Source organism: Pungitius pungitius, chromosome 8, assembly GCF_949316345.1.
Source record: "Pungitius pungitius chromosome 8, fPunPun2.1, whole genome shotgun sequence".
Lineage (NCBI taxonomy): Eukaryota > Metazoa > Chordata > Actinopteri > Perciformes > Gasterosteidae > Pungitius > Pungitius pungitius.
The window spans coordinates 6,520,998-6,592,786 of NC_084907.1; the positions used below are offsets into that span (position 1 = coordinate 6,520,998).

Sequence of the window (71,789 nt, forward strand, 5' to 3'; positions counted from 1 at the left end):
AAATGATTTATGACAGTATGTTTGCATGGTTCCTGTTCCTTTGGTTAACCAGTCCATTGCTTTACGTTAAGATCACAGTCGTTTCAGCCAGAGCCCCAAGACGACATCCAAGTTCCAGCAACACAATAGGAAGTCATCTGATATTATTAATCATCAGATGACAAACAGCGAACACACTGTGTGGAGAACGGACAAAGTTTGTTGTGTGTTTCGGGGGAAACATTGAAGGTCCCCAAATGTCTTTTAAACAAATCATGTTATTTTTTCACCCAGCTGCCATTGCACACACCTCTGTCATTTTATGTGCACCGCTGCGAGTCAGACCCAGGCTGTGAATAACGTACACACGGTTATTTGATATTAAGCATTTATTGAGTAAAACATTTCATGGTGGAAATCATTTTTACATTTGAAAAGAACATTCTATTCCCTCACCTTAAGCCTGACCCTCTGAATGATTCTTTTTTTTTAATTCATGACACGCGTTAACTCTCATTAATTCAAGTACTTTGACTGAGTACAGACGATAATTTGCACAGAACCATTTGCCCCTTGCTGATTCAAACTGCTTCTCAGTAGAATTGGAATTCTCTTCACAACTTCTGCACATTCTTTTATTATTTGAGCAACCTCTTTCACATACTGTCGGCATCAGATAGACAGCGGCCTTCGGCTAGACACGACTGTTCAAGAGAAGTGACGTTACAGTAAGCAGTCAGGGTCAACAAAAAAACCTACGACTACAAAGAGGTTTGTTTAGAAGAACATTTTCAGGGTTGAATGCCATGGTCAGAACAGCACCTAAATATTTTAAACATTAATTAAAACAAGCCTCCATTAACAAGAGAATTTCTTGCTTTCTCTTTCATATGTAATAAGGATTAAATCCCTGACATTATTCTCAGTTTGGAAGAGTGCAATACTCTGAAACATAACTTTATATTCGGTGTGTGCATTCAACATGCGACACTGAAAAGAAACCAAGCTAATGTAATCATTTTCATTGGCTCACATTCGCTGAGGTTTTTTAATTAGTTTGATTGAAAGCGGGCCGGGACGAGTGCATCTCAGTAATTAATACGAAAATGAAAGTATGTCCTTTTTTTAATGCATTTTTTAATAAATATGGTAGAAAGCCTTATCTTTGGGTGGACATCTAGTATATTGTATTTGACATTTCACATTGAGATCACAGGAAAAGGTTAAATTTTTCAAAAAAACATTAAATTCTCACAAATTAGATTTCTATACAGTTTCTCATGTTATTTGTATTTCCATGTCAAGGTTGTATAAGCATAAGACAACGTTGTTGTGTGGCTGATTCTCTTTTAGACTGACTTTACCGTTTGGAAATCTCGTATTGGAGAAGAGTTTTATGAAAGAATATTTTCCAAAGTATTGAAATAAGGCACCAAAAGCAACAAGGCATCATTTTACCACCAATGACTCAAAATAGCAACATGTCAGTGTTTGTCTACTGAGAAAATAACTGCAATTACAATGCAAAACATTAACAGATTGTAGAAATAGTGTATAGTCAGGTAGATCTTTCTCCCCAGTAATGGCCTGCAGCATCCTTCCATTCATTCCCTCCATTAATCTTTAGCTTGTTTCCTCCCTTCTTCCCTCCTCCACTCTATCAGATTTCCATCCTGCCTCTCGCTCTCTCGTATGACCCGGGATGAATGAAGTCAGCACAGCAAAGCTAACGAGGAGTCGGTGCGAGACACAAAACCACAAATCCCCTCGCCCACGCAGACGGACACACAAAGGGCAGGTGAATGACTGAGTGAATACATGTTAATGCCCGATGGATGTGGTGTCAGAGGGACTCCTCGGTCTCTCGTGTTTTGTTGTCCATTGCACGAATAACAGCTGCTGCAGATTCTTCCTTCTGGGCAGCTTAATTGAGCAATAAGTAATTCACAAAGTTGGTAAAGGGAATCACTGCATGTTAACATGGTCACGTGCTACTTTATACAGTAGATCTGTGCATCTGATCCGTGTTTCCTGCAGGATTGAGAGTAACAAGTCTTCAAAATCATGCTGTTTCCCCCCCAAGTTATTATATTCATCTGACCTTGTGTATGCAACACATCATGTAACTCCCATTGTGTTGGGTAGTTCCTCCCTATATTGCCTCCAAAATCTAGACATGTGATAAGCAGCCCCTTTCTTTTGTTGAGGTGAAGGGGAGTCCCCCGAGGGATTGACTCTGCCGCGCTGCTCACAGATGGAGAGGAAACAAACGAGTGTGGGGAGCAGCGCAGGGAGTTCAGGAGTAACTCTGGGAGTTTGAGCATGGGGAGATAGGTTTGCAGAAAAAGACGGGATCCTCGAGTAGGGTGATCGAGAGCAAAGGGGGATTATGTGAATGCAAGTAAGGCAGAGAAGAGGTTATAGCCGTAGTTGGTGAGAGATAATAGCGTTGGTAGGAAAAGTACACAATGGTATGTCCTGCTTTCATTACTCAATATTTGAAGCATTTCTTTCGTATGAACTTACCATATTGTACATCTTTTCTGTACACATGACATCATGACATCCCGGGGGAGCAATCCCCTCTCTGCCGCTCTCCCTAAGGTTTCTTCACGTGTTTCTCTCCATCAAAGGGGTTTTCACTTTGTTTTTCTTTTGTGAAGGTTTCGGGAGAAGGGATGTTCCACATGTACAGATTGCTAAGCCCTTGTTTTTAAATTTGTGGTTTTGGAAAGTGCAGAATAAAATGAATTGAATTGAATTATTATGTTATTATATAATGTATTACATAATTTCTTCTGCATGAGCAGGGATTCACCCAAGTCAAGTGCAGTGTTCGTGTAGTATGTGTTTGTGCCTCTGTGTGTGTGTGTGTATGTGTGTGTGTGTGTGTGTGTGTGTGTGTGTTTTGTGTGAGTATTTGCGAGAGAAAGAGGGTGATCAGTCACATTGCCGAGCATCCTTTCCTTTCCACAAAAAGGGGGAGGGCAACTGGTGCTTCAATCTGGCAGGTGCACCAGAAGGAAACCTCAGATCATCTCCCCCAAACTTCATTCAGGTACTGTGAAGAAAACTAGGAGACATACCAGTGTCAAAATCATGACAATTACTTAAATCACTCACCGCTAGGACTCTTTTTTTATTTATTTATTCGTGGCATCGCTTTTTCTAATCAATTTTTCTTTTTCCTCCAGAAAGGCGCCATAAGCAGCATTGATTACAATGTTAATGCGTGTCCTTCCCCACAGCATGTCAAGGAATTACCCCATTTGCAATAGCCTCATACTACATTCAGAAGATTAAAAAGAAATCCTCAGCGTTTAGGAAATTTCAACATTTCATTTAATCTGGCCATCACATGATGTCATACTAGCAGAGGGCGACATCTTGTGGCCAGCGGTTGGATCTTGCATGTAACACCAGAACCCACCCGCAGGGGGTGGTGTCATTGAACCAGTTTAAAGCGACTTCCTCTCGCTTCTCTTCTTCTCTGCTTCCGGGTAAATTATTCTTTCTCTTCCGGTAATCGTCTGTTCGTGTAGCAGGTATACAGCTTTCCCACGTATGGGGAGATATTATAATCTTTATCAATCTGAACGGATTTTACATTCTGGAACATAAACAGTAGTTGATGGTGATAAATCACCTCACTACTAATGTTTTCGCCCCACAATGTTTTAAATGTAATCCTCATTTATGGTCTAATTTGACATATGAAAAGTGCTAACGCTGCCTGAAGCGAAGCAGCTAGCGACCGAGCAGCAGTTCCACCCAGACGCGGCTAACCTGTGTTTTTAAAGTTAGCGATTAAACACTGAAGTGGATGCGCATAATCGAGTCCATACAAAATGTATTCATTTCTTTTTTTCAGATCACCAAGTGTCGATATGGCGAAGTCCAAGAATCACACAACCCACAACCAGTGTGAGTACGACTTGAATGGTGGTTCTCGAGTGTACTCTCTGAACTAACTTCTAATAGCCCGTGCAGACTATTTCAACGTTAGCTTTAAGTTGTGCATGCATGGCTCATTTATAATGGTGAGTGTTGACACAAATCGATCTGCTGTCTTGTGTTAATTGTTTCCTCGTCTGTTGCTACAGCTCGTAAAGCCCACAGGAATGGCATCAAGAAGCCTAGGTCTCAGCGCTACGAGTCACTGAAGGGGGTAAGTACATATGTGCAGCTGCAGTTGTTGATGGCATGATGTGCTTTGAGAAGTCTGGTGTGCAGGACGATGTGATTATGTGTATGACGTGACTTAGACTGTTTAGATCTCTATTACTTGAGCATGTTTTGGGCAAGTTGGTGATTGACTTGTTTTTTGGGAGCATTCAGATTAGCTTTGGGTACACAAAACTCCCCAAAGGTGGAGATCAAATCAGAATTATGCAGGATAGTTCAAATGAGTTTTTAAATTTATTTGAATGCTATGATTATGATTCAGCCTTATGAGTAGTGTTTCTTAACATCTTTAATTTTGTAACATTGTGCTTAATTATGGGTTGATGCTCTGAGGTGCGATTAATGTGAATAATTCAACACAGTGGATCCTTTATTAGCATTGGTTATTTTCATGAGACATTTTTCAAGCTGCTGTGAAGTCAAAGATTCTTATTGTATTGTCAAATGTTCATTCTACATATGCTGAAAAATGGAGAAGACAACTAAAGAGCCTGAAAGCATCTTTTGTTGTTTTCCATCTGGACTTTTCGAAGGATTAGATTGTTAGACAAATGTAATTTTTACCAGCTCATATTGAAGCATTGTTCACGTTTTAAAAACACTAAATGTATCCTTTCCAAATTCTCCACTACATCTCAAACGCTCCCTTTTTGAGAACAGTTTGGGGCAGCGTAACCAATGAGATGGTTATTTCCAGGTTTAGTTAAAAAAGTAACTATACTTTGGGGTTTCTTTAATCAAAGACGAGATGTGTAATAATTCTTGAATGTGGACTAACTAGCGTTGCTATACTTTGCTTTTAGCCTGTGGGACTGTGGTTGCGTAGTTTTGTTTTTAAAACATATATTCTGAAATGCTCAGCACTCCCACGAGCTCACTTTGTTTTTCTTTGCTGCAGGTGGATCCTAAGTTCATGAGGAACCTGCGCTTTGCTAAGAAGCACAACAAGAAGGGGCTGAAGACCATGAGGAAGGCGGCGCAGAAGGCAGTACCGACCACGGTGCCGACCACAGTTCAGGCCACGAAATAAACTGCCAACCGTTCACCTCAATGTCTGTCAGTGTTTAATAGGCTGTTTCCACCATCACAATAAAGCTATGCTTTGTTAACAAACCAACATCTGATTAATCTTATTTTATTGTAACTCCTTCAGTTTAATGTTAAGGAATGACTACTTTGATTGGGTGTCTGGGATTACTCCACAGCGTTTTGTAGGCTTAATTTATCAAAATTTTGAAAGCCACCGTGTGTATAGTTTTGTTAGCTAGACATTTGTCCTTTTTAGTAATGTGATGTAGCTATTTACATCAACCCATACTGACAGTTCACATCTAAAACTTTGCATTTCTTAATATTCTTTTGGTTTTTACAAAAGGCATAAACAATATTGAATTTGTGTAATCTGTACACATTTCTCCCACAAAGTGTCAACTTTACTGGAGTTTTGTCTCCCAGCATTCAATAGTCGCCCTGTGAAGATAAATCAATTTTAATTTAAATTTGAATTAATTTTCATACGTTTGGGATCACAGCAAATCAGCGCTGGAAGTAGTTGTCGTATACTGAAGTGGTAACACATTCTAGAAATACTTTCAAGTCCTGCATTTAACATCTGATTCCAAAATAAGCATTAAAATATAGGCCATCTAAAGCACCAAAGGTTTTGTCTATTGTGGCTTGGCTCATTTCTGAATTATCAAGGATAATGTCTGCAACACACAGATGCACAACACAAATACAGTTTTACACCATTCACAACACAGCAGATCACATACTAGGCAAAACCGTAGTATAATGCTGAAGTGCATTTTTATTTGCATAAAGGATTGTAAACCAAACAATTTGTCTGGCCAAATATAACATTTACTGTCGCATAACAATTCAACATGAAGAAAACAACATTCCAATTATGACTGAGCGCCATTATCTATATATTGCTAGTGGTTTAAAATAAGTGTTGCATTGATGTGCACATGGCTTTTATCTTCCAGCTGGTATAATGGTATAAACCTGTAGACTGTGCGTCGGGCTATTACCCTGCACATTGCTCTGTTACCAAAATGCAATCGTTAATTTATATTAAATGTAATATTTAGAACAATCTCCATGCAAAGTTACTATTAACGAGAGCTATTAAATAAATCAAGTAAGGTAAAGAGTACAATATTTGGTTACAAAATACAACAATTTTGTCTTCGACGGTAACACATTTAATGTCCCCCTTTTATTTTCCAAAAAATAAATCACTTTTCGTTGACTCGTCACTTCCGCTCACGCTGACTCTTGCTTGCATCATTTCTTGTTTTTCCGTAGGCAGCCGTGGGCAGACAACATGTGAGTACTTCCATTCAAACTCAACGTTTACAATAACGTGTTCGATAACAGAAACACTCCACTGAACATCTAATAGCGGCCGTAAGCGCACAAACCCGGCCTCCATCTGACGTTACTGTCGGTTTGGTGGCGAGCTAACGAGCTAACTGCTAACTGAAGCGTTCACCGGCTAGCTTAGCCTGCTAGCTAACAACAAGCAGGCGTCACTCTTGCGAAGTTCACTGGTGTGAAAAAAAATAACCTTCTTTTACATCATTACTGTGGTTGCTCTTTTTACTTATAGAAATATTATATTAAATGGCACGAGTTGAGCACACAATATATTCTAGATAACTGCATGTTCGGTTGACAAACTATCAAGAGACCGCTGAGATTTTTAAGACACCAAAGTTAAATAATCCGAGGAAAACGCGTCAAATTCTATGTTTACGTATAATATACTTGTATTGTCCTAATTTGTCCCAAATGACCCGTGCTATTGTGTTTCAATGAATGTGTGCTGAAAAGGTTATGTACTCGAGTCTTTTCAGTCTCAGTCTTCGTTATTTGTGTTTTTAGGGCCAACAGTATGTCTTTTTATTGATAATACTTTATTAACGTTGTAAAAACTTATTTAGTGATTTTCTCGACACACGCAATTTGCTTTTATTTACCTCTTCTTGCTCCAAAAGTCAATTGATTTGCTTTTTTTGTTTATTTGGTAGACGCCATGGTGGAGCCAGTCCCTGAATGGTGGTTCTCGAGTGTACTCTCTGAACTAACTTCTAATAGCCCGTGCAGACTATTTCAACGTTAGCTTTAAGTTGTGCATGCATGGCTCATTTATAATGGTGAGTGTTGACACAAATCGATCTGCTGTCTTGTGTTAATTGTTTCCTCGTCTGTTGCTACAGCTCGTAAAGCCCACAGGAATGGCATCAAGAAGCCTAGGTCTCAGCGCTACGAGTCACTGAAGGGGGTAAGTACATATGTGCAGCTGCAGTTGTTGATGGCATGATGTGCTTTGAGAAGTCTGGTGTGCAGGACGATGTGATTATGTGTATGACGTGACTTAGACTGTTTAGATCTCTATTACTTGAGCATGTTTTGGGCAAGTTGGTGATTGACTTGTTTTTTGGGAGCATTCAGATTAGCTTTGGGTACACAAAACTCCCCAAAGGTGGAGATCAAATCAGAATTATGCAGGATAGTTCAAATGAGTTTTTAAATTTATTTGAATGCTATGATTATGATTCAGCCTTATGAGTAGTGTTTCTTAACATCTTTAATTTTGTAACATTGTGCTTAATTATGGGTTGATGCTCTGAGGTGCGATTAATGTGAATAATTCAACACAGTGGATCCTTTATTAGCATTGGTTATTTTCATGAGACATTTTTCAAGCTGCTGTGAAGTCAAAGATTCTTATTGTATTGTCAAATGTTCATTCTACATATGCTGAAAAATGGAGAAGACAACTAAAGAGCCTGAAAGCATCTTTTGTTGTTTTCCATCTGGACTTTTCGAAGGATTAGATTGTTAGACAAATGTAATTTTTACCAGCTCATATTGAAGCATTGTTCACGTTTTAAAAACACTAAATGTATCCTTTCCAAATTCTCCACTACATCTCAAACGCTCCCTTTTTGAGAACAGTTTGGGGCAGCGTAACCAATGAGATGGTTATTTCCAGGTTTAGTTAAAAAAGTAACTATACTTTGGGGTTTCTTTAATCAAAGACGAGATGTGTAATAATTCTTGAATGTGGACTAACTAGCGTTGCTATACTTTGCTTTTAGCCTGTGGGACTGTGGTTGCGTAGTTTTGTTTTTAAAACATATATTCTGAAATGCTCAGCACTCCCACGAGCTCACTTTGTTTTTCTTTGCTGCAGGTGGATCCTAAGTTCATGAGGAACCTGCGCTTTGCTAAGAAGCACAACAAGAAGGGGCTGAAGACCATGAGGAAGGCGGCGCAGAAGGCAGTACCGACCACGGTGCCGACCACAGTTCAGGCCACGAAATAAACTGCCAACCGTTCACCTCAATGTCTGTCAGTGTTTAATAGGCTGTTTCCACCATCACAATAAAGCTATGCTTTGTTAACAAACCAACATCTGATTAATCTTATTTTATTGTAACTCCTTCAGTTTAATGTTAAGGAATGACTACTTTGATTGGGTGTCTGGGATTACTCCACAGCGTTTTGTAGGCTTAATTTATCAAAATTTTGAAAGCCACCGTGTGTATAGTTTTGTTAGCTAGACATTTGTCCTTTTTAGTAATGTGATGTAGCTATTTACATCAACCCATACTGACAGTTCACATCTAAAACTTTGCATTTCTTAATATTCTTTTGGTTTTTACAAAAGGCATAAACAATATTGAATTTGTGTAATCTGTACACATTTCTCCCACAAAGTGTCAACTTTACTGGAGTTTTGTCTCCCAGCATTCAATAGTCGCCCTGTGAAGATAAATCAATTTTAATTTAAATTTGAATTAATTTTCATACGTTTGGGATCACAGCAAATCAGCGCTGGAAGTAGTTGTCGTATACTGAAGTGGTAACACATTCTAGAAATACTTTCAAGTCCTGCATTTAACATCTGATTCCAAAATAAGCATTAAAATATAGGCCATCTAAAGCACCAAAGGTTTTGTCTATTGTGGCTTGGCTCATTTCTGAATTATCAAGGATAATGTCTGCAACACACAGATGCACAACACAAATACAGTTTTACACCATTCACAACACAGCAGATCACATACTAGGCAAAACCGTAGTATAATGCTGAAGTGCATTTTTATTTGCATAAAGGATTGTAAACCAAACAATTTGTCTGGCCAAATATAACATTTACTGTCGCATAACAATTCAACATGAAGAAAACAACATTCCAATTATGACTGAGCGCCATTATCTATATATTGCTAGTGGTTTAAAATAAGTGTTGCATTGATGTGCACATGGCTTTTATCTTCCAGCTGGTATAATGGTATAAACCTGTAGACTGTGCGTCGGGCTATTACCCTGCACATTGCTCTGTTACCAAAATGCAATCGTTAATTTATATTAAATGTAATATTTAGAACAATCTCCATGCAAAGTTACTATTAACGAGAGCTATTAAATAAATCAAGTAAGGTAAAGAGTACAATATTTGGTTACAAAATACAACAATTTTGTCTTCGACGGTAACACATTTAATGTCCCCCTTTTATTTTCCAAAAAATAAATCACTTTTCGTTGACTCGTCACTTCCGCTCACGCTGACTCTTGCTTGCATCATTTCTTGTTTTTCCGTAGGCAGCCGTGGGCAGACAACATGTGAGTACTTCCATTCAAACTCAACGTTTACAATAACGTGTTCGATAACAGAAACACTCCACTGAACATCTAATAGCGGCCGTAAGCGCACAAACCCGGCCTCCATCTGACGTTACTGTCGGTTTGGTGGCGAGCTAACGAGCTAACTGCTAACTGAAGCGTTCACCGGCTAGCTTAGCCTGCTAGCTAACAACAAGCAGGCGTCACTCTTGCGAAGTTCACTGGTGTGAAAAAAAATAACCTTCTTTTACATCATTACTGTGGTTGCTCTTTTTACTTATAGAAATATTATATTAAATGGCACGAGTTGAGCACACAATATATTCTAGATAACTGCATGTTCGGTTGACAAACTATCAAGAGACCGCTGAGATTTTTAAGACACCAAAGTTAAATAATCCGAGGAAAACGCGTCAAATTCTATGTTTACGTATAATATACTTGTATTGTCCTAATTTGTCCCAAATGACCCGTGCTATTGTGTTTCAATGAATGTGTGCTGAAAAGGTTATGTACTCGAGTCTTTTCAGTCTCAGTCTTCGTTATTTGTGTTTTTAGGGCCAACAGTATGTCTTTTTATTGATAATACTTTATTAACGTTGTAAAAACTTATTTAGTGATTTTCTCGACACACGCAATTTGCTTTTATTTACCTCTTCTTGCTCCAAAAGTCAATTGATTTGCTTTTTTTGTTTATTTGGTAGACGCCATGGTGGAGCCAGTCCCTGAGTCCATCAACTTTCCCTCAGAGGAGGAGAAGATCCTGCAATTCTGGCAAAAGAAGGACTGCTTCCAGGAATGCCTCAAACAGTCCAAGAACAGGCCCAAGTAAATCCAACTCTTCTATTTACTCACATACTCACAAAAAGCTTTTGATGCATTATTATATCGGAGAGATCCTAAATTCTGAAATATGCTAAAAAAAAAAAAACGTTTTACATATTTGTTTTAGAAACAGCTTTATGCATTTACATTTTTAAAATGTAAATTACTGCTTCAGAACAGCAGCATAGTGGTGTCATGTCTTGCTGCATCTTTAATGTTGGCAGTTTTTAAGGGATTAACATTCCAGTGATTGCGCTGCCAAATGTAAAACTTGCATTACCTGGAAAACCAGTTATTGCATGATTTGAATATATTTGCTGATGATCTTTGTCAATACGCGTACTTGTCCGCCATTTGACACAATGTAGTGAGGATATTTGCTAAACAAATAGCTGAGAAGAGGTTGTTTTTGTGTACGTACAAACCAAGAATATACTGATGGCAGTGTTGCTGTAATTTGTCTTTTATCTTCAGGTGTTTCCAGACAACTTACTCATCTTATTGTCTTGTATCCACCGCCTTCTTTTATCACAGAGAAAATGCTTTTGTCCTTTTAAAAAAATCTGTTACTGAACGTTTTCCAAACAGGTACACCTTCTACGATGGCCCTCCTTTTGCCACTGGTCTACCCCACTATGGGCACATCCTGGCCGGCACCATAAAGGACATCGTGACTCGCTTTGCTCATCAGAGCGGCTTCCATGTGGACCGGCGGTTTGGCTGGGACTGTCACGGCCTGCCTGTGGTAAGTTTTTTTTAATTTATTCTTTGTTTTTAAGAGACTTCAAGACTTATACTTGCATCATTCATTCGTCTCCTTTTCTGTCTGCTTTTGTAGGAGTATGAGATTGATAAGACTTTGGGGATCAAAGGGCCCGATGATGTGGCCAAGATGGGCATTGCAGAGTACAACAAGCAGTGCAGAAACATTGTCATGAGATACTCAAACGAGTGGGAGGTGAGACAAATTTGTACTTTTTCATTCCGTGTGTAAAAAAAACAACAAAAAAACATACATAAGATATTGAACAGTGCATTGAAGCACCTCTTAACCATAGTTAAATCTTACATTTGAACAAATACTAAATACAAGTACATGTGTGTAATACCTTTTAATTAATTTTGGCACAAAATCATTTTGTTATGTGAATATTTATTTTATTCCTAGAGTTCAGTGACACGAATGGGAAGGTGGATTGACTTTAGGAACGACTACAAGACTCTCTACCCATGGTTCATGGAGACGGTCTGGTATGAATGTCATGTTTGCCACCTCATTTGTACAATACATCTACTACACTTTATAATTTCATCCACTTGACCAAACATTTCTGCTGTGCAGTAATCATTGATCTAATCATGATAAATTACCCTCTACCTAGAGTGAAATACTTGTTGGTCCCTCCTGTTTTATGTTTTTTCACGTGTCTCTTATTCATTTAGGTGGGTGTTCAAACAGTTGTACGACAAGGGTTTGGTCTACCGTGGAGTCAAAGTCATGCCGTTCTCAACCGCCTGCAACACCCCCCTGTCCAACTTTGAGTCCAACCAGAACTACAAGGTTGGTCTAATGCATCATGAGTAGCACAATGTGCCATGTGGATGTAAATATACTAAATTGACCAAATCTCTGTTTCACTTCTGTCTCCAGGACGTTCAGGACCCGTCTGTGATTGTCAACTTCCCGCTGGTGGGGAATGAAGATGTGGCTTTGATTGCCTGGACGACCACACCGTGGACACTGCCAAGCAACCTGGCCCTCTGTGTTAACCCAGAGTTCCTATATGTCAAGGTCAAAGGTTAGTGGCGAAGCTCGATGCGAGTGTCGGTTTCCATATCTTTACCACATACTTATTTTATGGGTTATGAGTACAAACTGGTTTTGTCTAAAATCAAGATTTTTTTATGCCTATTAATTCTTAATATTTGAAGCGCTCTCAGTGCTCATTTCCCATCGATACACTGATACCAGCTGCTTTTTCCATTTGCCTCGCCTCCAGACACACTGGAGGTTCAACCTGCAGGAAACCGTAGAGCAACCTCCACTGTGTCTGTGACAAGTAGCGATCATGGCTGTGTATATACTCATACTTCATATTTAAACAGCTTTTTTGCTTTGGAAGTCAATAATTAAAAGTATACGGAAACAACAGTTGCATATTCTGTAAACAATTTGATTTCGCTTCAAAAAGTTACATTCAAATAAAGATTTTTTTAAGAGCAACACTTTCTAAATTGTAAATTGATCTTCTTCCCCCGTGATATGTAAGAAAGAGAAGGCAGGTCAACGGTATGTGCCACATAGAGGTGGTGTACATCATCTGAAATCTGCAGATGCAAAGAATGAATGAATTTGTACATTGAGACGTATTGGGAAAGTGTGCAAGGGCTTTTGACATTATGTCGAGGTATGTGATTGCCACTGCCATGCTCACAGGTACTATGGCAAATTGTGTCTTGCTCGCTCTCCCTCTCTCTCTGCCTCTTTGCTGTCTTCGCCGGCTTAAAACCAGAGCAACGCCCTGGGGGAGGGGGGGGGGGGGGGGGGGGGTTCGAACACAACTTATGTCGGTTTCACTATAATTTTTGACTTCGTTATTTTTTTAAACAGTGGCTGTGTATTAGGGTCGCGACTCCCAGTTTGGAAATCGCTGGTATGGATAATTAATATTTTTTTAGATAAATTGCATCAAAGTTAGGAATTGGTCAGGCTGCTCCAGGCTATAGTCAAGAAAAACATTTTTTTGTTTGTTTCCGTCTGTCGTTTCATCAAGCCATAAGAGGCGAAGAAATATCTGCTCACATATCCTGCCAAACATGTTTGTGTTGTGGATTAGTTGAACTACAGAGACTGATAGTTTTGTTGAGTGCTGAGTGCTGTGCTTAAATGCTTTTGCCGAAGGCCAAAGTCTTCTCCCTGAAAATGTTGTTTTGGTTATGGGTTTAATTGTCCTGGACCTCAGTATTGGATCATAGCTCTTTTTTCCTTTTCTTTGATTCTGAAAAAAACAACCAAATCAATGGAGGAGTGATGCTCCCTTGGACAGTGAGGAAGGGATTTCTGCACCATACGTGGATAAGATGAAATGAGATGTTTTGGCTGTCACAGGACTCTTGGGGCTGGAACTGTTTTTATCTTAAACTAACCAGACAACATTCATGAGCAATACCTTGCGGCTATGGCATAACCGATGTTCATGTAGGCTCATTAAAAACATCAGTCCTCCAAGTCCGTTTAAACCCGCCCACGTAAAGCGGCCCACTCAATTTTAATTCATTTGATTATGTTTAATTAGCTAATGAATTGGACTGTTGTCAAATTTAAATATCAAAAAGATTTCTTATAGCAAATGTTTGTGGTTCAGCACCACCCAATCAGCTGTCAGATACATGACTTGGATGAAATGCCCTCTTAATAAAAGAGAGAAAAAGCTAATCAATATTATTTTAAACAAATTTGCAATAAGATGAGAAAGGATAACATTTTGGACAAACTTGGATGGATGGACACTGCAACTTGACAGGTTGGCAGAGGCAAACCACCGCAGTGCGTTTATTCTGATGATTATATATTTGGTATTTTGCTTTGTCATAGTAGGAAAAGCACAGGTGTTAATAATGCCATCAACAATCGCTCGCCCCAACAGCGAGACAGAATGCAAATCACTGGGAAGCATTTATTTCATTATTCACAACAGTGCTTTTCTTTGCGGTGACATCTTAAAGTGTTTTCTGTGAAAAGAAAACGATAGTTTTTGTGTAATGTGTAGTATGACATCCACATTCGTTTGTAAGTCAAGAGTCAGACCTGAGAAATATGGGTGAACTTCAAATCAGGCCACTCAAAAAAAGTGTTGTCCTTGTTCAAATATATGATGTACTCCAGAGAGGTGGCTGGTGTTTTTATCTCACCCTCTTGCACTAGTTTTTTTTTTCTTCTGGTGATCTTTTTCAAGGGTGACCTAGATTTATACCATTTGCTCATAGCGTCTTAGTGTCCTGCAGGGGGCACTGTTGGAGCACAGTGTGTCCCCCTGGCACCACCGCCTGTGCTGCATGGGAGGGTGCCTTAGAATACCAATGAAAGGGTTTGGGGTTTTTTTTTGTAGCTCAGTCTCCTTTTTTATCTCCCGCCCACCCCCCCCCCCCCCCCCCTCTCTCGCGCTCTTTCCTTCTCTTCATCCAATTTTTCCCCTCCGCTCATCTTTTTTTCTTATCGCTCTCTTTGCCTCCACATGCACTGGTTTTGTCCTCCGTTGTTATTTTCCGTTTCCTTTTGAGTCCCTTTCCCTCGCTGCCTTTGTTGCTGTCTGAGTCGAGGGGCTGTCAGCAGCAGCAGGTCTGAGCTGTGCAGTCATTTGTCACACCACTGAGGGGAAGAAACATCTTTTATTGATGCTGCCCCCTTCTCTGCCATGTTGTCCCTATTGTTCACCATCTTGCCTGGTATTGTTGCTAAAATAACCGGACGTATTTCCAGGAGGTTTCTTACTTGAGGTGGCAACTTTTTATTTGGGAACCCAAGTTGCAGGTTGATTGGTTGCATCCACAGTGCTTTGTGTGTCGCTGTACTATCATGAAGCAGGACTGAGGGCTGTTAAATGCTTGATTTAATAAGCTGCTGTTGATGACATTTACTCCATTAAACATAAATCACTTTAGCAAAATGACCAAAGTCCATGAAAAAAAAACATTTTTCATCACTTCGATCAATATTTTCATTCTTACTTTTAATTCACATTTGAATCTGCTGTGTGCAGAAAATACAAACATTGGCTGAGATTTTTTTTAGTTTTTGTCGTCAATGGTCATGTGATGAACTCACATTTACCTGGTTGTTTTTGTAAATAGGTCAGCCGCTGTAGCTTCTCCGTTACGTTGTTCAGCAAATACTTTCATGTTTCTTTTTCTCTTTGCCATCATTCCATCATGAATGTTTTTTTTTTAATACTTTTTAATGTCCAATCGAATTATTATACAGTAGCAGTCAAAAGTTTTACACGTTCTCAATTAATTGTATGAAAAACATGTCCAAACTTGTGATTGGTACTGCATGAATGACAAGGCTGTTAAAATCAAATAATAAGGTAAGACATGAAGTGATCTTCAAATTAAAGATTAGTTCCGTTAAATAATAATCCATAATTTACACAACTATTCTTTTTTCAATTATGACATGACACAGTTAATAGATTTACAGTATATCGGAATTTGTTATTAAAAGCATTCAAAGTGAAGATCTTCATTGTTCTAATTTCTGGCCAGCGCTCTTTAATTTGGCTCCATGACTCCTTGTTACCATCTGTTTCCTGATATGAGATGTGTCAGGTATAAGGAGCCATGGCAACAAATGTTATTCACATGTGTTTTTTTGGTTTGTCTTTTAGATAACGCCACAGAGAAGACCTACATTTTGATGGAGGCCAGGCTGGGAGCTCTGTTTAAGACCGAGAGCGAGTACACTGTACTAGACAAGTAAGCACAGTGCACCCTGTAGCCAGATTTACAAAAAACTAGAAATCTAGAGTCAATACAAAAAAAAAAAAGATCCAACCAAATAGCTTAATATCTCTGTAGCTAAACACCGACCCCATATAGTGTTTAGTGTGGAATGTATCGCATTAAAGAAGCTTAAGACTCTCACACATCCTCTTTTATATGTAGATAATTCAGCTGTTGAGTATCAAGTAAAACGGCCCTTTGCTGAGCCACGGAGGAAATTATTTTCAGCTTTTACTCCTTCCCTCCCTATCTTATTAAACCTAATACTCTGCACTTGGGTCACTGAAACTTTCTAACTTGATAAATTGACAGAACTCAGACCTAGCTAGGCTCTTTCATCAAGCTTCTATCTTGTAATTCACACGCTGTGGAGTGTTTTATCTTGGTTTGTAACAGACTTAAAGGTGCAATGTTTAGTATTAAACTGCTTATAGATCCCCTTAAATGCTATATACTGTACCTTTTTTATTTGACAAGGATACAAGTACTGATGGAAGAATATGTTCACTTTACCAGTGTTGTATTCAGCACACATCTCTGATCAATCGACAGTACTGCTATAAGTGCACTTTAGTAATTGTTTCTGGCTCAAAGTATTGGACTGTAGCACTGTGCCCAAGACAATTATCCCCCAATGGCACAATAAAGGTTCTCTATCAATCTAAAGCCATTCAAATTCCCACTTCCCCAGTACTCAGATTCTGAATCAAAGGGTGAAGAAATGAAGAAAACATTTGATCAGGGATACAGAATACACTGAAACCAGTGGGGCACATTTCCAGGGAAGATTTATATCCCTTATAGTGGACCAATTACCTGGCAATAAAGAAGGCATGTCAATGTCTTAAATGGCGGGAGACTCCTCTATGAAGTCTCCAAACATGGAAGCGGAGATGTATTTGTATACAAATTTTGACAGGATATTCCCTATGGTCCAATAAATCTCGTATAACTGGCTTTCATCATACGATTTTCTTAAAGTGGAAGACAAGTCAGAGCTTCCTCAACAACAAAAAACTGAAATGATTTAAATCCGCTAATCGGTAACAATATATTGAATGATAATGACTATAATGCATAAATGTGTTAGAATTTAGATATTACATGTAATTGCAGTATTTTGTTCATCTGAATAATATCATGACATATTCAACAATTCAACTCAAGGAAATATTAGAGTACATTTTAATGAAGGTGAACTGAAATGTGTGTTTTGTTTCATTTAGATTTCCTGGCAAGGCACTGAAGGGGAAGAAATACAAGCCTCTTTTCGAGTACTTTGCTGAGGTCAGTGTTCTTGTTCCACAGGTTTATGAATTGTTTGGCGCAGACTGAGGATGGACCTATGTCTCACTTTAATGCTTCCTCACCTCGCTTAATCTAATTCTCCTCATCCTCTTTTCACTTCAGTGTGGGGAGAAAGGAGCCTTCCAGGTGGTGATGGATAACTACGTCAAGGAGGAAGAGGGCACAGGAGTGGTCCACCAGGCACCTTACTTTGGAACTGTGAGTGTGGTTTTTGTCACTGATTTCATGGTTTGTGCATTCATTTTTTACCAAGAGATTAATCATTTGATTCCTAAGGCCGAAGAAATGCAAAGAAATTTAAGTACTCTATAAATTCCTCTTTAATAGTTTATAAGTACTTGATTCACTTATTGTTTGAACACCACATCTTTTTATAGAAAGTTACCAAGTGTATGATAGCATGATATCATCCTGCAGAGGTGGAGAAATAGCACTTATTAAAGTTTTCCAACAAGTCTGATACTTCGTTAGGCTTAAGCCATTTAGTCAGCACTGAATAAAGACCCATAGCAACCAAGGCTTCTTAGTGTGTGTTTCATAGTTCCTAATAAAATGTGATAAAACATCCAGAATTTAGTATACACAGTACACAAAAAAGCTTTACCTTTTTATTAGTTTGTATGGACTGTTTATTTATTGTATAACTCTAAAATCGGACTACAATTTGAGATATATTAATTACCAATAATATAGCAATACTAGCCTTAGCGTGGTGTCTGAGGGTATTGTGTGCAGACTTTGCTGTTCACCTCCTCCTTTACAACTAAATACTTCACCCCCTTGAGGGGCTTAGAATGAAGTTGAGAAAAGAACTTTGCTTATAGTAAACTTGTTCATCCAGTCCTCTAGATGCTAAAATGGAGCACACTGCGGAAGTAAACAAGGTCCCCGATGTTGACATGGGTTGATGCATCATCAAAGGACTGAACTTCACCTAAATGTGTTCTTTATACCAACAAATTCTAAAATTTCATCAAGATTATTCAGGGCTCGCGTCTAGGAATCTATGGCCCTGTTTTGTCTTTGAATACTCTCTGCCACTTTCAACTTATGTTTTTTTCACATATTAAACACAGGATTCCGTGTCTGGCATCTTGCAATTTAAAGTAGTTTCAATCTCATGGACACCATGAGGGATTGAGGTGTATGCCTATTTGAGTTTTTTGTGAAATATTTGTAATAGATGCTACAGTATCCGTGTATTCCAACTGTGTAGAAGCCGATGTCGCGGTTCCGTTATGGTTATTGAGATATTTCTAATTAGACACCCTTGTGAGGGGTAGATGGATGCTGTAGCCAAATGGAGATCAGAATAGAACTATGTCTTTCTATTTATCTTAGCCATCTCTTCTGCAGTCTTCTGCTTCTCTCACCGCACTCGTGTAAAGATTTGCATTTAAATGTTTATTTCTTTCCTATTTTCTAATGCTTCTGTTATTTAGGGATCACATTTACTTTGATTGGTTGTAACCCAAATGCATTTCCCCTGAAGATACACAGTGAAAAGAAATGCGCGACCAGAGTACATTTTTCAAATAGTGTGTTATGACCCTGTGAGCCGTTCATCTTGGATCCTGACAAGGTGTTTGTATACAAAATACATTTACAGCTGGACAGTGCTCCGATCTTTCATGCATAGCTGTCAGATGCCGGCAGTGCTTCTTTGAACACTGCAAAAAGTATCCAGCTCAACAAGAATTTTGATATGGAGCCATTAGTCATATATTTGAACTAGATGCCAAATGGGTTAGATAATTATTTTCATAAAGTTTACATTTCTAGGAAAATGGCATTGAAATAAATTCAATTACCCTGAATTAATTGGGTCACTATGTCAAGATAACCTGACCTAATTATTTCCAGACACATTCATCATCAAATGTTCTTAAGGCAACAGTGAATGACTGTTGAAATTGGATTTCTTTTTTTACTGTTGACTATATCTTTTTTCTTGATTAGTTCATTATTAATTAAATGTCAGTAAAATAGTGATGATGCCTCCAATATTGTCCCTCAAGAAATATTCAAAAACAAAGGTATCGCTGTCACCAACAACTAAGAAATCCTGATCTGTTGAAAAAAAGGATTTATGGATTCTGATTATCAAAATAATTGCCAATTAGTTTTCAGTCGATCGATTGATCAACCAATTATTTCCTGGATAATTACTTTTTTGCAGTAAATTACAGGAATAATGAACATAGGCTTGCATAATACAGAAAGGATCACTCACTAAACCCTCTGAATGTCTGTTGTTTTCTCTGCAGGATGATTACAGAGTGTGCACCGAATACAAGATCATCCAGAGGGACCAGGCGCCTATCTGCCCTGTGGACGCCTCGGGCTGCTTCACTTCAGAGGTCACTGACTTTGTGGGACAGTATGTCAAAGTGAGTGACACTTCAGACCTTTACATGTAGACTAGGTCAGCCGGCGTTTCATGCTTCGCCCCCCCGGTGAGAGACACTGGTTCGACATGTGTGATAAAAACCTCTGCGGTATTGATGGCTGATTTTAATTTATTATTCGGTCTCTTAGTCGTCTCCATTTTCTCTGTTCACAAATGTGTGGAAAACATCTTTCTATCATTTGCCCTTTCTTTTTGGTCAAAGATTTAATGCGTTTTCAAAAAATGTGAGGAGATAATATGAAATTTTCCTCATGTTTTCCAAATGTAATTTATAAGGACTCGAGGCCTTATAAATTACTTGTGCGTTCATGTGGAGTCGGTTGAAGGGTTTCACAAAGTTGTGTAGGAAAACCTGCTACCAAAGCACATTGTAACTGTTTACCAGTGCACTAGGTGCCTTCCCTGTCACACCCAACATAGTGGATTGTGAGGGGGGAAAATAGCAGTTATACATGATCTCTTCACAATTTCACATCCAGGTGTTAAGGCCAGGGAGTGTACTTGACCCGCCGGGGCAGTAACAGTACAGCGTTAGCTAATAAACAGGGCACAGCCACAGTCCACCTAAAGATTGTCATACTCCACTTTTGAAATATGTTCAAACCAAGCATGAGTTTCATGGCTGTCCGACACATTCTTCATTGCCGCATAAAAACTCTGATCTGAGGGAGCGTTAGTCAACGCAAAGAGAACCTGGGAGAGCAGCTGTTCCTCTGTCAACTGAAAAAATAAACAAACACCCCCTGGCATTTTTAATTTCTTTTATCAAATCATGAGGGCTGCATCTTACACCCAGAAGAGCCTGCAGGTCAGCGGCTCCAGCGGCAGAGTGAGGGTTCAGAGCCCGTCACCTTCCCGGTGCCGCGGCTCCTCATATGACGACCGCGGACGCGCCGGTCACCGCAGCACCGCCGTCGAGGTGGGCACGCAGATGCATCAGCAGCATGCCAACGAGAAAGAGGAGATGCAGGAGCTCAACGTCAAGTTTGCGGGATACATCGACAAGGTCCAGGCGCTAGAGCAGAGGAACGCCGCTCTTCGAGCCGAGCTGGCGGCGCTGCAGAGCCGCTACAAGGGGAGCCCCACGGGCATCGGAGAGGAGTATGAGCTCAAGTTTAGAGAGGTGCGGGAGCTGATTGAGACCCTGACCAACGAGAAGGGAGCAGCCGACGTTGAGCGAGGCTACATCGAAGAAGAGGTCGAAGTGTGGCGGCTAAAGCTGGAGGAGGAGCTGGAGCTCAAAGCAGAGGCCGAGATGATCCTGAGGGAGTTTCGCCAGGATGTTGACAGTGCCACGCTGCAGAAGGCGGAGCTGGAGAAACACATAGAGCAACTGGTGGCCGAGCTCGAGTTCCTCAAAAAGCTGCACGATGAGGAAGTGGCTGACCTCATGAAGCAGATTGAGGACGCAAAGATCACCGCAGAGCTGGACGGCGATCGGCCCGACCTGGCCGCTTATTTGCGCACCATGCGCGCCGAGATAGAATCGGTCGCCGCCCGCAACGTCCAGGAAGCTGAAAAATGGTACAAGAGCAAGTTCGACACCCTCAAGGAGCACGCCGGCAAACACGAGGATCAAATGAAGACCATGAAGGACGAGATCACGACCTTCCACAGCCAAGTGTCTGAGATGCAGAACCAGATTGATGGAATGAAGGCTCGCAACGGAGCCCTGGAGCAGCAGCTGGACGACATGGAGATGTCCCACATGGATAAGGTGGGGAGCCTCCAGAGTGTCATTGCTCAGTTAGAGGCCCAGCTATGCGAAACCAAACTAGAGATGACAAAGTATCTCCAAGACTACCAGGAGCTGCTGCACATTAAGCTCAAGCTGGATGCCGAGATCGCCACCTACAGGAAGCTGCTGGAAGGGGAGGAGCACAGGCTTGGGATCGCCAAAGCTGTCTGACGCAGCAACAGAGAAGACGAGCAGAGAGTTACAGAGTGGAGAGATCAGCTCATACCCGATTAAATGACCATGCCATTTCACCCATACTTTTCCCTCCTTATTCCAGCGTGTGGGTCTTGTTTGAGATTTTTCTCAAACGGGAACCGTTTTGATGCATATTTGAGCTTCAGGACAGATGTCAAAATGACACTCATCTTGGAACTTTACTTTGGAAATTTGAACTTTTCGTTTCAACAAACAAGGGTGGTTTTTTAATCTAATGTAAAAAAACAAATCTGTCTAAACACATGTTTGTTTTATGAGAACGGTGCCCCGATGTTTTCAAACTGCCAAAATAATGATTCAAAAACGTAAAACCTACCCTAGTGAGATGCCCACCCTGTGAATCAAATGTCAGTTAGAATTCTCTGATCAAAAATGAAGGAAACAAGATTACCTGTCTGACAAATCCATCTCTCCGAATAAGACTAATATTGGACACTCAGGCTGAGGACAAATTCTGTCTTACCACCTTACTGTCCTTCCTGTACGTTACCCCATCACCTTCCATATAACGTCTACTTTCCTCCCAGTCTGCCGTACATTTTACATAATTTCGCAGCCCTAGCCTGCTACTTCCAGCCTTCCCGTGGATCCTGTTTTAAAGCCTTCAGTTCTCTCGACTTTTTTCCCCCCTAAAACCTCCATCTTCTGTTTGCCGCCGCGTCTTCTCTGATTAAGCTTTAGGATCCCGAAAACAGCATTGTCCTGCTGTGACGTTTCACATCTCAACCCAAACAAAGCAGTGTTTTGCTTTGTCTTCACAGTTCGCCACTGATTATTCAAAGTGTTTTGACAGGACTCATTTATTGACTAATGTTGACCAATTGTTACATAATACATACTGCAAAAAGTATATAATAAAGATTGAAGTGAGTGCATTCAAAATAACTGATCTTTTATCCTTTTTTCATCCTTTTTTTATTGTTTGCCTCCATAATTTGTCTTTCTGTAATTACTTTCCTTCTCCCTTTCTCTTTCCATTCCCCCTCGTCACTTCAACCTAATAGTTAATGTAATGGAAATTAGTTTCCACCAATAAAAGTTAAGTCAAATTATTTCAGACCTTTTTTTAAATTTTGTAAATAATTTATAAAACATGATGTACCGCCAAAGAATAAAATGTCTCTTTGATGAACCTTCGGCATGCTGGCCTTGTTTAGTTAACTGGGGTTATTACAAATTATTTAGGAAAGAGCCACTCTGAACCTCTGTAATTACTAAGATGTTGCAAAAGAGTCCCAAATATGTGCGAGTAATCTGGTAAATATATATAGTTGCTCTTGTTTATACAAAATTGGCCAGGTGGTGAAATTCTTTCGATTGGTTGCAGGCAAAGTTCCAATGAATCCCCACATCACAGGTGCTCTTTCATGTTTTAATGAGCCCGGGTCAGCGCACAACAAAATGTTCTCCTGGCTGAGAGATTTTAAAAACGCCTCTCTACAGAGAGGTCACGACCAACAGTCTGCCAAACACCTTGCAGAGGAGTCATATTTATGAGCTTCCTGTGAATTGCACTGTGAGCTTGGTCAGAGGCGGATGAAATGGTGCGTGATGAGAAGCCCAGGGCTGATTACATATTAGATTGTTGGCCATAAACAATAAGCAAGTATTCATCATGCCTGAAATGAGGAGGCCGTAACCTTGGCTGAAACTTTTTTCTGAAAGGAAAGCTCAAAGCCATGCTGCGTAAGATGATTCAGAGCTTCCTACCTGAATGAGAAAATGTGATATTGAAAGTCAGATATGTAAGGAAATGTTTGACAGATGGTTTCTTTTAACTCTGGCAGCTGTATCTAACCGGCAGTTGTGGACAGTATCTTACATTTTTATTTTGTAGGGGGGTTATACACTGCTGACATGTTATTGTATTTATAAAGATTTGCTCCATGGTAAACTTCAGGTTCCAGCAATCATGGTTCAAAGACCGCAGAGCTTGGATAGGAAATTACATGATTGGGCTTAAACTTGGATTTGTATTATTATCCTTACGAGCCCCTTTTTTCATCTTTTAACTATTTAACGTCGGCTGAAAACCATTTTGGTTGACCACCGATGCCTCAAACTCTGACCCTTCATCAATGCTGCAGGAGGTGCTACAGGGTGTGACAGTACATTATGACATCACAAGCTGGGTGCAGTTACAGGGTTATTGCTGCACCCTTCTGACCACTGTTTTTTAGCCTGATATCATACTCTTCAATAATGCACATTTTCTAAATGTTCTTTCTTTCCTAGGATGCCGACAAAAACATCATCAAGTGGCTGAAGGAGAAGGGTCGCCTGGTCAATGCCAGCAGTTTCAAACATAGTTACCCTTTCTGCTGGAGGTAAGACAAACATTACAAACTATTAAACCGGGGACCATCAAAACAACTTCAATGTTATAAAAGTAACGTACAGCTCAGCAATCAGTACAGTCATTGGCCGTTTTTGTGGTCTGCACAAAATCAATTCACAAAGCCAATGAGTGGTGACACGCACCCGACCTCTAGTTCCCACATTATCACATAATGAGCACATGCAGATCCACGCATAAACACATTAACTTTTTAAACAAACTAAATCACTGTCCCGCTTGGCGCAGCTGCAGGCTGACCTGAGCAGGATTAATTAACTGGGTAAATAGCAGCGATGTTCTCTTTGAGCCACAAGGAGACGTGGGCTCGTAGAGCATGAAACGGCCGGGTTATTCACCACTCGGCACCTGCGAGTTAGCTGTCAGCCGAGTGAAAGGAGCTATGCTTTAGGAAAAATGTCACAACGATGTACTTTAAATCTCAAATTAGTTGTAGAGATGAAAAAGTGGAAAATTAGAACAAAACCTCTCTGGCAGCAAGTCCAGCGAGGTAATAGAATTAATGCTGAATAGATCTGTAGTTGTACTTTCCACTGTTTCTGTCGTTGAGAAAGCGCAGCCATGCTGGTGGCTCTGTGAAGTTTCTGGGCTGCAACATTATTACGATTTGATCTCCCTGAATAACTAAAATTTGTTCATATAATTCAGACTGAGCAGCGTGGCTATTCCTGCAGCCATGATCCTAGCATAGCTAGAAAAGGACTGCCTATTATTCACTAAACGAGCCCGACTTCTATTCAGTTGTCATGACAGCAAATCAACTGCAGAAAAAAATTAAACAATGCAATAGGTAAACAACAAGCGTCCTGACCTGCTTCATAAAACATGATTTGTTTTGTAAATGCATTTTATTTTGCAGCACTACGTTTTATGTAATCTGGTTGTATGCTTTTAGGTCTGACACGCCTCTGATCTACAAAGCTGTACCCAGCTGGTTTGTTCGAGTGGAGCACATGGTGGAGAAACTACTGGAAAACAACACCAAATGCTACTGGTATGTTCTTTTCTGAGGCAGCTGATGTGCTGGCTTGGTGCTAAGTGACAGGGAATGGCCCGCAATGAGCGTCAAGGGCTCTCAAATACTTCCAAGACTGACAGCAGTTCCCAAAACGATCACAGCCACACTTGACCACACCAAGTTATTTGGTTCGGTAAGACACATCTCTATCAAAGCTAAAATGAGCACGATGCTTAACTTTAAAGGCAGGATGTGTAGCAAATGGAAGCGTTGGCATGATGGCTTTACTAAGTGGTGTTACCCCTGGCTCCCGGTTCTGTTTTCTGAGCCACAGTAGCTGCCTCTGGTAATGGGACTGTCAAACCAAGATGAATGATTAGCCGCAAGTAAGGTGAAGACGCACAGACACACATGTACACTGAGACCGACACAAAACGCACACCGCGTCCCTCATATATGGGGAACAAAATAAAGTTGCCTTACAGTATGTTACAGGGGTTTTATTTGCAGTAGAATCGGGACACTGATTATTTAATAGAATGCGTTCATTCTAAGAGGCCAAGGTGACATCCTTTGTCTGGTGAAATTTGAGAAGCATTAAGTATTGAATGAGCTATGGCTAATAACACTCTGTGACGACAACAGTGCTGACCGAACTAACAGCGTTAACCTGAGGGGGGGGGGGGGGGGAAGACAGTAAGCCTTCACACAAATTATTGCGCGGGCGGCGTTAAGAGCTTCTTCTTCTAGCTTTCAGATTAGGCTTATACTCCATCCTTAATTATTTGAATTTGACTCCCCTTTCATTCTTGACTCAGCTGTCTGTCTCTCTCTCTCTCTGTGAAGGCTGCTAGCTCATGTACATCTTAAAAAGAGTAATATCTTCCCTGAGCTCGGTACTTCTATATGAAGTTCATGTTTGCTGATGGAGTCTTCAAAGAATCCTTTAGAAAGCAGTGGGCTATTACCATAACCGTAATTTGTTCATTTTCATCACTCTTTCCTCAAATGTGCATTGCAGTGGTTGGACTATTTATACAGTGATAAAGTTCAGTTTGATTTCTCCAGATGTCCATCTCTCTGAATTAATAAGGGAATGCACTATTTGTTATAACACTGTGTGGCGACAACAGGAGCCTCCAAAAAGAACTGGTCTCTGGATTCTTTTTTTTCTAAATCATTGGGTCCTTGATTGATCTTATTTTTAGCGGCTGATTTGTCGACTTTCGTTGGATAAAATCCTATTTATCGTTATCAGATTTTAGCAAGCTACGTTTTCAGATATGTCAACATTTGCATCTGACATTAGAGCAGACAAAGAGCTCAAAACAACACTTGTGGAGCAAATGTTTGCACAGGGATTGTCACTGATTGACGACCATCATTCAGCATTCAGGTAGAGGGTTCCGGACTATTTCCTGGTTATTTGCAAACGGTCATCAGTTTCTATTTTTCTTGCCTCTTTTATGTTTTCATCCTCTTTATCTTTTTTCCATTATGCTCAATCGGTCCTGACCACAACCTCTGTCCCCCTGGCTCCCCGTTGTATCCGTCCCTAGTGTGTTTGACTTATAATAGAAGCCTGTACATGTTAAATGGCTCCTCTGTGCGTCTTGAGCACAAGACAGCACATTTAAAATTCTACATTTAGAACGAAGCAGGAGTGGGAGGGCGAGGTGGTGGATGAGTGTTCGAGGGTGGGAGGAGGGGGGTGGCTGGTGAGCAGCAGGAGAAAAGAAATCATTAAATTGATATATTAGGGGCCTAAATAGAAATGCCTCCTACAAATGGGAATTGATGAACTCGTTGCTAGACAATTTATACCCCCCGCCCCCCCTCCCCCTTCCCTCCTTCCTCTGTTCTCCTGAGCAACACTGCCCGGCAAAAAAAAGAGGAAGAGATCGTGAGATAGTGGATTAAAGCTAGAAATTGGTTGAGGCTAAATAGGAAAAGGGGAGAGCAGAAAAGGGTTATGGAGGAGGAAGATGCCTCGGAGGGAACGTTAACCTTTGCAGTTAAGCTTCATAAATACTTATTTATAAATACTATTTTTAGGGCTAAAACCAGGAAGAAGAGCGAGTGGGCAATAGGGAATACTGGATACTATACCAATGTCTTGCTCTTGTTGGGAGAAAATGTATTTCACATTAAATTAGCAGCGTGTCTGTCGTTTAAAAAAAAATTGAATTATTTAAAAATAATAAATAAATTTGATGTACAAAAGTCTTAAATATTTTCTCTTGCATAACATGGGAGGTAACAACGGTTGCGAAATGGTTTTGTATCAGACTGTTGGGAAACATCACCCACTTATAGTATATAGGTGGGTGATGTTTTGACAGTGGATCGGGAGGCTTTTATTCTTTTAGACTGCCAGGTACAGTTGCTGAAGCTCATCTCAGAAATGAGACGTTAATCAACTCAAATGATTAAATCATATCATGTCTACCATTTTATTAGGGTTAGATCCTTGTTGATGAGTTAAATTACCATGTGCTCACTGACTGCAGTTTATTATATCATTGTTGTATTTTTCACCCTTTCACACAGAGTATGACGGTGAAATAACTATTAAATTGCAACCATCTATCAAAAGTCTTAAATTAAAGTAAATTAACCCCCTGGAGAACCTGATTTAAGTGGTCATTGTAAAATGGCTTCTAAATCATGTTCAAACTTTGGCGATGTGACATTTAAGACTTGAATTACCCTGTGTTTTAAATCATAATCATCCTAATTTCTCCGTTTTCTGCAGGGTTCCAGAGTTTGTGCGGGAGAGGCGCTTCGGGAACTGGCTAAGAGACGCACGGGACTGGGCGATTTCCAGGAACCGCTACTGGGGCACGCCGATCCCTCTCTGGGTCAGCGACGACTTTGAGGAGGTCAGGAAATTACCCAGACGCGCGCACTTCTGTTTTAATGGAGCACTTGATGCTTCTAATGTGTCTCTGTACTGCTCGGATATCAACCAATTTGTCTTTGTCGTGGCCAAATACCAAGACGGTAACTCTTTTATCAGGGATGGCCGCACTCCCAAATCAATCTGTGCATAATCGAAAAAGTGGAACTTTCCATAAGTCTTGCTTTTATTTACTCTAGAAATTAGTTTTTCTCTTATCAAAGGACTACTGGTCCTGCAAGGGGGCAGAGCTCCAAGTCGTCTCATCAATTTGCAGAGTGTTTCTCACTGACCTCCTTTCGACACTCACACATTTTGGCATAACTGGACGTTATGTGGATGTGGTGCTGTGGCAAAGTGAGAGGGCCGCATAGCGTGACTCCGTAGCGCAGCCTGAGTCCGCTCCCCTCAGGCACCATTGCCGTAAACCCAACACAGGAATGAGTCATCAACGTAAACAGCAAATAAACAAGGAGCCCGATGTGTTTGGTTCCTCTTCACGACGTCTCTTTTAAGGCGACTTCAAAGGTCCGTGAGGCAAGCGGCGATCAAGGGGAGGAATGAAAAGGGAGGACACGGGAAATGAGGGGAGAGAGGGGGGCCGCATAAATGATCGTGTGAAAAGAATGAGGGAGTGAAACACGCTAGATGGTGGTGGAAGGGGGAGCGATTCGAAAATCCAGGAGGGAGGAAAATAAATGGATGTAAAAAAAAATGGCAGAGAAGACATCCGAGCTGTGCGACATGTTCGTGTGGTTATGGATGGCCGTTGCCCTACCCGGGCCAACTGTGTGAAGTAGACTGAACTGAATCGGCTGGTTTGAGCGTCTGAGGAATGAAGTCATGCTCCCTCGGCTCAAAGAGGGACAGCCAACGACCTGCTTGCCGGAAATAGCGCTGTGACCGTTTCCAGAACACTCGCGCTCCCTGGTGCCTCTTTCACACACCCAAAACCAAAAGCTGCGTGTGGGTCCGTCAGTGTGTGGCAGCAGCCTTTCTATCACATACAATCAGATTTATTTTAGTTCTTTTCTGAATGTGATCGTTTCACTCTTCTGTTGTGTGTGTGTGTAATGGGTTTTTTTTTGTATCTGGGCCATGTTACCTGGTAAAACTAGAGCAGAGCCTTCAGGTTAACTCTCTGAGGAGAACAGGTAACACACTTTTTAAGGTAAAGTTACCCAGGAAGTGTGTTTCAAGTAGGCCTCCTATTAATTAAGATTGTAGTGTGATGAATATATAAGAATAATGCTCAGTTATAGCAAAGGTATTTTGTTTATTCCGCACATACTGTACCAGTCAAAAGTTAATGTTTGATGTTATTCATGTTCCCTTACTAATGAATTATGTGTAAAGAAAAGTACCCTACAAGTTCTTTAAACAAAATTAATTTTGAGAAAGCTTGACACATATTGATCGGTTCTTTTTAGAAATGAGATCATTGCGAATTTTATTTAAGTTGAATTAACATCAACTTTCAGGGCTAAAATGTTTGAATAGTTTTCAATGAAATTGTTCATTTTTGATAAAATGTCAGAAATGAAAGTCTTGGTGTTATTACATTTTATTTTGCATGATAATTGAATAGATTTTTTAATTTTATTTACAGTAACTCATCGATAAACTTACGCATTATTCGTCCACGGGACATTTGCGACAAAAAGCTGTTTTGTGGTACTGCTCACTCGAGCTGTCCTCTGTGTGTGCGCGTGTCAGGTGGTGTGCGTCGGGTCCATAGCTGAACTGGAGGAACTGACCGGAGTCAAAGTAACTGACCTGCATCGGGAGAGGTGAGTCCCTGATGCAACCCAGAGGTTGTTGGATCGACTACCTGAGCATGTACTCAGCGATACACTCGCATGCTGTCAGTGTGTAGATGAGTGGACGTGAGATGATACGATTGTCTTTGCTTTCATGTTAAATCTTCCCGCTGCGTCTCTGATGAAATGCCTGAACCAGATAAATTTCTTCGTTGTCTTCTAACTACCTTCATTCGCCTGCATGATGTTGGCCATCTTTTGATTGTGGAGGAAAAGGGGTGTTAGCACATTGTTAGCAACATAGTTTTGTTTTTTTTAAACTTCCCAGAGGTAAAAGATGATAAAACTCTTCTTTTGCGCCCCAGTTATAAAGCCTATACACTCGAGTCACCATATAGTGTACAAATGTTTCCCAGCGGCAATAAGAAACCCCCTGAATTAAACTGGCCCCTTGAAGGGGTTATTGCTGCTGTTTGTTTCAACACTTGTTCCTCCATTCCCCACTTTCCTCTGCCCAGCATCGACGGTCTGACCATCCCATCGCGGTGCGGTAAGGGCGTCCTGCGGAGGATCACTGAGGTGTTTGACTGTTGGTTTGAGAGCGGCAGCATGCCGTACGCCCAGGCCCACTACCCCTTTGAAAACAGGAAGGAGTTTGAGGACACCTTTCCCGCTGACTTCATCGCTGAGGGCATTGACCAGACGAGGGGATGGTGAGCTGTGGATCAATGTGTAAATGGGAAGAGGTCGACGGATGAGGGCATAATTACTTATTTTTTGTTTTTAATTTAACAGAGTGAAAGTATTAAATTAAGTTTTATTGAGCTAGTGGATGAGTTTTTCCTCAATCCAACCTCAAAGAAAGAATGAATAGAAATATTTCAGTACTGCTTGTCACGCTGACCTTGTACCTTGTGTACTATCCTTTTTTTATCCCGCTGTAGGTTCTACACCTTGCTGGTCCTCTCCACAGCGCTGTTTGGAAGGCCGCCTTTCAAGAATGTCATTGTTAATGGATTGGTACTTGCTAGGTGAGTCTATTGACATCCTCATCTTTTTTTTGTTTTTTTTTTCAAATTAAAATCTTATCTTGATCAAGACTTGCCAAAAATATACACTCTAGCGGAATTTGTTTACACTTTTAATTTTACTGCAGTCCTTTGCAATGCTTTCACTCGGTTTCTAGTACAGTTACAAGCTTTTTCCTGCCTTTTAATTGTTTTTGTTTTGGCAACAATCCACTGGTTGCCCTCCTTCAGTACTATTTTTACGTTCCTTTTTTCCCCATTTATCCTTCCGTTTTCACATGATCATTGAGGTACGTGTGCTGTAACATTTAGCTTAGAGCTGCTCTACAATAGGACTACTTGTCATGTCCTTAGCCCCTGGGTCTAAATGCAGCACTGTGGCCTGCTGACCTGGAAAGACTTCTAATTTGAATACCAAGTGCTTGGTTTCTGACATGCACTTTTGTGCACGCATGCGAGTGTATGTGCATTAATGCCTTTGCTCGTCTCACTCCTGCAGCGATGGACAGAAGATGAGCAAGCGCAAGAAGAACTACCCGGATCCAGGACTGGTAGTGCAGCAATATGGAGCTGATGCCCTCAGGTCAGCTATGTGAATGAGTGTGTGCTTCTGAAGCAAGAATGCCTCTATGCTGGTGGAGGGGTTCTGGGCGTTACCGTTAAGCTACGGTATGTTATTAGCAGGCACGGTTTTTAAAGCCTTTGACTCTCTAGCCACGCTTAATTAGGCTCAAACTCCTTCCGCATACTGTACAAGCACATTCATGCACACGTTTCTCTTCATTCATTCGCTCCTTCGCCCTGAGCGGTGAGAGTGCCATTGCCAGATGTCCTAATAAATAAAGCACTATGTCGTTGCTCCATATGCTCAGAGCTTGTATATACTGATGAAAAGTGAGTTTCTGAGAAAAAATAAGGCATACATACAGTGAAGCAGTGCGAGAGTGAAGTATCGTGAGTTATTTTAAGTGGGAACTGTCTTGGTGTTTGCTCATTGTTAGCTATATTAACATTTGATGGTTGTTTCTATCATGCATTTTTTTTCAAATGTATCTTCCATAGTTGCTAGGAAAAACGCTCACGGCTTATTGCATGAAGTTGCATCGTTTGGCTGGCTTCCAGCGTCATCATCAAAGCATTTTCCAACAACTCCAACCCAGTGTGCTGAAGCCTGCCACGGACTATTATATCCAAGTGGATTATTCAGATTTTATTCCATTGTCGTGTCAAGAGTGTCTTTGTGTGGCCTTAATGAAGAGAAGAGATTCATTTGCCATGGGATGCTTTTGGTAAAAACTTTTGGTAAAAATGTATGCAGAACCCATTGAAAGGGGACAGTTAAACGATTTGTCGGATCTAATCAAAACCCGTTTGACGGCTGAATTGCTTTACATCCAGAAAAAGCTGCCTGCCTCACAGCTTTCTTTTTAAATCTTTTCCTTTAAGGGGTTTTTATCCAACAGGAAATGGGTGTTATTGACAAACCTAGGCCTAAATCTTTCAGAATTTATGATGGAAATTAAGCCAATTTATAGCTCAATTGCAAGATATCAAAATATGGTTGACAAAAAAACTGACGCAGTCCTGAATGGTCGCTTATGAAATCCTGACATTTATTACCAAAGTATGCTAGGACTTTGACATGGCTTGCTGCTCACTTTGAAAATGAACAAAAGGAATTGTAACAAATACATTGTAAACTGACTGAGGGGTTGAGCACCATGGCCTTTGACATTTCTTTTCACTTGAGGTTTAAATTTGACTTTAAAAGTGATTTGGTTTTAGTTGTTCTGCCTGCTCCTGTTCTATAGTGCGTATTAAGTTACTGAACAGTGTGTAACATTGGGCAGGTTTGTTCTGATTCCAGCATTATTTTTTACTTCCGACTTTCCTCAAACCAACATACATTTATTTGTTTGGGTTTATTTCCACAAACATAACCACACAAATACATCTATGCACACAGTTTCGTAATTACGCGCTTACACACTATTAGGGCTGCAAACTGCTTGGGATCCAACGGGCTTGAGCCAAGCTCAGGCTCATTCATCTTCCTTTCATGTGGCCGTGGGTGTGTGTGTTTTTGCATGCATCGGATACAGCGTCCTTTCATTGTCGTCATCCGTGCAGCGTTTGTGTTTTTGCACGCCTCAGTGAGTGCTCAAAGGGTCGGCCTCGGGTCGGGCTGAAAAACTGCAGACTTCGCCGAACTAGGGTTGGATTTATTCTGTCCGCAAAGGGCTCGTCACACTGTATGCTCTCAATCCCTCATTATCAATCCACTGACCAACCCTCGTCTCTCCTTTCAGACTCTACCTCATCAACTCCCCTGTGGTGAGAGCAGAGAACCTGCGTTTCAAAGAGGAGGGTGTGCGAGACGTGTTGAAGGATGTCTTCCTGCCTTGGTATAATGCCTATCGCTTCCTGGTACAGAACGTACAAAGGTTACAGAAGGTAATAAGAATTAAAAGCTGATGCCTTTTATAAGATTAGCTATTAAAAGCACAGAAATGCTTGATATCACAGGAGATAGTTAGGGCTATCAACCAATTATTTAGAGGAATCACTAGACCTAAAAGGAAAATGAATTAAATAATTCCATAATAGCTGAAGTACACCTTGTTCCCATGTGATTGGTTAAGTGGGTGTAGGTATTTGGGTCCAAGTAGGGAAAGAAGCAAAAATCTATCCCTTGAAAGCATATTGGAAAATAAGTAAGAATTCAATAGGAAATAATGAATTCTTCACACAGTCATTTTACATGAACACTTTCAAACTTGACTCACATTTCCATATATTGCCGTCTACAATCAGTTTATTTCCGATTCTAAAAGCTTCACATTAAGTCTGCAAACAATTTCAGGAATTTGAACATCAAACATGGGATTCTGTGGAAGAAGTCTATTCTATTTAAAAACTTGTATTCCCTACAACAAATAGACTAGATTAACATTATTCAAAAATCACCCCTCAAAAGCAAATATATAAAAAAAAAATTATATTTCTGTAGATGACACACATTCGTTTTATTTTCCGGTTCCGAACTTCTTCTGATATCTTGAATATATTTGGTAGAGTTTTCAGTGGCTTTGCATTAACTCTAGTGTGTATCTTTGCTCTGTGTGAATAGTTTAACTGTGTGTGCCGTGTGTACTAATGTGTTAGGAGGACAGGATTCAGTTCATGTACAACGAAAACACGGCGAAGCAGAGTGACAACATCATGGACAAATGGATTCAGTCCTTCACGCAGTCCCTCATCCAGTTCTTCAAGGCAGAGATGGACGGTGAGGCAGACATACGCACTCACACACAGCTGGCATCACTCGATATGAACAGTGGCATGGAAGATTAGTACTTAAAATCTTAGAATTCATCCCGGCCAGTGTTGTTGTTTTTTCACTCCATTAAAATAGAAAGGATGGGTTACAACTGTAGTTTTTTCATTGCAGCTTACCACCTGTACACCGTCGTGCCTCGCCTGGTCAAGTTTGTGGACATGCTCACCAACTGGTATGTGAGGACCAACAGGCGCCGTCTCAAGGTGAGATAACCGCTCTGAATCAGTGCTGTGTTCATTTTAATATAATTATGTAACGCAGACACAAAGAGCATCTGCATTACATAATGACTAAAATATATGAAGAGCGCTGACGAGTCAACTTGTAATTACACTTTAGTGTATAATTCCAGATAATGCCACTCTTTACAGTCCTGTCTATGTCCTGTATCATTATTTTTGTTGCTGTTTTTTGAGGAGCTTTTAAATCATTCATTCGGTTAACATAAACATTGATTTAAGCTTCCGCTAAGTGTTTTCATCATTGCCGCCATCGTTTTTTTGCCCTTCGGGTCAACATTTGGCTGATGTGCATGAGAGCTCTTTTCTGATTTCGCTGTTCCGATGGGACTAACGTTTTTTGCTGCGTGTGTGAACTCTGCAGGGAGAGAGTGGCACTGAGGACTGCCTGTGGGCGCTGGAAACCCTCTTCAGTGTTCTGTTCTCCATGTGCAGGCTGATGGTGAGTCATACTGTTTGTGTGTGTGTGTGTCGGACAGTTCAAAACAAATAGATTGTATTTTGAACATTTATTGTGGTGCAGTTTTGGCTTTTTTGTATGCGACACACATAAATAACTGGTATGGAGGACCTGTGTGTGCTTGCATGGCTATAAATTATGCATGAGCAGTAGGAGTTTTTTTATTTATAACACATTGAAGATGTTTAGGCGAAATGCACGCTAAGCACCAATTTACCCACCCCAGATCAATACAGATCAGCGGTGAACTTCAGAAGTTAATTAGCCGTGGTTTAAATGAGAGTTCCTCTAGAAGTGACCTCACTTTGGCTACTGTAAAAATCTGTTTTTTATGCTGATTATACAGATGCTTCTGAATTTTCAACCATATTGTCAGAAAATGTAATTTAACCACAGTACAAAGCACCTAATAATTTTGTCTTTTTTCCCCCTCATGTCTACTTGCTTTTTTCCTTACTTCTCCTCAGGCTCCGTTTACACCCTTCATTACAGAGACGATGTACCAAAATCTTCGTCACCTCATCGATCCCGCCTCTGTCGAAGAGAAGGACAGCGGCAGCATCCATTATCTCATGCTGCCCCAAGTCAGGTTGGGAAAAAGCCTTCAATAAAGCACACATTTTAGGGACATCGACTAATTCATTTAAACCATAAATAAGAAATGACAAAGGAGCCCTCAGAGCTGGGAGGGTCAATGTGTCACTGGTTTTTCCCTGTCGCTCTTTACATCTTTTAAATGTTCTACTTGGAGGAACCAGGTAGAGAATAATGGTACTCTACTGGAAGTTGAAGAACTCAAGCTGAAGAGAGGGGGGGATTATTCCACAATTATGAAAATTGAGGGAAAACAAGCAAAACCAGTTATTGACTCACAAATAAACTAAATATTTATTCTACAAACTCGATGGATCATGGAATGAAATGCATCGAGATCCATCCGATTTGCTCACAAGGTGACAATGGCTGATTCGCTTTGCAGTAATTATTTGAAGCAGCACGTCGCTGTCCTATTAATAATAGGAATGAAAAGAGTAAATCATATTGTACCTTTCATCTACACAAGGAAAGTGTAAAGGAAAATGTTCCTTTCTCTCAGGATATCCATTGTGGATACAGAGCTTAGTTTCTGCTTGTTCTTGCTTTTATCGTATCCACACTCAAATCATCAAAGTAGAAGCTTTCATAGCTCAAAAGTCCACAGTAGCTTCTGGATGAGGTTTCTGACTTCACAGAAGCTATACTTGGAAATGAATTGTCCATTTTATATATACATCTAGATAGCAAACAAATAGTCCTCTCATATGGAGAACAACTTTGAAATCGTTACACAGCTTCACTCGCGTTCACTGGCATCTTTTTGAGAAGCATCCTATCCCTTTTAGGTTAGGGTGAAACAGTTGATGCCTTTTTAGTGATTAGAAATTTAGAGAAGTGCTTGTGCAGAGAAATATTGAAACAAAACTACTAGGGCTGCACGGTTCACATAATGGTATTTTGAACACATTCATATGTTGACATTGAAGACTTCGGTGAACCTCAACAGTCGTTGCGGCTTTGCACCGGTTTGATGGTGTGTTTAAAAAATGTGAAACCGGTTCAACCGTTACACCTTAGAACCACCAATGGTTGTCTTTGATTGGTATCCTCGCGAAGGGATATTGCTCATAAAATATGACCATCTCATTGCCTTAATTTCAATAACTTTTGTAAAATGTGTGCTTTGGTGGCCGATCAGTTTTGTAATGAAATCTTTTAATTGCCGAAATTGCGTTCTCTCCACCAACAAAAAAGTTCTGCAATGATTAAATATCCTTTTGATTTAGCGTAAGGGAAATAGTTTGTGTAATGGTTCATATAATTTCTCCCGTCACTTTGGCAGCCCTCAGTTCTGCTGCTTTATTGTCCTTCCTGCTGTCAAATGGGACGGCTTCACCCCAAAGGTCAGCCACCAATCAGACGGTGGCAACCGCTGCTCCTCAATCAGCTCATTAAATGATTGGCTGTCCTTGGAGTCCTCTCCTCTCTCCTTTTACTCCATGGTTGTGTGCACACATGGAGGAGCAGACTGATGCGTGTGTTTGTGCAGACAGTCAGGGCTAATATCTCTATTACGCATGATAATCAGTGCCTCTGCAGCTCTAATTTGAATTCAGTGGTGGAAGTAGTGTACCTTATTAGTGGGTGCTCCCGAGTTAAGCTGGTGGTTCTGAATTCTGTCTTTATTAGGATGTATGGTACTAACCTTGTCATGGTCTAATATTCATTTTCCTGAATATAATAGCAATTTGAATTTCTAAACCACCAATTAACCAGAATATGATGACCGCAGCATGTACATTTGGGCAGAAACGTCTCTCCCCACATCCACTTATTATAAACAGGCGGCTCTGTCCTGTGGTACACAATGCCATTCCGAAAGTCTCACCCATTTGGGAGTTTTGGATAAATACGTTCTACCCTGTGTAACCAAAACTCTGCAGAGGTTATTCAAACACTGATATTGTAACGCTAAGTATGATGTGGTGATGCTTAGATTTTCTTTATTTGTGCTCCCGTGGTTCAGGGAGAGTGTGATTGACAAGCGCATTGAGAGCGCCGTCTGCCAGATGCAGTCTGTGATCGAGCTGGGCCGAGTGATCCGAGACCGGAAGACTCTGCCCGTTAAGGTGAAACATCAACTTTAGTTAACAAAAACACCTTCATCTTTTGCTATTTCTGTTTCTCGCAATAATTAATATTAGTATTTGCCGCACAAATCCAGCATCTGCCGGGCTCTCTGCGGTATAGCTCTCTCATAGATGAATGTTGTCGTGTTATGTTGATCTGTTCATTATGACAACCCTGTTTCTCAGTTTTTGGGGGGGGGGGGGGCTGGAACAATTGACTGAGTGTAATGTCGGTGTGTATTTCAGTACCCACTGAAGGAGGTGGTAGTTATTCACCAGGACCCAGAAGCTCTGAAAGACATTCAGTCTCTGCAGAAATACATCCTGGAAGTAAGTAGAACACGCTGTGTTTGTTTTGTGTGATCATTTGTGCAGTCTTGAAGTCGTCTTGGTACTTAACCAGTTTTCTGCTTCAAGGAAAGAGGTGCGTCTTCTTCTCGTCTTTCCTGTATGTCTTTTTTTTTTTTTACCCTGCTTTGATCGTTACCATAAGATTTTTAAGTGAAAGGGATTCCTCTTTTGATGCCACTGTGTTGATTTCATAGAGGGGAGGCATCCTCACACACCATATCTATCTTCTGCTGTAATTTATATTTCTGCGGTTGGTTCATCTAAAAAGGAGGAGGGTGGGGGCAGATGCCTTGGAAAAGGGTTTTACATTTGATCTGCTTCAATTGCAACAAATGCAAACCCTTCATTAACTATAGATTGCAGGCATGAGCTTTTTTTTCATCACATGGAAACATTGAACTACTGCAGTACTACAGTAATATATCTGAGTAAATGCCGAGTTTCTTTTACTATTTAGACATCCTGTATGTTTATCTACATGAAAACAAAAAATCAGACAATTGAGAAGGGTGTTTCCCGTGTCTTTTTTAAAAACATTTTTCAAAATATAATCTGTGTATGGCTAGGCATCAGAAAACGCAGATGTGTTGTCTGATTAAGTGTCCGCTCCATTAGGGTGCTGTCCAAAATACTGTGGGGAGAAAGACAACTCAGACGCACTAATCGACTTTAGTGAAGGAGCCATTAAACTGACATTATCCTTTTTTGTCTTTGAGTTTGATTTCCCACAAACAAAGCTCAATAAGACGATGCTCTTCCACAGCTGATTCAGATATCTACTCCTTAAGTGAGAATGCTTCAAGCTTTTCAATGATTTACCCCAAAGTGTACATGCGGCGCTTCCCATTGTAGTGAAGTATTTCCATTCTTACTGATGCATCTCACATGCAAAATTGATCGTGGCTCTAGTTCCCGTATGCTGCTGACCAAGAACATTGATGGAACTTATAGAGACGGGATTACCTGGGAAAGGGCTGCTGCTGCTGCTGCTGCAGCCTTTTGTTGATACCTTCAAGCTTGATCTTGGTTCGAGCCACTTCTTATCTCTCACTCCATTTGATTTCTGGTGAGGAAAACATTTAACCTTGCCGGCTTCTAGCTTGCCTCCAGTAAACAATGTTTATTTGATTGGAACTGAGAGTAGTTTAAGGTCCTGCAGGCCAGGGAAGAACCTTCAAGCTTGCTTACTATTGATGTGGATTCAGGTGCTGAGTTTTTGAAAGTTAGGTAGACTATGTCTGGATTAACAAACTCACTGTAGCTTTTACTTAGATTCCTGGATTATGATTGCATACTAATTATTTATCTGGTTCTTTCCTGTGATTCATCTAATTTATCACTACTTAAATGTGCAGGGAAAGGGCACGTACTATTGTTATTGCATGAATTGCATCTTCCCCCCCCAGTCGATTTACAGCACAGTCTGGGGCAATTATATATATATATATATATATTTATCACCGCTTCCATCAAGGAGCTCACCAGTGAACAGCTAGAGGTCTTCCAGAAGACAGGTATTACTCCGTGTGTGTGAGCACACAGCCACACACACAATCTGCGAACTAAATTATCCAATGCGGAGGAAAATCTGTGAGCTGTCGAAGTTCTATTGTTTGCATTTACAGGTGTGAATGGGCTTATTTGACCAATATATATATATATTTTTTTTATTAGACTCCTACACGATTCAGCTAATTCAGCGATGATTTGGCATTTCTTTTTGATGGGTTGAGCTGTGTTGTAACAATGGCATTGGCCAGAGCCGCTCACTTTAAGCTTCAAAAGGGCTCTTCAGAAACCATTGGGTGATGGTGATTACTTATTTATTTGACGCAGTCGCAAGCCCAGCTTCCATCAGCTCGTTACCGAGGCGATTAGGTTCTGGATGAATATCCAATGATTTGTTTTCTTTGACAGCCGCCTGCATATATTGTAATGCACTAACATCACACACAAACAAAGCCATATATCTCCTCGGGACAAAAGAGTTGATTGTTGTGTACTTTAGCATTGTTTAATTCTTATGTTCACAAACCAAGCTGTGCTCAAAACAGAAGCGCAAGCTGCTTTTTTCAAGCCCTCACTCAGCCCCTTGCAGCAGTTCGAATGTCTAGAAATGCTTAAACTAAGTCCCCCCCTTCTCACTGAAAGAAGCTTTCACTAGTACCATCTCTGAGGGATGGTGGCGCATAGAGTAGTGTGGTGCACTGGGAACTGCAAGGTTAGTGGTTCAAATCCCGGCTTCTCCATGTGCCATGTTGACGTGTCCCTGAGCAAGACAGCTCGCCGCTAATTGCTCCTCAGGATAAAATGTAAGGCATGGGTTATAATGCAATGTAAGTCGCTTTGGATAAAAGCGTTAAATGATATGTAATGTAATCTCCATGTAATGAATGTATTGACTGTTTAGGAGGAATAGAGTACTGACTGAAGTGCATGATTCTACAGTAATAAAGTATTTCATTATTTAGTTGTTTTTGTTTAGTTTTCTTCTTGGTTAACTTTTAATGTTAATTGGTGTTTTAAAACAGTCTTCTCGTAACTCCTTTATTTTGCATTGCTTTAGGATTGATAGTTTAAAGGTTTGTACAGTATGTTTTGAACATAATCATTTAATTATAGATTTATCCGTATGAACCTTTAAATTCAATTCAATTTCATTTATTTTTTATCAACTTTGTTAACTGGTACTACTATCCACTACTTCAACGAATCATACATTACTTTTTACATGACAGTCTTCTTTTCTCCCGCATCCTCCAGGAGCTTAACGTGCGACGGTTGACACTCTCAACCGACAAAGACAAGTACGGCATCCGTCTGAGAGCCGAACCGGACCACATGGTGCTGGGCAAGAGACTCAAGGGGGCCTTCAAGGCCATCACCGCTTCCATCAAGGAGCTCACCAGTGAACAGCTAGAGGTCTTCCAGAAGACAGGTATTACTCCCTGTGTGTGTGAGCACACAGCCACACACACAATTTGTGAACTTAATTATCCAATGCGGAGGAAAATCTGTGAGCTGTCGAAGTTCTATTGTTTGCATTTACAGGTGTGAATGGGCTTATTTGACCAAGTGCTTGTGGCCTCAATGCACCAAATACGTCAAATTCGTACACCAAAAACTAAACCTCTACTCAATGAGATTATTTACCCAATCTATAATTAATAAAGAAAAGCAGGTTAGTGTCAATATTTTATATAATAATTTTATTTAAAAAGAAACTCCAATCCAAAATTCTTGCAATGGAGTCAAGTGCAAACAGAAGGGCAGTTAATCCTCAGAATGCGAACCCTCACCCCGCTGAAACTATAATCAGAGCTGCAGTACGGATCAAAGCAGTGCAAGGTATCTTGTCTCTCCAATTATAGAGAGACGGGGAGAGCCCCCCGAGTCGCTGAGGGAGGAAGCCGTGGAGGTCAGCTGGGCTGTGAGAACTTCACATTTCCAATCAGTTGGATGTTTGATGTGAAGCCAAATGGAAGGGAAGAAGGAGGATGGGCAAAGGAAGGAAAGGGATAGATGTGGAAACACGATGGAGAAGGGAAACACACAAATGATTGTCTGCAGCGGACAGCATTTCACCGACTTGTGGTTTAGGGCAAGATGGAACGTTTTAGATTACAAAGCCCGCTTTTACGGTGCTAAACAAAAGTCGTTCAGCTCAGTAACCAGCCGCAGCTGGCAGACATTTGGTGTCGATAAATGAAAAAGCTAACGGCTCACTCTCAGTTGAGAGTCCACTTTTGACCTCGTGAGCAATTTCTACTTCCGTGACTAGAAGGGGGGGCAATTTTGGGAGAAACTGATGTGGCTTCATGGAGGCTTCATGACCACTGGTTGTATAACTCAAAAAGTTTTACCTGCAGCTTATGATTCCATCATTTTGAGCAGAAGAGTTTAAGAGTGAAGGTAGAAAAGAGCAAAAAGAAACAGGGAGGGATAGAGGAAATCAAAGCGTGGATCTCTAGGATGAGAGAACACGAGTGACTGTTTCACCCAGCCTCCAGGTCTGTGAAGAGGAGAGGAGGACCCTGTCACGGTTTTTAGTCAGAACACAGATGGGGGTAATTGCTGCCACCGGCAAAGTGGAGATATAGACCTGACACGAATTGGGTTGCTGCATTGTTAAGAGCTCAGATTCTTGTGCGGATTTGGCCAAGAGGACTGTAATGCGAGGAATCTGAAGATGCAAGCAAATACTGCTCCAGACTCACGCTAATTTAAAACAAAGCCCCAGCATGCGTGTGGGTTAAGAGAGCACTTTGCTCAGTATGACTCCATGCAATTGAAACCATTTAGTAGAATCCTTTCGACGGGACAAAAACCAAAACAAATACACATTTCACACTATTATTTGTCCCTGGATTCAAATTTAATTAGCAGAATAGCCTGGCACCTAATTATTTATCATCCATTTTGCATTAAAATCTGTTTGATTTCATCGTAATAGGCATCAATATAGAACATTTTAAAATGCACAAACTGATTTTCATCTTCTGTCAAGTTATCTATTTTCAGTTATTAGACGAGTTCTATTTTAGATGGGGAAAGTAAAATGTGTACATTCTACTTGCCTAATTGGGTTTCATATTGTTATTATCTAGTCTAATTATTATCTAGTGATGTGAATGATTAAACATTTTCTTTATTTATTTGAAAAACATCCAACTGACAAAGTGCCAGAACAGTTTCCAAGGTTTTCTAAGGAGTCTTGTCCTACATGATCCACGCCGTCAATAATCCAACCCAACCATACAATATTGATATTTGTTTTAGCAAACGGATCTAATGAATATATAAAGTATGGTTTGACTCATTTTCTAATAGTCCCTGGTGAGTGTTGTGTGGGCTGTGTAATTGATGGTTGTTCAGATGTGGTCTGATGATGCAGAGACACACTGGGCTTCCACTGGTGTTGGATTCTACACAAACAGCGACTAGATGCGGTTTATGCACATTTGTGTTGTTTAGTTTTTTCCCCTGCCATTTAACAATGTTGAATGGTATTTCTGAACAGTTGCCTATTGTTGTGGTTAACGTTAAGGATCCATCAAAGTGGACGGCCATGAGCTTCACGAGGAGGACCTGAGACTGATGTACACCTTCGACCAGAGCTCTGGCTCTGCAGCGCAGTACGAGGCGCACTCTGACGCACAGGTACGCTTGCACTTTGAACCCAGCCGTTTCTGCATTAGATTGCTTGTGCATGCAAATTTCACATCATTCAGGTTAAAAAAGGATGGAAATAAGATTTAACGCTTGGGTTTTCTGTGAGCAAACACCACTTCCCTGTTTGAAGTGAAAGTGAAAACCCACAGTTAAAATCTGTATCTTTCCTCTTCTGGAGTGTTGTGATGCGAGTCGCCCTGTTGAGAAGATATCTGCCGCAGCAGTGTCTCCCTCCCATCCAATAGAAGAGGACTACAAGGCATTTGAAATACTCACTAGCGATGTCTTTTCCATAAATCATCACCCGGCTACTCAAGATAATCCGCATACTTTTTGGTGACCTGCTCCATTTTGGAACTTTTTAACCATAGTTTCTTGGCTGGAAAAAAAATAATGAGAGACTTGTCTCTGAACCTTTCAGCTATCTCGTCCTTTCATCCAAATCATTAAAGCTATTGATTTCTGTCTCACTTACTTTTTGTTGGTTCTGAATTTCAAATTATTTTCCTAAACTTGCTAGAGCTAAATGAGTGCTTCACATATACTTTTTAAAGTACATCTTAGTCACTCGTTAAATAAATAACCTGATTTTTGCTTTTTTTAACAAACGCGTACTGCTCCCGCAGCAAGCCGCCATATACTGTAGTGCATTTATTCGTCCTCACCAGGAGTGTGATATATGAAATCATTTCACGGCTAAGTGGAAGCCGGTATGTATGCATTTCCCACAGGCCTTCTCTAATCACTGCTCCTTCAACCGTGTACACACCACACGGCTGCACCTTAATACCAGTTTACTGAGCTGGCTTTTTACTTCTGTTACTCTCGCTCGCTCACTGACTCTCCACCTCCCATCTGTCTGGTTCTCTGTTCTTTCTCTTATTTTCCTCAGTTTGCTTTTTGGGGGACTTAGTCAGTCTGTCATCTCTTTCCCTCTTCCTCTTTCTGTGTTCGGGGCTAGCTACAGCACGTAGCGTGTGGTTGAAAGATTCCGGTCACTGAGTGGCGACAATAAATTCTAAAATCTTCAAATCATGGACAATAATGTCACTCTTCTACGATTCATTCAAATGCACTAATTGTGGGGTGTACTTGATTAGAGAGTAGATCCTGTTAACAGTCATTTTTTTAGAAGCTTTGTTTAACATCAAAATATGATTTATTCCTTAACTTAGTCACTTTCGCTAAAATGGCAAAAAGAGTTGTTAGTGTGACAACCTCCAATTACATACTTTTAGTTGATTGAAATAAAAACACTTTATAATTATTTTAGGGGGTGGAGAACACTAATATTGAAACTGAACTTTAAAGGTGTGCTCATCTGTATTACTTTTTGGACCATCAGTTCTGTGATTTTGTTTGAGAATGCATGCTTTAAAAGCTTTCCTGTCCTCCTCCAGGTCCTTGTCCTGTTGGATGTCTCCCCGGACCAGTCCATGATGGATGAAGGCGTTGCCAGAGAGGTCATCAACCGCATTCAGAAACTACGCAAGAAGGTGGGACAATTATTTCAGTAGCGCTACTAGCTCTGCAAACTAGAGTGGCACATAACACACTACTCGTGAATTCTACAATCAAGTGTCTAATGAATAGAATACCACATTTTAGAGACAATTTGCCAAAACGTGTAATCTGGGCCATGACTTGGTGAGCAAAACATGCCGCTGACGCAGTTAGAGGAGTCAAATTTCTATAATATCTATAATGGGTTTTTTGATCCTCTCCTGAGTCTGAGAATTGATGTCACTTGGCATGCTGTAGCATTAAAAATAACTTTTTGTTTAGCATTCCTCATTGTCAGTGATCTAGTCTTGAGCATCCTTTTTTGTGTGTGTGTGTGTGTACAGTTACAATCAGAAGTATTTATCAATTAAAGTTGACTTCTAATATTATGAATATCGTTATTGTTTGACAGTTTTTATGGCCTACAGTGTAGTGGAAACATAACTTTTGGAAACTCTATAATGTAATGATGTGTGTGTGTGTGTGTGTGTGTGTGTGTGTGTGTGTGTGTGTGTGTGTGTGTGTGTGTGTGTGTGTGTGTGTGTGTGTGTGTGTGTGTGTGTGTGTGTGTGTGTGTGTGTGTGTGTGTGTGTGTGTGTGTGTGTGTGTGTTATTGCATCACACCTGAGAGGCCTTATGAGAAGATTTCCCCCCAAAAAGACAAACAAGCATTATTAAATGTGTGAAAAAGTATTTGTGTAGAAAAGGCAGCGCTGTTTAGAATCCAACCGCACTACAAAACGTACCCATACAAAATTATATGGCAATCTCTCTCATTTATAATTCATGTAAGCAGATAATCCATAATGTACAATCGCACAGCGTAGGCTGATGTTAACTGACTGGCGTCGCTTTAAATGTTGCTGTCAAAAGGCACTATGGAACAGTTTTTTTTTTTATCTTTTCCTCTCCTAAAGGATGGATCACTGTACCGTGTGCAAAAGAAAATTAGAAATGAAGCATTGAATCCCTTTTCCATAGCTTTGTAGTTTATAACCAGCTCTTCTCATGGCTGCCACGTCATTGGTCGAGGTCATTTCCCTCAGTTAGAAACCTTCTAAAGTGCCCCCTGTGACGGAGGATTGTCCCTCTTTTCTGACATTTTATAATCTTCCAACAGATTGCAATAATGAAAGTAATCTGTGGGAGCAGCCGAACAATGTAGACCAAGCAAAAACAAATGTGCTGTATGATTTTTGTTACACCTCCTGTCGTCTTCATGCAAATTGTTTCAGGGCAGTTTTGAAATCTTTCCACTGCCAGCGTCACAGTGAGAAGTTTCTCCATCATAAGGCAGGCTTAATGGAAGCTTAATTACAGTCTGGCCCCTTTCAGATTCTAATGTTGGAGCTTTTGAAGTGGTCTGGGGAATAAAGGCGGATTAGCCGACAGCCTCTTGTTTTCACAAGCAACAAACTGTTTTTTCCGTCCCCCTATAGCAGTGGTGTGCACTGGCTCCCGGCCAGGCTAAATTCCTCCAGTTATTTCAAACCCAGATCAGAAGAATTTTCCACCCCCGCGATGGGAATTGCAGCGTAGCAATTCTTTGGCGTGTTTGGTTGTAGTTTGTAGGTGTGCACGCATGTCTTAATCGTTGTTTGCGTGGGTATTCTTTGTGTTACATTGTTGAGACACAGAGGTCAGAGATATTTTTATTTTTTGGACTGGACATTTCCGACAAAGTGGCGAGAGCTGTAGTTCTGTCACTTGACGTGTATACACACACATACACACACGCAGTACCTCCCCTTTCAACGTTGGGCTCAGCACCTTGACTTGGCAGGAAAAAGCCTATAAACCATTGATTGACTGCCTCTCTGTGTCTAGCTAACGTAATTCCTCTGCCCTTGAGCTACATACTTCTGTGTGTGTGTGTGTGCTGTACAGTCGATATGTGTGTAGGGCTGTTCACACATGTGCATGGGCTGTACACTGAAGATTAGAATGAGATCAATGTGTTTGAATGTGTCAAGGTTAGAGGAAGCTGTCGGCACATGACGCCAAAATAGACGGGCTTTCATCCAGGCGAACCTCCCCTTGTTCCCCACTTCCTTTGTTTGGACCTACGCTCTCTCTTTTTCCTTTTTAATTCCCACCTTCTCTTCTTTTGGCCGCCTTTCCATTGTCTTTATCTCTCTCCCCAACCATTACTTGTTTCTCACAGATTTCATTTTCTAGTAGAAGTGAAAAAGAGCTTTGAAGAGAATGACTATTTGAATCTTTGGAAAACATTTTTTTAAAATCAGATTACAGGTTTTTCTATTATAACATGTTTGAAGAGTTATTCAAAGCGGTACTTTAGGCATATTTACTCAATAATGGTTCCTGTTGTCTTTGCGCGCTCTTGCTTGAAGAGACTTTAACTAAAACAATCCATTCTTGCTTTCTGAAAAATACTGTACTTGGTATTTGTTTATATACTGAGCCTTATTTATATGCCGCTCATCCTTTATCTTACAGGGTCATTTGGTGCCATCAGATGAGATAACTGTGTACTACCGCTGCCAGCCGGAGGGGCAGTACTTGGGCTCAGTGATCCAGGCTCACACTGACTTCATCCTGGCCACCACCAAGGCTCCACTGCTGTCCTTCCCCATCCCCAAGCCCTCCAACGTCATCATCGAGGAAAAGACTCAGGTATATAATGACTTCTCGGGCGAGCAGGAATATTGCTTTGGGATTCCCATCTCGCCACTGTCTGGATGTATTTTTGGTATAAGTCATAATTAGATTTTTTTGTTTAATGGACATAAAAAGTCAGTGTCTTTTTTTTCTTTTTTCTCGCAGCTGAAGGGTTCAGACTTGGAGTTGGCCATAGTAAAAGGATCTTCGGCCCCGCACGCCCTTTTAAATGGGCCGGCTTGCACCTTTGTGAATGTCAGGGCGAAGGTCAACAACAAAGAACAAGGTAGCACATCTTAAGGCCAAAATACTACTACTACTATTCATCAAGAATATTTAATATTTGCAATGTCAATAGAAGTTGCTCCTGCCTAGGTTATTTTGCATTTACTCTGAACTCTCTGAACTATGTCAATAATCCTGTAATCCTGGCAAACGCGTTTCTTGTTCAGAGGGGGTGGTGCTGTTGGAGAACCCGAAAGGCGACAACAGACTTAACTTGGACAAGCTGAAGAAAGTGTGCAGCAGCATCTTTGGAACCAATAACACCCAACTCCGATTGTTCAATAGCACTTCTGGTAAGAACTGAAAGATACAGATGCAGCAGATCACATTTACAGTCAAAATAGCTGCCACACAATATTTATATTGTCCATTGACTGCTCCAGGGTTTGTGTAGCTGAAATGTGTGTCAGCTAGCTTCACTGAGAACAGTTATACAATGACACGCCAGCCAGTGCAGGTGGTTCTTAATCTCCTGTATGCGTGGAGGTGAAGCATCATTGCATAAACTAGTTAACCACAGTTAGCAATCTAATGCTACTTTTTCAGTTTAGTTTGTTTTGCATTATAAGAGGGGGAAAGGCAATCAAATAAAAATGATTTTTTTGCCCACGGAGTGTGTTCTAACATTTGTGTTTACTATACAGAGTTGACCAGTACAATGGACCTTCAGGCTTTGAGCGGAAAAACGTTGTCAGTGACTTCAGGCGCTTCCTCCCCTGGCCCAGCCCCCACCTCAGATACCCTCCTCTGTCCTTACGTTAACCTACTGCTTTGCAACGCACAACCAGCTGGTGAGAAAAGAGCACACACACACACAAACAATCTCACACTTACTGTACATCCATCCATGCAGAACTGATAAGTCAGATCTTCACTGTTATAATGCTGCCGCTCATCTTTTTATCTCTAATCACAAGGAATAGTCCAACATATAATTTACGCCAATTGTTGTTTTAACACAAATAATGGATTAATCAAGTTAATGAGCTTTAGAAGGGTGCGGCTTTGTATATTTACCATAGAGTCAAGAAATCAAAAAACTTGTTTTGTTAAACCATTCCTTTAAGTACTTTGTACACCATTGGGTACTTTAAACTATACAAAAACATCATATTTGATACGTTGTATTACGTTTGTGTAGAAAATCAGAATCTTTATAGTCAACGGAAATCATTACATCACTAGAATCATCTACACTCCTTGTGTGTTATACTGTGTTCACTATACTAAAGAAAAGGTACCATATTCACACTAATGACCTCTTTCGTCCCTTCAACACACTTTCCATCTCCCCCAGAATGCCTGACAGGCGAGGTGGCCACCCTGCTGCTGCAGAACCCAGTGGGTCAGAATGGGCTCCAGTACTCGGGTCTGCTGTCTGAGGCGGCCAAGGTGTTCGGGCTCCGCAGCAGGAGGCTCCAGCTCTACCTGGACCAGGACCTCACCCAGGGTAAGACGAAAAGATGGCGTGTGTCATCCGATTGGTTGTTCTTAAATTCATCGTTGAACAAGTGTCTGAGAGTAAAATGTTTCTAGATGAAGTGTGTTATGTTTTTGCTGAAATCCGATCAAGCTGATAAACCAATAGAGGCAGCGTTATACAAACCTAAACAATAGTAATGGAACTAAATAGATTTACTACTAAAAAAGTCTCCACATGCGAAACAGACTAGTGACTAGTATATTGTGATTGCTCGAATGTTTTCAGCTGACTGAATGAAAATAAACTTTGTGTTTTTCAGAGCTGCCGGCTGATTCATCGGTAAAATCTCTAGACACCAAAACCTTGTTTGTGCGAGTTCGTCCAACAACTGCCGAGGCCTAAATCCAGAGACGCCATCTGTAGGAACATTTGTCTTAGACGTTACCTGAATGAGGTTTTTTACCAGATAAATTCCAACTATAGCCCCTTTGAGTAAGTTATTTGTTTTCAAAATCCTGATGCAGAGCAGTTTTGTCTGTCAAGTTCAAAGTTTTAATTTTATTGAGTCACTATTTCCTATGTCCTCATACGACTTAAGGCACAAAACCCTGTCTTGATATTTTAATTTGTTTGAATGGAATTCAAGATATGATGTTGGGTCTAACTAATCATTACATTTACAAGACTGTTCTTTCCCTTGCAAGAGATACACATTCCTTTTACACTAGAAAGTGGATGCACGTTTTGTCTCTGTTATACATAGGATGAAAATGATGCAAGAAACTTCTTTTAAAGGAATATTTTATAAGAGCTTTGTCCAGAATAATAATGCTAGCCCTCATCATCGCCGTTTACATATAATCTAGAGTTCAACAGATGAATCTGCTCTGCTCCGTTGTATTAGGGATCCTTCAACAATTGTACAGGCATTTGTGAAATGAATTGACTTTTTGGGCTTTTTGGGTTCTCAATTAAAAAGAGCAACGAATGGATAATGTACTATTTTAAGTGACAAATAAAATATACCAAGGGTGTATCAACATTATTTTTCTCCTCACTAAACCTTTGGATGATAACAATTAGCACCTTAAAAGGACACCTGATTAATGTAGAAGGATTTCCTACATCAGTATTTAGTATTTGTTATATTTTTCTGATCACACTGCCTCAAACAAGCCGCCCAGCTGTCACCCATCAATCTTCTGCTCCTGTGGCTAAAAATACGAAACGACCAGGTGACCATTTTCTATTTTTGAGACATTTTACTTTATGGTTGCTGTTTTATACGATAGTGTCATTATTATGCATGCTGCTGTGTGTAGTTTCAGATTTAAGTTATGAAAAGCTTTTCTGTTCCCGCAGCACTGTGGACATTATTAAACGGAGTCACTTGTACTTTCTAAACCGTCAACAAACCCTTTGACTGCACACAATAATACAGATGCATGGTAGTTCCTTTTGGAGGCGTTTAAAACTTGATGATTGCCATGCTAAGTTGCCATGAATTTAACATTATCCTCTACCAGCGTGGGTCACCTTGAGATTTGACCGTTGCGGATTAAAAATGACCTCAGGCCGACTTGAATTTCCAGGGGATGTTTCCAGGGGGCAGACGTCCACACAAGCGTGGTGCTGGTCTGTGTGTCTTTGGAACCAGCTTTCCACTGGTCTGCTGCCAAGATGGAGAGATGTCCTCGTGTGTGAGTTTATTGATTAATGAAGGAGGGAGAAGTGTCTGTTGGCAGTTGAGGGTACTATCAATTGGGGGTGGTGGGGGGTGCTACTACAGAACCCTTTTTTCTCCATATTCTTGCACTATATTTCAAATTTACTGAATTCATTTGCATTCAAATTAGCTCATCTGTGGCAATTGTATCAGTGCGTTGACAATGTTTTACCCAAAGCAGATGACACACAAAGTTGAAAGGAAGAAGTACTTGAGTCCTTAAAATAAATAAAACACTCGAAGTAAAAGTTATCAGTCTAATTGTACTTAAATCATGTTAAGACAGTAAAAAAAAAAGTGACAAAATATGAATGACTTTTTAATGGTTAAGGGTTTATGTCTCTCCACAAGATGTCTTTGGGCAGCTGATCCAGTGATTCAAATGACTGAAATAAAGCATTGTTTCAAATATTACAAAATTCCTGCTCAAAAATGTTACGAACAAGCACAATGGTGCGGTATTTGGGGAAGTTTTTACCAGAGTCTTTTTATTAGAAACACAGGATTAAAAAAAAAAAGTTCATCCAAGACTAAATGCCACATTAAAATGTGGGTAATATCATACTTTAGGTTCCAACTGTGAATTCCAGTATCTCTATAATCAATGTCACTTCACTGTGATTTATTTATTTATTTACCCCTCCCTTCTGGAAGCATGCTGCTTCACTGGTTAAATATTCAGCACGCTGCTCTCGTCTCATCCTCCTCTCATCCGTCTCGCTCCCATCTGCTCCTGCTGCTCCGTTGGTGCCTCTGCACACTTCGGCCTGGGCGAGAGAGAGCAGGTCACTGACCCATCTGCTCAAAGACTGACAGAAATGAAAGAATGCAGCATGGGGGGGTGAACATGATCCCTGCCGTCTAACTACTAATGCAAAACAAATCTGATAATAGGGGGCTGCAGTGACAGTTGGCAAAGACTTGTAGTCTAAAGACAGGTGTGTTGTTGTTTTTTTCTTTCAGGAATACACACGCCAACAAGAAGCGTTTCCAGCCAACTTGCCGCTGCGAAACACATCTTGGCTGCATGTGTAATGGAAAAATCTAAATCTCGGCCAGTAAATCAATTTCCTTCGCTCTGCATGTTGCCTTCTGCAGAATGACAGCAGCAAGCACAACCTCAAACAAGCAATCACTATAGGTAAGGGGGGTGTAGAGATGTGTGTGTGTGTGTGTGTGGAATATGTCTCATTAACCTGATGTGTGGCCATTTGTGGCATCTTGCATTTACAAATGATTATGTTTAAATAGAAAGGACTAAATGGTAGGAAAAAACATCTACGCTCTCAATTATTGATGTATACAGTCTGAAACTATTTTATCTGCGTACATTACGGTTACAGTGCAGACATTTACAGTATCGACATTTACAGTGCAGTCTTAAAAGTATTTTAAGATTTTCCCAGAATATCTATTAGCAGAGACCCACCTAATGTGACCTCTGTCCACATGCCCTGATATCACAATAAAAGTAGTTCACGTCCTCAAAGTTGCTCGACGTGATGTTACGAGGACGTACTCTTCTCTCACTACACCACCGGTAAGAGCCTTCTGGAAAAGAGGACTCTATTGATAACCTTGCGCAACAACTGTGCGTGCCCTTCACCTGCGCGCGCGCGCGCGCGCACGCACGCAGGCAAGACTGCGCGCCGCGGAGCGCGAAGTGTCGGCACGCTGCGTCCGGAACGAACGGTTGAGGAGCCCACCTGAACGTGCACACCTCTGTCCCCTGACTCCCGGGCGTCCAAATGCGGCATCTGTCTTCCTCCTGATGCACCGGCTCCTCCTCTACCTCCAGGAACAGCAGCAGCAGCAGCAGGTAGGACACTCCTTCCCATTCTGTCTGTTGCATCCCTCCCCCCACCCTTTTTTTTAAAATGTGTCCGTGTGGGGGTCGTTAGGGGACCGCTGTCTCGATGGGGGTCGGTGAGACGCGCTGTTGCCCCGCATTTTGTCTGCGGCGTAGTGAGCCGCAGGTACGCGGTGGAACACACGGGGGGACGCAACGATGCAACGAGTCACTTTCTTATTTTCCACCTGTATTCTGTGTGGAGGTCGGCTGTGCTGCACGGGCCACGTGGGGTATCACGTGTCTTAGTTTGATACAGCTTGAAGACCTAAAGGTGACCTATTTTCCGTTTGTGCTTCTTTGCTTTACCAATACATTTGAATCAAAGGACTCGGCAGCAAATTCTCAATGTTTACAACGTGAACCACGTGATTATGTCATAATGAGGTATATTTCAGTTCCATTTCTGCAGGGGACAAGGACATATGCAATTTACACCAAACAGTACAGTCACAACAAGACTTGTTTCATAACGACTTCTAAAATGCAAGGTAAAAAAACACATTTACATAGGTTTGCCTGTTTTTTGTGTGCCTGTGTCATCTTTATTGATTGTAAATTATGTGATAACATATTTATTTGATTCAAGCAGTTTAGAGTATTGGCACTGCTGTAGACCCTCTGATTAAATGAGCCAAGTTCACACCTCTGGGATTAAAAGAGCCTCTGCCATTATTACTATTCTATTAAACTGTCATTTTAATCATTGATCACTTTCGTGTGTGTCGGGTTAATTGAGATTTCAGCACTCCTAGTGTCCGAGGTGAAACAATGCAAATAAAGAATGTGCACTCCACGTCAGTGACACCTGTAAAAGAAACCTCTATATAATTACATTATAATTGACAACCTTTTATATCAGAAACAGCTGTTTATACAATGCATAGTTATGGATATTGTAGGACTTACTGCACTTATTTACATTTTAGAATATATATTTTAGAAATGTATTGCCAAAAACACACCTCAGTCTCCAGATGAGGTTTCCCGGATAGTTCCCAAAACACTGAACGAAACACAGGATCAATGGTTATTTTGGGGAGATTTTCGCTCATAACAAACTTTATAATTCAACAAAAACCTTTTCAAAGCTGAGGCAGAGCCCCGAGAGGGTAAAAGGCTAAGATTAATATATGAGAGTTTTGAGGGCCGTTCCTTTTGGCTCAAATGTGAAGCTGTGGGTACGTTGCCATGTTACCAAATTCCAGCAGTGAAACCAAGTAAATACCCAGCTGGAGATTTGGCTAAATGTATAACAACAAGTATTTTGAAAAAAAAACTCCTTATTAACCAAAAAGGACATTCCCCCGCACTGGGCAGTTTTGAAATTTCCAAAATACACATTTAAGTCTCTACTTTCCTTATTGGCGTCTTTAAATTTTCCTATTTTCACAAAACGTGGCGAGGCGTTGTCTCGTGCCTCTCTAGTCCACATTCTAAAAACATAATATAGAAAACCTTTTTAACCTCGGGGTATCTTGCAAAATATCGAACTCAGATCTTTGAAAGGCCGTTTTCTGAAAATGACTTGAGTTTGGATTAAGACACCAAACTTCACAGTTACAATCTATTATCTTTAATAGGCTTATTTAATTATATTTTCCTTTTGAAAGAATTGGTCAAAACATTCTTTTTATGGCTTTAATCAAAATGATTTGAAAGGCAGACTGCCATCCTCATTAATGTTTTTCTCAAACAATAGTTCCATTACTGTTGCTCTTCTGACTGGCAATTACGAGTGCATAATTAATTACTTTGTGTTCGCATGGTAAAAAGCGGTGACATCTTATTGTGTGGCTATAATTTAGCGATTTGTAGTTCCTAAGGGAAGGGTTGTTGAGCAATTGATGAAAAAACTGTAAAATACACCCAGCAGCTTATAAGTACATAAGCATCCCTAAATTAAATTCTTGATCAGGTAATAAAATTGTCAATTCTAATAAGCCATTTAAGATTTTTAATTACTTCTGGAGATTTAGTCTTCCTTCCTCCTGTCTGTCATTTGCATACCGTGGCACAGTGTTAGAATTGATTTAAGCGCGACTGATTCTCACTGCAACCCTCAAAGCCACCATCGCAGGCATTCTGGCCCTCACAGAATCTCTGGACAGACGGATGATTCTGTGTTTCTATATGGTCCTTCTGTGCTTTTCTTCTATCTCCATCTATAAATGCTGCTGTAAATACTTTCCCCTTGAAGGATTAATAATGAATCTATCCATCTATTGCAGCTGAAATGACTGCATGTTTTCCGTGGTGAATTCAAAAAGTGATAAATGTCCAGATGTGCCAATTAATAACTTAGGATCACGGCTCTATTTAGTTTTGCGGTATTATATTCCTTGGGTTTACACACGTCAGAATCGCCTTTGTATATTATATAAAACATGTTTTTTAGCTCTAGGTATATACTCAGTCTTAAGTTGAATTGAGGATTTTCTCTCAGGCAAAGTGTTCACGGAATTAATCCAAATTTTCTTCTGGCGATCACACATTTTTTTAAATCAACACACATAAACCAAGCAATCGGTATTTGTTTGTTTCACCATTTAGATGTTGGCAGGACTGCCTCCAAAATATTTGGCTGTGTGACCTGTAAATCGACTACTTAATAGTTTACATTTTCATTTGGTGATGGCTTTCCATTCATTTTACATACTTTTTTATTACACAATTGAGCTTTGTGCGACTGTTTGCCTTTTAGTTTAAGAAATGTCTGATTATTAGACTTTTGTTTGCCATACCAGGTCAACAGGCCTAACATCTGAGTTCTGGGAAAAGTGGACTTTCATCACTTGCAGCTAAGTAATCTGGTACATTAGAGAGCTTAGAGTGGGCTGTTTGTATGGGGAGCATTCAGGTCAAACCTTTTGCTCAACAAAGCCTTCCGCAAGACCACGGCCACTCGGAGGGTTTCACTTTAGAAGAACGGCGCATGTACACCACTAACTTGTGATAAAACTTGTATCTGTCTTCACATTAAACTTCGAGTGCTCGGAGTAGACGTCCTACACATCCATTGTTTTTAGGATTTTTCATCCTCATAACCCCCAAGGCTTAAAATTCCTGCCTCGTATGAGGCACAGCAGGTACCTCCTTGAGTGGTCACTTAAGTTCCTTCCTGCTGACATGCTGTTCCTGGTTACACACCCCCATATTTCACCATTCATGTCTGCCTGGCATTAGAAAAAAAAGAGAGGGAGATTTTTGTGAGAAATACATTGAATCCAAAATAGAGTGTATCTACCAAAATGTAGTTGTTATTTTAGAGTATGATGGAAAAATTAAGCCTGAATAAATCTCAGTATCACACAGGAGAAGTCACAGAAGAAATAGTTGGAGCACGAGTGCGACAAGTAAGGTGTATGAATTAGCTGGTTTGTTTCCCCCATGTTGACTAATATGGTTCCATGGTTTGGTTCCAAATATCATCCAAACAAACCCTCTGCTTTAAAGCTCCCAAGTAACCCTTTTCATTACTAATATTTTGGAACATCGGGCCGGTTGGCAGATGAGGTAACAAAAAAAAAGCGCATGTTCAATTGGTTATGGTTGAATTATTTTGCAATATAAGTAGTGTCTTGTAAGCCAAAAATGTCCTCTAAGAAAAATGATTTGCAGTAAACAACAAAAAACAACATATTTATATTCAACTGACAAAGCTTTAAGCGGCCGATGAAACGTTTATTAGAAATGAATATCTAACATTTGACATTAGCTAGCAGCATAATGCAATAGCAAGAAAGTCACTTCAGGCATGTCTCCAATGTCACTTTTTTCCATTATAGTCAGAGCATTTCATACATTAAACAATGAGAATCACAACCTTATATGTTTTATCTTAACCATGTGTGGAAACCAAGGTTCGGGGATTTACTATCTGCTGTCCAGTATTTCATAGGCGGAGGTCATTTGTCTCCATGTCATCTGTTTGTGAGCACGGCTCCGCCCGGTAGCTGAGCACAGGGGTCGTTTATATCTGGAGTGGGTACAAGTCCTTTTTATGTGGCATTGACAGTCTCACGTTGGTAATAAAGACATTAAATGGTTTTGGGTCAATGTTATCCTTTAGGTCATGTTGTGGAAATCTTATCGGTTGTTTAGTGGGAATCTGAGGTGCGGTGAAGTTGTCCTTGAGTTGTGTTGTCACTCTTCCTCCAGCACGAGCTGCCTTGCACCCCATCACGGCGGAACCAGTTCAAATGTTTCACACATGTAGCAGCACAGTGAATGTTGCTTACTGGTCTCAGTTTTTTTTAAATCACATCAATTGTTGATCCTGATTTTTTTTTCTTTTCTAACCTATAGCAGAAACCTATTAACCAGCCATTAGCGTAATTTTTTTTACATGTTAGTGTGTTGCATGCAGGGGTGCTGTAAAAAGCAGCCAAACTGCAATGAAAACGTTGTTGTCGTTTATCTTTATGAAAATCCACAGGTTGTTTACTGCACTTTTGTCTTGTACAAAGCTACGAACTCAGCAGCAAGGCACGGACCGGGCCCCTCCTACATCGCACACCTTCTAACCGCTTACCAGGGCTGGCTGCTAAACAGCCTTTAGTGTTAATGTTTTCCTGAGAAAATATCCCATCATATCATTTATACGTTTCTGAGAATTTCTTTTGATGAAGTTCTTTTTAAAAAATCTTTCTTTGTAGCTACTTAGAGGCTGTCTAAACCAAACGTATTTCACCGACGACACTCTATAATGTACCCCAAATATTCTATTCAGACAGGAATTATTGTTATTCAACACAAACACTGTGATAAGAAACAGACCATTGTGCAGTAAGTAGAACAATGCGCTGTCGTAATTCCATAAAGGTCTCGTTTCTTTATTTGGGTTTGCACGGGTTCTTCCTCGCTAGTGCACACGACTACGGTTCACTTGAAAAATAATTGGCCGTGGGACTGTTGGTGGACAGATGCATGATGATGGGTGCCACTGGAAGCAGTCATGCCTCAAAACTGTCAGCTAATGAACCAACGTGTTTTTCGGAGCTCTTTTTGACAGCAGGGATCTGATCGCATGTCGTTGCATCTTTTAGTGTCCGTGAGAGCTTCTGCGCTTGCTTGTGCTTGTCATCTTTTCACTGTACATAGTCTGCAGCCACCGGTAACAATAACACGCAACCGGAATAGCAATAACTCCCTGACAGCATTTATTAACTGACCTTCCTGTGGCAGCCCACCCCAGTGTTTAGCACAGTCGATTCACTGTGGGACCTTTCAAGCGGCTCTTTCCTGAAAAATAGTTCAATAAAACATTGTTTGCGTTTGCTGTTTTTTCCGTTTCGACCCCTCCTGACGTCTCATAAACGTATTACCGGGATCCGTTTATACATTTAACAGTTGCAGATGTTCCACGAGCTGCCTGTGAAAGCCTCTGTACTTGTGTTACTGCATCAAACAAAAGGGAGCCTGTGTTCAAAAGTGAAAGCTGCCTCAAGGAAACCGAAGGAAAATGTAACCTTGTCTCTGTTTGAAGAGTCGGGCTGATGTGCCCCATCGCACAGCGGGACGAGGCAGTTTGAGTACACTGTGGCAGGCAAGAGGATAAGTATACTTTTGTGTGCACACTTTTGTGTGTTTGTGTGTGAACGAGAGAGTTAGAAAAACGTTTTTAGGGGTACTGTCTATTTACAGCTCAGCCTGTGGGAGATGTCCAAGTCCAACCAAAAGGGCACGGGGGGGCATGGGAAGACCTCCACTTTGCCTCATGTGTCATCCCCTCCTGCTAGACTTTAAGCAGTGTGTGTGTGTGTGTGTGTGTGTGTGTGTGTGTGTGTGTGTGTGTGTGTGTGTGTGTGTGTGTGTGTACATTGTTTGTTGTGTCAATTCTGCTATAAATAGTCTGCATAAGTGAAAGAATATAACACACTGCTCATGTACGTACACACACACACACACACACACAATTGTTTGGGGAATTATTGTCTAATTATCCTTGTGGATCCCCCCACCAACTACTTGCTTAAAAGGCCATGTCTTTTCTACTTGTATTAATTAATTACTTTTTGGAGATTTAGGTTGAGAGAGTAAGAAGGGAAACATAAAACAAAGAGAAAAACATTTATTATAATTGTGGTATTTCGAAATGAACAAAGTATTCCTTAAAGGCCCGCTGGATTGTCTTCATGACACCTTTTCCACACAAACTGATCTTAACACAGAAGCCAATGAGGGGGCATTGGCTTTTAGCAGAGTTTTCAACTGCCTCCGACATTCTTGGACGTAGTTTGCTCAGCTGTCAAATGGGATGGGGTCTGTTTGGTAACACAGTTAAGATTATGAATTTCTGAAGTACAGTTAACACAGATTAGATAATAATAGATTTTCTTTGCTTGTTGTAAAGCAAATGGAAAAGTAAAACAGGGTTTTTTCATCACAGTGAAAGACTGAATGTCAATAAATATGGATTTACGCTACTTTAAAATACTTTCATTTAAAAGTGTATAATTTTGAGTTTTGGATTGAGGACTGAGACAGCACACACATGGTGGTGCCTAATAACAAGCTTTTAGAAAAGAGGAACCGAGACAGGACACAGGCCATACGGTCACTTTTTATGTCAACACACAAAGAAATTCTCCAGGCGGCTTTTATTTTGTTCTTTGGACTGAGGCTGCAGCCACGCTGGAGACTTACCAGACTTCTATCAATGTGGGATCATGCATCCTCTTTACCAGAAGGAGACACCCCTTATTCCCCAGTGACAGTAGATTTGAATATTAATGTTGTAGTTTTTGTCACATGCACATAAAAAAATATATATATATCAAACTCTAGGGGTTCTTGACGGACGAACCTTTGAACTCTGTTATCTTTCCACAAACATTCTTGGAAGTCATGTAAACTAACCCATCATATTCCCTGATGATGTCTGACCGCTTCCTGGATAAACCAGAAGTAATGTCAGAGAGCTCGGTGTAAGAGGAGGATGTTTGAATGGCTTTAGCTGCAGGACAGACCGAGATCCCTCTGAGCTTTAGATGACACCCAACATGAGAGAATTGCAGGAAATGCAGACTAAATCAATCCAGGTGTAGCAAATGTAACTGAATTTGGGATATCCAGGCCCTTCTGAAGTTTCTATCCTTCTTTCTGGTTCCGTCTGATCTTTTCCATTACAGACTTGCCAGACAGCTTCGAGATTAAAAATGGTCGGAAAACTGCCCGAAATTTACCACAGGGGGCCACGTCCTGTTTCTGGCCAGTGTTTTTTGCTGCTTTGTGTACTACAGGGGAGCAACGTAGCTCCTGCTGACAAATAACCAACAATGCAAAGGCCACTCGGTGGAGTAGGATACAAATGGATCCTGTAATCCGTAACCAAATTGATGGCCTGCCGAATACTCCTTTTCCCGGGCCTCTAAATGCCGGAGGTTTCCCATGAGGACCTGCTCGAGGCTCTTTGAGTGGTCCAAGCATTTTCAGCTGCTCCCGCAGCATGGTGCTGGCCAGGCGGCTTCCTCGTGGGAGCGGATGGTTCGCCTGCCATGCTCGAGGGAGCCTAAAGAACAATTGTGTCGCATGTGTGAACGTATAGCGGCTCACCTTCATGTCCCTCTTGTCTGTCAGGTGTCTGTCAAACCATTTAAGCACCTACAAATGCTCCACTCACAAACACTTGGTGCCTGACAATATGAATGGTTAATTAAAGCTCTTACACCACCGACAAAGTAATGCTACCTATAGCACATACAAGGTATAAATGTATAAATATATGTGTGTATATATACATGCTATCTTGAAGTCCTCAGACATATTTTCTCAAAATGTCAAATGCTGTCAATAGAACATGAGACCGATTATCTTTCCACAAGCAGCCGGTCCATCACTGGTCAGTAATTGACGCACTTGTTCATGTTTTTTTTTTTGGTGGTTGGTTTGAATGGAAGATCAGGTGTTCAGTTATCGGAGCAAAAGCTCGCAGGGGGGCTTTGGCATTTTGTCTGTAATTCTCAGAGCCAAACTACCTCTTGTTCGCTGCTACCTAGACGCCTCGTCACACCTGAGCCACTGAGTTCACTGACAAGCCCCGCCCACTACCTTCCAGCTAGAAAGAAAGGAACCGATCATTCTGCTCTTAGCTTATCAATGAATCTTAATCTTGAAACCATACAAAGTAAGGCCAAATCCAGCATGTATAATGACCTTCTGCTGAACTCGCTATGAGTTCAAAGTTGATTGAGTGTGAATTCATTAGTATTTTTCAAGGTTGACTGAAGGCTGTGTCAGTTCCTGCTCTCGTTACAAAAGCTCATTGAAGGTTCTTTTATATACACGACACCAGCTCTTTCCCTCCCTGCCTCCTTCTCTCTTCCTCCCTCTCACACCCTCCCTCTCTCCTCCTCCCCCCCCCCCTCCCTACAGTTATTTGTTCTAGGAACAGAGCCCTTTTACTGTGAGGCTTCTTGTTCTTGCACTTATCCGTGCTATACAGCTTTCCTGCCGTTTAGAATGAGTCGGCTTATTGCAAACAGACTGTCTCTGCCGCGTAGTAGCGAGCGGTTTGGCCTGCTCTCTGCTCCTGCTACAAGCCTTCTGGGTTATATTTAGTCTTGGACAGGCCGTCCTGCAACTACCGCTATCCTCAGCACCAAAAGGGATATCCGGGGGAAACTGTACCTAGCACCGTCCTGACATCTTCCCCTCTGCCTTTTCACTGTAAGTAAATCCTCTATTAAACAATGGCGTTCCTGTTGAATTACATTCTGGTTTTGCAGCTATTGAGAAGGCACATCGGGATTAGTTGGAAGCAGTTGCACTACACTTGACATGCGGAGAAAATCGGTTCTTGTTGATGTGTTGATTGATATTTCCTGTAACTACTGTGGAAACTCACCGTATGGCTTAAATGTGTCAGACTGCCTTTGAAATGAGCTGAATAAACAGCACAGTTGGTTCAATAGAAACATGAGGCTCTTAATGTTTTTATTAACCGTTGTTCCTCAGTGACTCTGTTTTTCTTTTGTTAAAAACATGACTGCATGTTGCCAAAGAGCCAAGTGATGTAAAAAAGTCCAAGCTGGAATTTCTTGTTTCAAAGCCTCCTTCCTTTTAAATCACAGTCTCTTCTTTGAATTTGTGCTTGCATTTGACAAAAGACGCAGTAAGCAAGACATGGAAAATGTAACAGTGAATTTCTCGTCGAGGAAAATGAAAGAGAAGTCAGAGACATAAAAAAAGGAAAGGGAGGATGGTGGGAACATCTGGAGAAACAAGACCAGTGCCAAACCCTGTGACAACATGACAGGACTGGAAAGTCTCCTGAGAGCCTCGGTGACCACACACTGGAACTAAGTCACACATGTGCACCCTACAGTGATGAGGATGATAGTAATGGTGATGAGTTAAGTCTATGGCCAATTGATTTTATTTTCACCAATTTCAAATTACCATAAGAAATGCCCTTTTAATGAATGTACAATCAGTATTTAAGCTGGTAAATAATACACAAGTTTCCTATGTTAGCAGCTGCATTGTGTAGCTTTGTTCTTTTCCTGTACCCAGTGTTTTACCCAGCTGACGTGCTGTGCTCCACTGTGGCCTTTAAGAAGACCTCATGTGGCTATATGTTCTGTTTAAAGGCTTTATACTCCAAAGGCACACTGCAGTTGATGCTGTAATCCAGTGGTATACCGCTGGTATACTACTCCTGAACGGGAACAGGAGTTACCTTTAATCCAAATGTAATTGATTGCATCTGTTGCAGATGTGTTTTTTTCTGCCTGTATTTAGCATTGACATTATCAGTTATAGAGTTTTGTGCAAGATGGCATTGTACATTCTTGGAATTCCCTTAGGCAGGCAGATTTCTTTTTTGATATTCCTTTCACACTCTTCTCGAGTGCCTTGAATTGTCATTAGTTAAGGACAGTGTAGAGATTGAGGATGCTCAAAAAGTGCAGCACCAAAGTCACCCAAGCGATGGGGTGGGAGGGCAGAAAGATGACTGGGTAATGTGTGTGGTCGGCGGGGAAGAAAGCAGTGCTACCTTCTGATGGACTGACTGCTAGTTTTCATGGCACCAATTACTTGCAGTGGCTGGTGTCTTTTGTGATTGTTTTACCGCAAGTGATTCTTAATAACGATGTTTTATATATAGCTCTGACTCTTTTTCCATATTTCTGTTGACTGACGGAATAAAATACACCATCTACATATTTTCCTGAGCTTTCAACCTAATCTCACCTAAATCACCTACATTTTATGTGATATGATAAAAAAAAAAGTTGCAAATATTAATCTGCTTGACCGCATGTATGGTGTTTGTCTGTGTGTGTGCTTCCCAGCAGAGGGTTACTTTTTTTCAAAATGAAAGCACATCAACCTGTTATGTTACCAATAAACACATCAAGGCACAGTCACTTCTTGCTGGCTGAATCACCTGGCAGCCTACAGGAAATAATGGAAAAACTCAACTCGCCGTTGTCTTACACAAGTTTGAAGGAGTGAATGGAAAAATCCTTTTCGGTCAGTGGAAATAACCCCTGGGAGGAAATAACTTGACCATGCTAATGCCGAGGTCCAGAGACGAGTGTACCACGACCATTAAAGTGCCAGGAGAGAGAGATACAATCAATGAACCCACGCACTCATTGCACCATGGAGAGAGCGGTGCAGGACGGAGCAAAGTGAGGAGCTCCCTGCATGCCCGTGCTTACTAAGAGTTCCTGCTTCACAGATATATAGTGACACAGATAGTACTCTCTGTTGGCTGTTTTCGTTTCCGATTGTGTCCGTTCTATGCGGGGTATTTCTATGCCGCCTTAAAAGCAAACTTTTCCCAAAATAGCCGGCTGCCAAGTCTGCCTATGGGGCTACTCGGTTCACCAAAGGTCTTACTTAATCAGCTTCTTGTAATGATTGCAGCTAGAAAGAGAAAAGAGAGATATGCAGAAAGAATGGAAGAATTGTATGATGGTCGGGAAAGAGATGAAGTCAGGGAGCAGCGGAAAAGGAAGGAGTAAAGCTTCTGAAGTTCTTTAGTGCACAAAAATCACAGAACCTCCTGCCATGAACATGCTTTGACTTTTCCTTCCAACAAACAAAGTAATCAACATATTGATTGTTAAAGTCATTCTTATGTAGTGAGTGATTATGCACATAAATACTGCAGCTTCAGCCGTCCATTTGAGTCCCTGCACTTGACTTTTTGCAGCTATAAAAAAAACCCAAATGGTGTGTTCACGTGTGCAGCAAGACCAAACACGTCACGTGTGATTTACGTAGAATGCACAATGCGCTCCCTCGCTAAGTAGCTCTGGCCTACATGTAACTATCAACACAAGGAGATAGGAGCTCCTCTGAAGCTCTATCCCGACCCAGCAGCTAACTAGCCAGCTAGTGCTAACACATCTACTGGCATCAAAGCAGAAAGTCGGTGGTAAAGGAGTGAAGCCTGCAGCTTTCTTGCTCTCATTTGCCAGGTTGGCCTTGTGTTGACGCTGAAAAGTGGATAAAAGTAAACTGGAAAAGTGCATCTAAAAACCCAACACAACCGTTGGGGCCTAAGGGAGCTCAGGAAAATGCCGTGTTTGACCTTGACCATGTAGTTTACTTACGCTAACAATATGCCAATATGTATAGGATCAACTTGACAGTCATTGAACACATTTGGTGATAGATGAAATGTTTAAACGGTTACATTTTGCATATGGTTCGCCCTGTTTGTTCCCCCTGTGTACCGAGGATGAGGCCTTACGGTGACCAAGGTTCAAAACCGACTAGCGGCCATGGTCTTCCCCTCCCCTGAATTCTAATATTGAATTAAGGTGAACAAATAAGATTAAAAAAAAAGTATCAGCAGGTTGAAATATATTTTCTTGGAGATTTCAAGCCACCAGTTTCTGGCGCTGCTTTTGAGAAAGTTGTGTATGCTTGTGTGTCTTTGTCCTCTGCATTCTTAAATATTACAAAGAACAATTTGACTGGTTGATTGCTGAAAAAAATAGTGAACTAAAATAGTATCACCAGTATATTCAAAATACATTTAAACTCTGGGTTGCTCTTCCCTTTATAAATAGCCTGAAGTTGAAAAAAGCATATCATTTAGACTCCCTGTTCTCAAACAAACCATTATGATTTTAACACAATATTCACCTTTTTAAGCCTTTGGTAACACTGATGGGAGAGCCCATTTTTCCATTCTCTCTCTCTCTCTCTTTACCACAGAGGCAAGCAGTCAATCAATTGTCCGTCGTACATACAGTTAATGGTTGGTCCTAGAAGACTAAAGTAGTCAGACAAGCATTCATAACTTTAAAAGGAAAATGTTAATGGGTATCCGCCAACAGTAGTTAGAGTGGAAGTATCATGTTTCACTTCAAGTTGATGAGCTTTAACATGCAAAGCTACACTGCCGGACAATTCTTTGCAGTCGTAAAAATACTTGACCTTCCAGAACCATCTGTATGCCAAGAATTGAACATTTATTAGTACTTTAAATAAATGTGCACTTCAAAACTGGGACACACATTGAAGCTAACAAGCGCAGTGCGTGCTTCCTGCAAGGCACAAAGCAACGGTCATCTTTTCATGAAGTGATTTAATTAAAAGTTTAAATGGAAGCGTTTCAGTGTAGCAGTAAAGAAGACGTCCTGATGTCTGTGGTGGCAGCCAAGTTGTTCAGTCATTTAGGAAAAGGCCTTTCAGAGAAACCGCTGGTCCATATTCCCAAATGCACCGTGCCATTATTTTGGATAATTTGAATATTGGGAGAGTATGAATTGGGCCATGCCTCTGAGGAAAGTTCTGCTTCACAAAAATAAATTCTGAGGTGTCATTATAATAAGTCTACAAATTGAAGTTAATTGGTTTCCATGTTTCATGACACATTTGCTCTATTAATTTGTATTGCATAATAATGCAATTATATCTAAAAATAATTAGGTTTTGTTGACGTGTGCAACTCCGGTCCTGTAAAGTAGCACCAAATTATTTATTTGCGATAATATTGCCTCCCAAGTAAGCTTTGCGGTGTCCAACACAAGGACATTACTTTTCCACGTGTTAAATGTTCTTTTTCGATTATTTTTCCTTTGGTAGTATGGAAGTACAATCAATTTGAAGAGCATTAATGCAGCAGCCAACAACCATTGTCTACCTGAGCACAGCCTGTAGTTTCTCTCCCTTTGTGCGTGTTGCTGTTTCCGAGCTGCTTTTCCAGGATTGGATGACACGGCCTGGGCCCGCCGCGCTTGCTATGAGTGCACTTTGGTGCGGGAGCGTGCTCCGCGAGGGCCGCTGCTCCGCGGGCCGCTCTCGCAGGCTGGTTACATCCGACGAAGCCGTCTCCACGGAAAGCGTAACTCCCCACCCACGGGTCTCCTGGCGGATACACGCCGTCAGCTCGTTTTTGGATTGTTAAACATTGTGAACTACGAGCCGTTGGCTCAGGCCGTCGCTATGTTCACAGCCGCTGAGGGGCAGTCAAATGCGATCAATCGTTGTTGGATCTTGGACCTTTAATGGGTATGATTGAATAGAGGCCAAACAAATGCTGACAGTGTTTTCCTCCCATTCTGACCCATGTTGTCAAAGCTTTACTAATACTCAGTCACGCATTGTGTGCTTGTCCCGTGTGTATTGAGTGTGCCTTTTTATACTTGGATATGAAGCATGTTTGATGTGAATGTGTGTTTGTATCACCATATTCTGCTGAGATCATACTGGATGCCTGCCCAGTTTCTTTATGCACCATTGCAAGAACCGCTGAAGGGGCTACAGTGTTTTGGGGTTGGTGGGGGTTTTGCGGACGGACGGACTGACCGACGGGACATTTGGATGCAGATCTACGGACACCGATAGCAAGGGAAACACTGAGCTGAAAATGGCGACCAATGTCAGGGAAATTATTACGATATCTAAAAAAGGGATGATCTTCATGTGTGCAAACGGACGAGAAGCATCATTAGAAGGTGTGGAAAGCAATCTCTGTCTCAGCATCAGCACCAGAGTTTCTCATCATGTCTCAGCTGCGGTGCAACTCTCCATTTTATCCTCACTTGTAAAACGGCTCAACCATCGTTTCACCAATGGCTTTTGGTGTATCACTATTTACTAAAATCCTTTAGTTTTTGGAATTTAAAAAACTAGTGTTTAATAGTATTTGAAGACGGCTCTTTCAGTTCTGGAAAATAGGCGAAAGTCATTATCTTTATTTTTAGTCATTTCATATTCTAATCTTTGTATTTATTCATGCAAAAACAACATTAAAAGGATGTCCTCCGAAGACATGTTTCTGTCCTCTTAAGTCACACGATGTGAGACTATCCCTCTAGCTCGGGGTGTTCAGTGTTTTACGTAAAAACATCCTTTTTTACAAAGACTTCAATGTCTTATGTCATACTCAGACAAAACGAATTTGAATGGAAAGCCTTTCTCGCTTTGGGCCGGACTTGCATGTTTTGTACTGTAAGTTAAATGTGCCGCAGATCTGCTGCACTGTACTTACCGCTAAAGATAAACATAGCCTCGATGTAAAAGTCATGCTTGTGTTATGGGGGAGCTGCTCATTGAGATGTGAGATGATGTAATCGTTTCGTGGGGTCGTTAAAGATATGTGACGTAATAGGCAAACATTCATGGCATCAAAATGATCACTGTAATCTTATGCTCAATCTTATAACTTTTGAATCCAAGACGTGTAGCCTTTGCACTTTCAGCGGGAAAAGCTTTAAAAGATGTAAGATTTAAAACTAGTACAACCTTTAAAACCCAGAATCCATCTGAACTAAGATAGACAGTTTACCTCTAATATTTGTTATGCATTTCCATCTTAATCGGCTTCTCCATCTTTGATAAAATATATTTTCTTCTGTGTTATTGAGCAATTTGCTGCTCTGCAGGTTCAGCTGTAATTCAACTGAAACATCAAAGATGTCTTTATTGTAGTTAGCTCTGTGTCTACATTTTCTGGAAGATTGATTGAGCAATTCTTTTGTAATTGGACAGCGAACACTTGGGATGGGAGTCGCAACCGATAGTTATTCGAAAGTGACAACGTAACAGCCTTTGCAGACGGTTGGTACGCTTCGATGATGCACTCAGTTTACGTAGTTTATTTAAGCATCATCTTGCTCCATCACCACTTACATTGAAGTTCAGGCTAGATTGCAGCATTTTCCTCTGTCTTACTTTTCTGTTGCATTCTTTTTCTAATGCACATCCCCACACTGCCCCTCTTCCTCCGACCTGTCTGTCCTCTACCACGTCCCTTTCCTTCTTCTTCTTCCCTCCATTTGCTGCAGTGCATCACCAGCAGTCACCCTGCCCTCTCTCTGTCTTCAGCCTCCGTACGCTATCTTTTCTTCTTCCTTCCATCACCTGCAGCATTTTCACCATTCCATTCCATTCCCCCCCCCCTGGTCTACATTGTTTGCATGTTCTATTTTACACAGGTGGTTAAACAATCAACATAATTTCATCCCTCCGTCTATTTATGGTGCTCATTCTTCTCCCTTTGCATGTGCTCATTGTCATTAAAGGGACGACCACCTCTCACTATCTCTCCTCTCCTCCTCTCCTCTCCCGTGTCGCGCTGCATGGCTCTGTTTCAGGGGAGGGGATGCCCTTGGTGTGACCGTGAGGGAGATGGGCTAAAGCTCTGCAGTGGCAAGCCAGTGAGTGAGCAAGTTGGTCTCACTTTCCATGCGTGAGAGTGTCTCTGTGTGTGTGTGTGTGTTTATATTTGGATAATAAGAGATGGAGTGTGAAAGAAGAAGAACAGCCCGTGTGTGTTTCTTTGGCAGTACCAGTTGGTGTTATTTGCGTAATGCATCTCAACCATGCATGTCTGGTTAAAAAGCAGCCCAGACTGTGTCTCCTCCGAAGCCGCCTATTCCCAAACCAGGCAGGGCTTCCTCGTTTCCTACATCACTCTTCATCACACGCTTCCTGGTCACCTAATCTGACACTCTTCTTCAACCTTGCGGGGGAGTTAGAAGCTAATCTGGGTTGTACACATTTACTTCCGTTTTATTTTGTTGCTCCAAGCATAGCTTCGCCGGATTGAGTCTTGTTTTCCATGAAATTGTTTTCCATGCAAAGGATATTAGAAGGACATTTTACATTTTCCAAGTGGGGGCTGAAAAGTGATTGTGTCAAGACAATATATTATGAGGCACATTAAACTGTGGACTTCCACTTAAATATTAATGGCAAACAACAGAGTGATACATTTTATTGCTTAAAAGGATTGGGGTTCTTGTCTGAGTACTTCCTTGAAGATGTCAGTGACCATGAGGTACAATGATCCAGGTATATTTAGATGGATTAGTGTTGTCTGATTTTAAAATAAATTCCTTTATTTTTATTTGGGTTTAAACACTGCCAAAAAAAAGTGAACGTTGCCAACACAGTCGTTTTGAAAGCAAAAATTGGATTTGCAATTTGAAATCTTGAGTCTTAATGCCAGCATTCAATTTGTGTTTAACATCGTAATTATTACAACATGCTTCATAGTCCTCAGTCAGAGATCAGAGTAAACTTACTACAGAGTAGCTGAATTATGTATTCAGAAATATAATTATTAGAAGGTATGCTAGCACTCACAAGGGAAATAAGGTTTGTTTTTCAGCCACCATAACTGAAATCAAAGTGAAATATTTTGATTAAAACCAAACTAGAGAAATGAAAAGTTTCTGGTTTGTGTCTTTTTTTAAATGTTAAAGCGTTTAGCTTGAGACTAAAAAGGGCATTGATGGGAAAAGGCTTATTTAGAAAATTAAAGATGATTTGTTGTTATTGGCTTGATAACCAACATTGGGAGATGCTAAGAGGCGCTTGCTTTGCGTGTGTGTGTGTGAAGGGTTGCAGTCAGTGTAGCCATGTGACTTAACAATATTGTCAGTGCCAGGCACCTCAGTTGCATAGCAACAAGAACTTTTTGAGTGCAGGAATTCTTTCTGTAGTGGAATGTGTCAGAACAGTATAAATGGGAAGATATAAATGTAGCCTACAAACCCCCAAATTCCAGTATTCAAGTCCAAATGACCCTCAAAAGATTGATTTTCATAGAAGAAATATTCTCTCTATCAATTTCATGGAATGCAAAAGATCTCTTTTGAATAGAACTGAAATCCATACCATCATAAGAAGGGCTGGACATTTCCAATTGTTTTAAGGTCAACTGCATTTGCATTATTTTCCGTGTTTCTCAAATGGAAACGCCCACTTAGTCCGTAAAGGTCAATTCCACCAAAGCGTTTTTTTCTTAAGATCAGTGCCACTCTATTCTCTGCACATGATACCATGCTGTGTTCTTGTTTTTTTTTTATGTCTGGGGCACTGGACCTGGGCACATTTCCTAGAGAGGGAGTGTAAAGTTGACCAATTCAAAATGCCTCAAATGGTCCCTATTAAATAAATTTCGAGGCCAGTTAAAGTTGATGGGTCAAAAATATGCATTAATCATTTAAAGGAACAGTATCAGTTTTAGTGGCATCTATTTGTTTGTAGCAGGTACCCCCGAGCTCTCACCTTCCTTTCTAAGTCTGTCAGAGAAATACCGTTTCTGTGATGCTGTTTCCCTTCAAAAGCAAAATCGCAGCACATTTCTTAATTAATTCAAGAATTAAAGTTTACACACATTTTTTGTTGTTAGGGACCAATCTTTTTTTTAAAATGAGACTAAAATCAAGACTTTAAAGAACATATATTGTATTTTTCTTAAATCTGCTCATTTTCAAACCAATATTCTCACTGTCTCTCTCCATGTAATGTACGTCTACTGTGAATCTGAATTCAAATGTTCCAAACAATCAAAGGGCTGAGTGAGGGATGTCGCAACATCAGCAAATCTCTCATGTCAATGGCTGCATGCATTACAGCATCCCAAATAGATTTGTCTCCTCTTTGCTGACCTTTTGCACCAAAGCTGTAGTAAACTACAGGATGCAGGATGTTTTCTTTTCTCCCTCATTTAGACAATTTCCCATTTCCTTTAGAAATTTAATCTTTTTTAAACATATTCATTGTAGCATAGAGATGCAGATACACATTTTTACTGTGAGCTTAAAAAGTGTTCCTCCATCAGATAAGAGGCACACCGTATTACTGATATAGCAGTCTTTGGCCCCACTTAATGAATTGGGAAGCGTCTGTAGATGGACACACAGGGGACATGACAGTAATCCAATTTAAAGACACTTCTTGAGATGATGTATGTCGTCTAAATTACAAATTACAGTGATCAGAGGGGATACTCCAACGTTTCTTTAACTTTTTATAAACCATACTCAATATATTGGATACTGCTGATCAGACACGTATTTCACTGGATGTTTAATTTGATTTTGACAAAATATGGTAAAATAAGGGAGCACAGTGCATGTATTATTGTCAGGACAGTAACGTCCCATAAACGTTGGACATCAGCAAATGGGAACTCGTCATTGCCTTTCGGAAGGCTGATGGATTGAAGAGGAATGTGACGAACAGGAGGGCGGTTTCTAACTGTCATATCATACGGACTCTGGCACTGAGATGGAGAGCAAGCAGAAGACAACACTGTAATCCACACGGATGGACGCTCGGACGCACGGACGGACGGACGTTGGTGGAGGCATTGGACTTGTCTTCCTCACACATTCTGATAATCTGTCTCAGGCTCTTTTTTTCCACACTCAAGGTCAGCTAGGATCTGTAAAGGAGAGCATCGCCTCTCTGTCAGCATTCTTCTTTTCCATGGTCTTATTTCCCTCCCCCTCACTGTATTGTGACACGGTTTCGTGGAAGCTGATTAATTGGCTCCTAAACGTGGTCCTTCACAAGTTTGACTCATTTTAGAAGGAGTTTGAACTGTGAAAGTGCATTAGTGTTCATTCAAATGAATGGTTTAGTGAGTACAGTAAGTATCTGCTGTGGATTCTATTGGACAAATAAAGGCACACGGCTGTATTAACCTAACATCATTAACTACTAATTCAAAGTGAATTCAGGGCTTTTTTTGTTTTGTTTTTTCTCAAGAAAGCACCATGAAGAGCCCTTAAGCCACACTTACTTAGCAAATAGTGATGTGGGAATCTCAAAAACAAGCATTTAAACCACAGTACAAGTTGTCCTTTGTTGGCTTCAGCTGAGGATATTCAACCACATTGGCTGTATCCATTCATAAGCGTGTTCCAGGCTTTTTTAAACTAAACTATATGTAATTGTCTGGCTTAAAGACATGCAAGACTGATTAATCCCCTGCCACAGCTTAATCTTCACACCTCACCTCCACCATGGCATTCATTTCCCCTGGAAATAGGGGAACAAGAACAAAATCTATGGCTATTTAGGAGGGAGGCTACGTGTCGGGCGAAAGAGGAGCTAAATGAAAAAGAGACAAACGAGGA

The 71,789-nt window shown here is 40.8% G+C and overlaps 5 protein-coding genes across 5 annotated transcripts in view; all 5 read left to right on the forward strand.

Annotated features, from left to right (window-relative positions):
* The first annotated feature begins 3,452 nt into the window (after positions 1–3,452).
* LOC119229611 (large ribosomal subunit protein eL29) lies at positions 3,453–5,281 on the forward strand. Its single transcript, XM_037490156.2, has 4 exons — positions 3,453–3,524; positions 3,851–3,903; positions 4,083–4,147; positions 5,063–5,281. The coding sequence occupies exons 2-4, from the start codon at positions 3,867–3,869 to the stop codon at positions 5,192–5,194; spliced, it is 234 nt and encodes a 77-aa protein (XP_037346053.1). The 5' UTR covers positions 3,453–3,524; positions 3,851–3,866; the 3' UTR covers positions 5,195–5,281.
* A 2,061-nt stretch (positions 5,282–7,342) lies between these two features.
* Positions 7,343–8,590, forward strand: LOC134132267 (large ribosomal subunit protein eL29-like; the record flags this gene model as incomplete). The annotated part of the gene is made up of 2 exons (XM_062563898.1): positions 7,343–7,456; positions 8,372–8,590. Coding segments are annotated over 2 exons (246 nt in total), but the record flags the coding sequence as incomplete, so codon positions are not given.
* A 1,115-nt stretch (positions 8,591–9,705) lies between these two features.
* Positions 9,706–50,319, forward strand: iars1 (isoleucyl-tRNA synthetase 1). Its single transcript, XM_037490154.2, has 34 exons — positions 9,706–9,807; positions 10,512–10,635; positions 11,221–11,377; positions 11,471–11,590; positions 11,801–11,883; positions 12,076–12,193; positions 12,284–12,431; positions 16,020–16,107; positions 17,361–17,421; positions 17,545–17,640; positions 19,710–19,832; positions 24,042–24,133; positions 25,058–25,156; positions 27,876–28,002; positions 29,736–29,809; positions 30,298–30,492; positions 30,724–30,810; positions 31,307–31,390; positions 33,117–33,261; positions 33,973–34,093; positions 34,259–34,350; positions 34,751–34,828; positions 35,314–35,435; positions 37,410–37,512; positions 37,759–37,842; positions 40,627–40,801; positions 42,911–43,023; positions 44,436–44,531; positions 46,999–47,175; positions 47,326–47,446; positions 47,613–47,738; positions 48,090–48,236; positions 48,743–48,895; positions 49,188–50,319. Exons 2-34 carry the CDS (start codon positions 10,517–10,519, stop codon positions 49,268–49,270), a joined length of 3,807 nt encoding a protein of 1,268 aa, XP_037346051.1. The 5' UTR covers positions 9,706–9,807; positions 10,512–10,516; the 3' UTR covers positions 49,271–50,319.
* On the forward strand, positions 19,868–22,703 carry LOC119229610 (desmin-like). Its single transcript, XM_037490155.2, has one exon. The coding sequence runs from the start codon at positions 20,625–20,627 to the stop codon at positions 21,759–21,761; it is 1,137 nt and encodes a 378-aa protein (XP_037346052.1). The 5' UTR covers positions 19,868–20,624; the 3' UTR covers positions 21,762–22,703.
* Positions 50,320–52,334: 2,015 nt separating the features above from the next.
* atp2b2 (ATPase plasma membrane Ca2+ transporting 2) overlaps positions 52,335–71,789 on the forward strand; it is a 92,046-nt gene continuing 72,591 nt past the window's right edge. The window contains exon 1 of the mRNA XM_062563984.1: positions 52,335–52,413. The gene's annotated coding sequence lies outside the window, so the exon portion shown is untranslated. The remainder of the gene's footprint in view (positions 52,414–71,789) is intronic.

Coding starts and splice junctions, on each gene's coding strand:
- LOC119229611 (XM_037490156.2), top strand. CDS start 3,867: ATGGCGAAGTCCAAGAATCACACAACCCACAACCAGT. Junction 3,904..4,082: donor TCACACAACCCACAACCAGT/GTGAGTACGACT, acceptor CTGTTGCTACAG/CTCGTAAAGCCCACAGGAAT. Junction 4,148..5,062: donor GCTACGAGTCACTGAAGGGG/GTAAGTACATAT, acceptor TCTTTGCTGCAG/GTGGATCCTAAGTTCATGAG.
- iars1 (XM_037490154.2), top strand. CDS start 10,517: ATGGTGGAGCCAGTCCCTGAGTCCATCAACTTTCCCTCAGAGGAGGAG. Junction 37,843..40,626: donor TGCAGAAATACATCCTGGAA/GTAAGTAGAACA, acceptor CGCATCCTCCAG/GAGCTTAACGTGCGACGGTT. Junction 47,739..48,089: donor ATTGTTCAATAGCACTTCTG/GTAAGAACTGAA, acceptor TTTACTATACAG/AGTTGACCAGTACAATGGAC.
- LOC119229610 (XM_037490155.2), top strand. CDS start 20,625: ATGAGGGCTGCATCTTACACCCAGAAGAGCCTGCAGGTCAGCGGCTCC.